The sequence below is a fragment of the Euphorbia lathyris genome, chromosome 9 (assembly GCF_963576675.1).
Source record: "Euphorbia lathyris chromosome 9, ddEupLath1.1, whole genome shotgun sequence".
Classification (NCBI taxonomy): Eukaryota; Viridiplantae; Streptophyta; class Magnoliopsida; order Malpighiales; family Euphorbiaceae; genus Euphorbia; species Euphorbia lathyris.
In genome coordinates, this window is record NC_088918.1 from 64,615,979 (window position 1) to 64,688,067 (window position 72,089).

Consider the following 72,089-nt stretch of genomic DNA (forward strand, 5'->3'; position numbering starts at 1 on the left):
TTTTTTTTTTTTTGATGAAATATGCATACAACAGATTAGGGAGCATCTTGAAATAGAAAGTCTATAACAAACCTAGAGGCATCTTCAACGATGACCATAATTTCCTTGCACCTAGACCCCCACTCAGAGCCGATCCTATGAACTTAGAGGTCCAGGGACGAGTTACTAAGTGGTGCCCTAATAAATAAGTACAAGTAAAAATAAAATAGAAAAGTCGATTGTATAAAAAAATATTACTTAAAAATGACATTTTTTTTGTTACATTTAACAAACAATTTAATAAAAACATTTCATATGAAAAAAAAACATTTTATATTGCTTTAAGTACCCAATTTACTGATAAAAAAATATAATAAAAAATATAATATATTAACTTGAGTTATATTATTATATTTATTTATAAAAAGATTATTTTATCTGTACTATATCTAAGAGTTCTGCAGAATTTAAATTAATCCCTAAAATCTCTCTAATTCTCTGCATATCTATATCTAAAAGTTCTACATAATTTAAATTAGTCCCTAAAATCCCTCTAATTCTCTGCATATCTATATTCTATATATAATATAAAACAGTAACGATGGAGCTGAGGTGTCACTCCCTCCTTTTTTACTGATAAAAAATATAATAAAAAATATAATATATTAACTTGAGTTATATTATTATATTTATTTATAAAAAGATTATTTTATCTGTACTATATCTAAGAGTTCTACAGAATTTAAATTAATCCCTAAAATCTCTCTAATTCTCTGCATATCTATATCTAAAAGTTCTACATAATTTAAATTAGTCCCTAAAATCCCTCTAATTCTCTGCATATCTATATTCTATATATAATATAAAACAGTAACGATGGAGCTGAGGTGTCACTTCCTCCTTTTTTACTAATAAAAAATATAATATATTAACTTTAGTTATATTATTATATTTATTTATAAAAAGATTATTTTATCCGTACTATATCTAAGAGTTCTACAGAATTTAAATTAATCTCTAAAATCTCTCTAATTCTCTGCATATCTATATCTAAAAGTTCTACATAATTTAAATTAGTCCCTAAAATCTCTCTATTTCTTTGCATATCTATATATAATATAAAACAGTAACGATGGAGCTGAGGTGTCACTTCATCCTTTTTTATATCATTTATTGTAATTATTAATTATATTTTTGTTAATATTTATATATTAAGATGAATCCGTGCATCGCACGGGTTAAAAACTAGTAATTGTATATTTTGCCATTTTCCAAATCACTTTCATTAACTAGACCAAAAAATATTGGTATTTTGAAAATACAGGGCAATGGCAAAATATGACACGGAAATAATATACTAAAAGGAGGAGGATGATCTAATGAGCCATTGCTTTTTTTTTTTTTTTGATGAAATATGCATACAACAGATTAGGGAGCATCTTGAAATAGAAAGTCTATAACAAACCTAGAGGCATCTTCAACGATGACCATAATTTCCTTGCACCTAGACCCCCACTCAGAGCCGATCCTATGAACTTAGAGGTCCAGGGACGAGTTACTAAGTGGTGCCCTAATAAATAAGTACAAGTAAAAATAAAATAGAAAAGTCGATTGTATAAAAAAATATTACTTAAAAATGACATTTTTTTTGTTACATTTAACAAACAATTTAATAAAAACATTTCATATGAAAAAAAAACATTTTATATTGCTTTAAGTACCCAATTTATGCTTACTTTGTTTTTTACAAAATAAACTTTACTTTGTTTTTTCTACCATTGGATGAGCTTACTTTGTTAAAGTTCATCATCCTCCAATGGTGGAAAAAACAAAGTAAGCCTTACTTTGAAAAAAAACAAAGTAAGCATAGTCTAACTCCCAGTTTCTTATACAAAATGATATATATGAGCATTTCTAGGTGCAAAATTCTCAAATTTAATAAAGGCTTAATGCTTCTCCAGCCCCCTTAACTTGTCCAAATTGGTCATTTTACCCCTCCAACTCATCGAATGTCCTATTTACCCCCTTAACTTCATAAAAATGGTATTTCTCATCCCTTAACTTGTCCAAGTTTGTCATTTTACCTTTTCTCAACTCATCGAATATCCTATTTACCTCCTTAACCCCATAAAAGTGGTATTTCTCACCACTTACGATCATATTTACCTTCTTAACTCCATAAAAAATAGTATTTATTATCCCTTTATAGTAGTAAAAAAAGTTGAAAAGAGAAAGAACGAATAAAAAATACAAATAACAAGAACATTAATATAAACAAGTTAAATATATTATATGTAGGGATAATGTACCAAAATAGGCCTATGATTTTTGGGGAAGTATCAATTTAGGTTCCACTTACAAAATAGCATAAATATAGGTTTAACGTTTAAAAAAAGTTATCAATTTAGGCTTCGATAACGGATTGTAAGGGGGTGAAAAATAGCAATTTTATGGAGTTAAGGGGGTAAATAGAACATTCTATGAGTTGGTGGGGATAAATGGATAAGTTGAGGGAGTGAGAAATACCACTTTTATGGAGTTAAGGGGGTAAATAGAACATTCTATGTGTTGAGGGGGTAAAATGGCCAATTTGGACAAGTTAAGGGGCTAGGGAAGCATTCTGCCTTTAATAAATTATGAAACAGTTCTAATAGATTTTATACTCTTTGCGACACAAAGCATGATAACAGAACAATGAAAAACCAAATTTGAAAATCATCTCGCTTAACGGGTTTTAGCGGCTAAGTTCTTGAAATTGGAAGATTTTGATGCATTTCTCCCAAGTTACCTCTGAAGACCAAGTAAATCAGAATCTGATAGAGTTTTTCAAATACAAAAAAAAGTAGCAATTGGAAGTTTCACAATGAGGTGATTAGAAAACAAAATTGATTATATATCTGATGAATTGAAGATGAACTGAAGATGAAGAATAATATTAGTGTTTAATATTCTTTGAGATTAGAGTGTGATTAAAGAAGTGGGGATAAATTAGTAGGGAAGATAATTATGGAAAGACCATGAGATAAATTAGGAAATTGATGTCCAACATTTTTATTAGGAAATTTGGGAAGAATCTGAGGTAAATTAGAGAAATTGGAAACATTATTTAGCAACTGATGCCAATGTTTTTAATCAAGTATTTTTTTTTAAATTTAATCTAATGCCAGCGCTTTTAATTTGGAAAGAATTTGTTGACAATGTTTTTAATCAAATTATATATTTTTTTTTAAATTTAATCAATTATAGTTTAAAAGCCTATAATAATACTATCACATTACTATAATTGGGCCTTTTTCATCCCTGGGCCCTGGGCAGGCGCCCCTCTTGCCATGCTCAGGAACGGGCTTGCCCCCACTTAGCCAATTCATGTGCTGGCTTGTTGCATTCTCTTCTGGTATGCATGAACTGTACCTGTTGTAGCTCCGTCGTTATTGCGCCAATATCTTTGAGGATGAAGTCCAAATCTGCTACTGGGTTAGCACGACCATTGAGGAGGTCAGCCACCGTCTTGGCATCTGTCTCGATGCTGAGGCTTGTGAATCCCGCCTCTCTAGCAATCTGCAGGCATTCCTGAATGGCCATCGTTTCTGCAATTGCAGGAGACATACACGCCCCAATCGGAATTCCCATCGCCATTAACACCTCCCCTCTTTCATTTCTGATCACATCTCCTGCACCACACTCTTCTCCCTCTGTACCAAAAGTCGCGTCTACGTTCATTTTGAAACCACCCGCGGCGGGCGGCTCCCATTTCAGACTCTGGCCCACCGATGGACAATCATCATTCCTAATCGGCACATCAGCACTCCACTCGTCCAATAAGTTTTGGGCTCTTTCCGCCATAGACAATCTCCCTCTAACCTCCGCTCCGTGCAAATGTGAATTTCTGTCAAACCATATTAGCCACACCATTGTTGCAAAGAGCTTCTTTTCCTGCACATTTAAACATTCAAAGACAACTTCAAACCAGTCCACAATATTCTCACTACGGAGTTTATCAACACGGGCACCACTCAGAAAATGCTTCCACTGCTCCTTTGCTTTAACACATGTTTTTAAGACATGAATATCCGATTCGCGCCCTGCTCCGCACCTTGGACATTGTGTTTCAACCTGTATATTCCTTCTTGCAAGATTAACCGAACATGGCAAAATGCCCTTGCAGCTTCGCCATAGAAAGTGCTTAACCTTTATCGAGATCGATATCTGCCAAAAAAATTTCCATATTCCAGAGCTCATGGCTGATGATGAGGCAAAATTGATCTGACTGCGTCTGCTTTGTTTAGCCAAGTGGTAACTAGATTTTATCGTATAAACGCCTGATCTTGTGTGAAGCCATACCAATTGATCCTTAGGTCGTCGGAAACTTAGAGGGATTTTTAGAATTTGCTTCGCCTCCTCATCAACAAAGTGTTTTCGGACCAGACCCGCATCCCACCTGCCTGACTCCTCATTAATTAAACAGTTCACCCAAGGGTTTGGGAGATTTTCCTTTACCACCAGCGGCCTAAAGCACGGTAATCCTCCTACCCATTTATCCTTCATGATTTCGATGTTTTTCCCATCTCCCACCTTCTAGCCCAGCCACGTCTTCAGCACCTCCTGTGCTTCGATTAACCCGTGCCATACATAACTCGAACTATGTCCCAAAGTAGCGTCCAGAAAATTTCCAGAAGCAAAATATTTACCCTGAAAAATCTGGGAGCACAGGGAGTTAGGGAAAACAAGAAATCTCTAACACTACTTCGCCAACATTGCTAAATTAAAAGACTTGAGCCACCTGAATCCCAATCCTCCATTCTCTTTGGAGAAACACATCGCATCCCATGATAACCAATTGGTCTATCAGATTCTCCTGCCTTCCACCAGAACCTGCTTACTATCTGTTGCAACTCCTGACAGAAACCATCTGGCAATCTGAAACAACTCATTATGTAGGTTGGCACAGCTTCAGCCACCACTTTAATCAACACTTCCTTCCCTCCTTTTGAGAGTAGCTTCTCCGACCAACCATTCACTCGTTTCATCAACCTATCCTTAAGGAAGCCAAATATTTCTTTCTTCGATCTACCTATCATTGTGGGAATGCCTAAGTATTTGGGGAAGTTACCACCCACCTACGCATTGAAGATTCTTTGGAGGAGTGATTTAGACTGAGCCGACACATTGGAACTAAAAGAGAGTTCATATTTATCATAGTTGACACATTGACCTGAAGCCTGCTTGTACAATCTCATGAGCCATTGCTTTTTACGTGTGAGAAGATGTATATTTGGAAGGAAATATCCACCATACCATCTTTCTCCATGGACAAATTTTATGAATAATCACTTAAATATTAGAAATATATGTTGATAAGCAACATGTGAATTATTAATTTTACTCCTATTTATATTTATATATAAGACTATAAACATCACATATGAGCAAGAACCGTAAGAACAATGGAGAAAAGCTTTGCATTTCTGAAGATTTTCGACAAATAGAAGAAGAAGGAAGAAGAAGAAGAAGATAGATGAAGAGATTAATGAGTGAAAGTACAGATGAAAGACAACTCCCAATGCTTTATTATTTTGATACCAGACGTTTGGTCTCCTTGAGGACAGTTCCGTAATTTAACCAAGCTAGTGGCATTTTTGTCTCCTTTCAATTTCGGTATGTTCCAGAAGATGTGCACACAACCAATGGTGCACCATAGTCCACTCAAGCATACTCCTCTTTGATCAAGCATCATTGATTGTGTGCCTTAGCATCAAGGGTCCAGCTTATTCCAAGTGTCATCGTCTTGTTAGCCATGAGGTTACTTAATGTTGGTGTATTACTTGGAGAGCAAACCTAGAATATAGATAAATAATAGTTAGGTCTTTTCTTTAATGCGAATTAATTAGAATTATTTTCTTACCTTATTCACTTTCTCTGGCAGCCCAATTTTATCACTTTATGTAGAAACATATAATTAAAAAATATATATTTATTTGATAAATATATATATATATATATATTTATGATGCAATTAACTGATCATGTGAGGCGAGATCAGAAGTTGGAGATATTATTCGCCAATGTCAGGATATCCTACATAGCAATGACAATTACTCTGTCTGCTTAGTTCGAAGGCAAGCTAACGAGATGGCTCACGCGTTTGCGCAGTCTTCTCGTTTTTCATCTTGTCCTGTTTACTTTGATAATTTACCGAGTTATATTTCTTCTGTAATGTGTTCAACTTGCCCCATTGAAGGTTATTAATGATATTTAAGTTCAAAAAAAAATTATAAAGGAAAATTTACATATAAATTAATTTTTTAAAAATTATCTATAATTATGTCAAGTAATAATTTGTATTTGTCAAACTAAGTAAATTATTGTTTTCAATATATTTTAAGGATTAAGAGTTATAAATTATGAGTTAAGCCTTTAAAAATAAGAATTTATGAATTGGGATTTAAAATTTATGTTAGATTTACAATTATGAGTTACGACTATATTTTTTACTTAGTGACATACACCTACGACCGGACATGACCAAGAGATCAACCGACCTTCTGTGATCCTTGTAAATCGAAGCCTAATTACTATATGATATTGACATGGACTGTAATTGTGGTTGCATATTGTACATGTTTAATTTGGTTTATGCATAGGAGTTGAAATGAAATGTGTAATTTGGTCCCAAAATGAAAGAAATTCGCTTAGCATTCGATCCCATATAGAAATAGAAACAAAGGACAGTGACATGACACCATATATTTTAGTTAGTGGAAAATAAATTGTCATTTTTCATTCTCAATTATTAGACTGATAATTTTTTGTTTTTTTTTATTTAATTTCAATATCCAAAAGGAATCAAATCCTCTCTCTATAGTCTATATATATAAAATGAAATGTTTTAGAAAATCTAAACAAAGATATAATAATAATAATAAAAATGATGAGAAAGAAAGCAGAAGAAGCAGAATGGGTTTATGATAGTTCAGTTGATCACAAGGGACGTCTTCCTCTCCGAGCTCGCACTGGAGTTTGGAAAGCTTCTCTTTTTATCATTGGTATGCCCATTCATTTTTTAGGATAAATCATTTGCTACTTATACCTTGCTTGCTTATCATGTTTCCAATAAATTCATGTTATATAGTTTTTTTTAGGCCGTTCTCTTAACTTATCCAAAATAGTAGATTGGTTTCCTGAACTTTGCAAGTGTCTCACCAGCTGTCTAAATTTGTTTATTTCGTACCACCAGTTCCCTAAACTTGTCCATAAAAACAGATTAGCTCCATAAACTTTGCAAGTGTCTCACCAACTTCCTAAACTTGCTTATTCTGTAACAACTAAATACAAAAACTTATTAAACTTAAACTCTAAAAATACGTCTTCATCTATTCGAGAGGTAATTTTTTCGCTTCTCCTATCTTTCAACCTATTATAAGAGTTGGTGTTGCAGACTTGAGAGATTGAATGGATGAGGATCGAAAGTTAGTATTATGGCTTTTGTATTTAGTTGTTACAGAATAAGCAAGTTTGAGAAGTTGGTGAGACACTTACAAAGGGAGCTAATCTACTTTTATGGACAAGTTTAAGGAACTGGTGATACGAAATAAGCAAGTTTAGGGAGCTAGTGAGACACTTGCAAAATTCAGGGAACCAATCTACTATTTTGGACAAGTTCAGTGAGCTATTGATGTATTAGGCCTAGTTTTTAGGTTCATAACTTTCTCTAAAAAATAAAAATAAAAGTCAATTACTCTTTGTACTTTAAAAGTGTTAAATTTATCCTTTCAATGTGTATGAATGATCTATTAACCTTCAAAAATTCACATGAAAAGTAAGAAGAAAATTTTGAAAAAAAAAAATTAAAATTTGTACACTTTAAACAAATTTGGGAGCCAATAAATAACTTTGAGAAAATTTAGGATGCTAATGGGTACATTTCAATATGAAATCATGAAAATTTATAAAAATAAAATTTCCTGATTTTGGTCATTTTCTAACTTAAAATTTGTGTTTTAAAAGTTGACGAACAAGTATTTTGAGATTGAGTTCGTAAGTAAAAGTAGATTAACTATGTTAAAAAAAATGTATAATGGCAATCAAAGTTAAAAGTCATAAGGGTATTTTTGTTTTTATAATTTAATTTTTATTTTTTTCCTGCATAAAATATGTCACACCTCATTTCTCTCTCTTCGAATTTTGTCTCCACAAACGTATAACTCAAAGCAAAAGTATCAATGTAGCTTCATGGATACTCCTTTAGTTCTCGCAATATCCACAGTGTTGTCTGGTCTGATCTCCTTTGCTTGAAGTGTTGTAGGCTATCTGCAAATTCATATGATTTATTCGTTTATAAGTTTTTCAAACCTAAGCAGAATAAATAAGACGGCTCTGTTTGGTTTACCTTACCTATAGTTTCTTGTTTGTTGTTTACTGTTATAAAATGTTATTTTTTTAAAAATATTATTTTATCGTCTGCTTTCCTAAAAAGTTACTTTTCAATTATAACCATCAAATAGAGGTGTCAAATACTTAAAATTTTATATTTTAAAATGAAAAGACAATCAGGAGAGAAAACGAGTAACCAAATTCACATGATGTCAATTTTGTAGGCTTTTCGATCCATTATATGGGATAATTTCTACACTTAAAAAGAATAACTTCTTGTTTGTGGCTCTGATCTTCCATGTGCAAATAGAGTACTTTAGATATGAAGATATATATTTGTCTAGGATAAGCATAGAATAGTATATATAACAATAACAAGTACAGTGACATTTCAATTAACATTCGCATGAGTAAGGATCTCCACTATATGGAAAAGAGTTTTGACATTAAAAAAAAAAAACTCAACACCCAATATTTGTAATCACTCGGTCATGTATTGTTTTAGGACAAATCATATAGAGACCTGGCCATGGGTCCGGTTGGGTTGGGCCTGGACCGGGCCAGACGGTCTTTTCTATAAAAGTTCTCAGCCCAGCCCAGTTCAGTCCAGCCCACTAGTAATTTAGACGGGCTCGGGCTAGGCTATATTCGGGTTTAAAAATCAAATCACAAATCCAGCCTATCTAAACCCACATAAACATATATACATAATTTTTTAATTATAAAAAATAAAATTCAATACTTAAAAATAAATATTTAATATATAAATATATAAAATTTATTAATTAATATTAATAGGCGAACCGGGCTGGGCCGGTCCGCGCTATTTTTATTAATTCCAAACTCGTCCAAAAAATAGGCGATCTTTAGCGGACCTGGACCTAACATCAATTAGCATTGTCCAAACCCGACCCAAAGGATACGGGCCTGGCCGTAAATAAAAAATGATATGTATTGATCACTTTTATTTTAAGTTTGACTTGAGTGATTAAGAGTCTCAAGTCACTTAAACTAGATTTTAAATTTGAGCCTCGAATCTAGAAATCAAACAACTAAAAGAAGTCGAGATATAATAAATTATTTATCCAAATTATTTTACCACGTACTAATTAATTTTCATTTATAAAAATGAATTAAATTTCATAAGTGTCCAATTAATTGATCATTGCTGTAGTTGTTCTTTTTTCCAAATTGTGCTTCATGACTTATTGGGCTTATAATTGATCCAGCCCAAAACATTTCTATGTATTATTTTCTTACTTTTGGTCACTAATTAATTAACAAACGGTGTTTGTAATTTATTGGCAGCAATTGAATTTAGTGAAAGACTAAGTTATTTTGGAATAGCAACAAGCTTAATCATTTACCTGACAGAAGTGATTCATCAAGATTTAAAGACAGCAGCTAGAAGTGTAAACTATTGGATTGGTGTTACTACCTTAATGCCTTTATTTGGAGGATTTCTTGCTGATGCTTACTTTGGCAGATTCTCCACTGTTTTACTTTCATCTATCATTTATCTCATGGTACTCGCTCTAAACCTTATATTTCCTTATACCTTAACTTATCTACAAAAGCAGAGAATTCCTGCTTTTTATAAAAGTAGCATTCCACAGGCAAACAGCAAATCCTAACAGTAGACAGCAAACAGAAACAGTACACAGCGAGTAGCTAAACTGACCTTAAATTTGATTGTGTTTAGAAGTTGGATTGGTGTGTAATTTGTTGATTTTCTAAAAAAAACTGAAACAGGGTTTACTTCTTTTGACAATGTCCCAATTTGTGCCTTCCCTGAAGCCCAGTGAGGACAAAAACAAGGTTCATGAAATAGTTTTCTTCCTCGGAATCTATCTAATCTCCATAGGAACAGGAGGACATAAGCCATCCTTAGAGAGCTTCGGAGCCGACCAATTCGAGGATGATCATAGTGAAGAAAGAAAGCAAAAGATGTCATTTTTCAACTGGTGGAACTTGGGGCTTTGTTCTGGAATTCTATTTGGTGTCACACTTATTGTTTATGTTGAAGATCATGTCAGCTACGGTGTTGCAGATGTTATTCTGGCTTTAGTAATGGCTACTTCACTTGTTATATTCATTGTCGGAAGGCCTTTTTACCGGTACCGGTCGCCCTCAGGCAGCCCTTTAACGCCTATGTTGCAGGTTGTTGTTTCTGCTGTAAGAAAGAGGAAGTTGCAATGTCCTGATGATCCTTGTCAACTGTATCATCTCTCTAAGTCACATATGGAGCAAGGAAGAATCCTTTCCCATACAACCAAGCTAAAGTATGCTACTCTTTTTCTATTTGCATTACTTTATATCAATCTTAGCACAATTTTCCATTTTTATTATGATGTTTCCGGTCCGGTAAGACGAAGAGCTCTTGATGCGCCAGTTAGAAGGATCGAAAAGTGCCAAAATGATGCAATGGCGAGGGGTAGGGAAGACCCAAGCAAACTTGGAAGAAGGTGATTGAGAGTGATATGATATCTATAGGACAGAGTGGAGCGAGAGAATTTATATGGCTGGCACGACTTGATTTCACGGTTTTGTACGACAGTTCATGTTAATGGACCTCGAATCATTTTGAGACTAAAGCTTTGTTGTTTTTGTTGTTGTTGTTTGTTTTCATCACTGGTCTAAGCCTAGTCTAACCCTAGCCCATGCGACATGAGCCTGGTGTGACAGAGCCAGGTCTAAGTCATCAAAATCTCATGCGTCATCAAGACTTTCCTCAAACCTTGCCTGCCCTTATTGAAAGGTTTTATGCTCTTTTTAACATCCATGTCAATGCATCCATTTGTATTGTCTTGGAGGGTCTCCCTGTATTCAAACGGGCATAGTGTCATAGAATTTTCCTCCATGAACACATTCGTCTCCCTTTACAAATGATGTATGTCGACTCTCTTGTCCATAATAACTAGGGTGGATCGCTTTAGCCAGTACCGATAACTGATCCAACACCAGGTGCATAGTCCTTTTTATACCAACTCGGCCTCCACCATCATCATACCTTGATATGCTCCATTTTTCACTCAATGTGACGCCTTCTTATAGCATAGTAATGCTTGGGGTTGAGTTTGCCTATCGTCAAACTCCCCCTCATACCTGGGCGAGCCGGACGGATACCGGCCTGTGAACGTGTCAAGTTGTGATAGATTAACTTGTGGATTTTTAGCACTAACCAAACTTGAACGTTTATCTATTCCTTTCTATTGATTTGCAGGTTTCTTGATAAAGCAGCAATCCTTGAAACCACAGAAAATTACAATGAACAACACAATCCCTGGAGGCTTTCAACAGTGACCAAGGTAGAGGAAACGAAGCTTATCATCAACATGATCCCAATATGGCTATCCACCATACCATTTGGAATCTGTGCAACACAAGCTACCACATTCTTCATCAAGCAAGGCGCCATCTCCAACCGAAACATCTGCAATAGACTAGTAATTCCTCCATCCTCAATGTATGCACTTACTGCCATTACAATTATAATATGCCTCACCATCTACGAGAAAATCCTCGTACCAACGCTAAGAAAGCTGACCGGAAAAGAACGAGGCATCCAAATTCTTCAACGAATTGGCATCGGAATGGTTTTCTCAATCGCCACAATGGTAGTTTCAGCTTTAGTAGAAAGGAAGAGACTAAGTATAGTGAAGAATGAAGAAGTTATGAGTGTGTTTTGGTTGGCTCCACAGTTTGTTATAATTGGAATTGGAGATGGATTTACATTGGTAGGATTGCAGGAGTATTTTTATGATCAAGTTCCTGATTCAATGAGAAGTTTAGGGATTGCTTTTTATCTTAGTGTGATTGGGGCTGCTAATTTTGTGACTAGTTTGTTGATTACGGCTGTGGATCATGTTACTGGAAAGTATGGAAAGAGTTGGTTCGGAAATGAGTTGAATAGTAGCAGATTAGACAATTTTTATTGGCTTCTAGCAGCTATAACTACGGCAAATGTGTTAGTGTATGTGTTTTTGGCTCGGCGATACTCATATAAAACTGTTGAGGGACGTTCTGCGGTGGCTCATTGCTCTTTAGACAACGTTGATTCTCATTCTATGGCTTGATATCAAGCTCCGATTCTACATATTTTTAATTAAAGAGGTTTTACCAACGAAACAAGGTAAGCACCCCAAAACCGAGAACAACGGGCCAAACTCGGATTCTACATAGGATATTTGTGTGAAATCTGTTTGTATTGTTTGAAGAACTAAATGAAAGAAAAACTAATGAAATGATTAAATTAAGATATTTTTAATTTGTAACATGATACTAACTTTTTTTATACTCAAGTCGCAATAATATTTACCTTATACTACATTCGTTTCATATTACATGTCTTTTTAGAGATTTTTTTTGTTTTATTATACATATCATTCTACATACGTTTAGTCATCTTTTTGCATGTTATAATACGTGTTTTTATAAAAAATAATTAGAATAATAATACGTATTTTTATAAAATTTAATTAGAATAATAGACTTATTACTAATATCTTTAATTTATATACAGCTTTCTAAAACCTATAATATGGAGAGAGTAATTTATAACAAATATTAACCAGCTAAAAACTATATTGATTTTATTTATTTATTTATTTATTTGCAACTTCTCAAAATAAAATGATACTTCAATTTGATATGCTTTATGTGTAGGCTAGTCTTCTCCGTGGAAAACGATTTTCAAAAATAAAATAAAATAATAAGAATTTATTTTTTCTAAAATAAAGTTAACTCAACCTAACCTAACCTAAACTTCATATTGTGGTTTGAATTAAACTTTTTTTTTTTTTTTAATGATGTGAATTACCCTCATGTTTCTTGAAATCCTCCAAGAGTTCCTGAAAACCAAAATGAGGCATTTTATCAAACAGTTAATCTCCATTATTTTCCAAGTTTCAGGTAAGCAATTAAAAGAAATTTAAGAATATTCAACAACTAACAACTAGATAAAAACTGATCATGATTAAGAAATTACAAATTCCTGCAATATTTAGATAATCAACTGACATTATTGATTAAATGACCACAAATTAGAAATTGTAAAGTACATTAATCGAGAATGTACAAGGACTGGAGAAAAGCTAAACAAGGAAAACAGAGATTTAAAATGTGTAATTAAGGCCAAAATAGATTTAGAACCTATTTTGACATGATAAAGAAATTTTTAAAAAAAAATTAATAATAAATAGAGCTTAGCATACCAAACGACGGCGTTTCAACAGCGGCACCACCACCATTAGAATTGCAAACGGTGTCGCCTTGCCAAGTCCGAACAGTGTCTTTGAACGCCGGCCGAACATGTTCTTCACAAAACTTACAGAACTGAACAATAGCAACCGACAATCGCCTTTTTCTTCCTTGAGATTGAGGGAAGAATCTGAGTTTGAAATCTTTAAACTTAGGGAGTTGAAAGTTGAAACCTTTTAGATTCTGTTGATAATCGAAGTCGCCGAGAATTAGGAAGGAAACATCGATCCAGTTTCCCTGAAATAAAACCCAGAAGACATTGAAGAGATGAATTGAAGAATTTTGGGGAAAAAGATATGAGTTTTGGAATTGGAGATAATCGATAAGAATTGATCATCTTCTTTGAATTGTAATTCGGTCGAGAAATGAACCCCTTAGCCTCCTCCGTTGGAATTGTGGTTTGAAAACTTGGCGGTAGAATGTCATCTTGAAACGGCGAGAAGAACATAGAGGAAACCCCCAGAAGACCAAACATGTTTCAAAATAAAATCTTGCGAGAAAATGAGAGGTATAGATATAAAGAATTGAGGCTTACATTGAAATGATTGAATAGGGAATAATGAAATAGAAATCCTCAATCAATTCCAACTCATTGTGCCCTGTGGATAAGAAGATTAACAAAAACACTCTCTTTGATCATTGCGCAAAACGAATTTAGTTGGTTGGGAAAGATGGTAATACATTGAAAAGCAAGGATCGGAGTATAATTAAGATCCATCTAATCTTACGCCGATCTCTGCCTTTCAAGGTTTTAACACTTTCCTATTCCTATAATTGCATCTCTTTCAAGGTTTCTCTCACTCACTCACAAGATATAATAAACATATGATGATGTTGTATTTATATCCTTCTCTTATATCTATCTATTTATCTAAATTCTATCCGAATCTAATCTCTTCTCTTTCTTGTCTACAATCTCCTCATCTGAAGATTTAGTCTAAATTTTATCCTAATCTAATATATTCTTTCTTTTTTTTTTAGAAAAGGATAGGAAAAACAAACGAACAAAAACAACTACATAGGAATTAACCTAGGGAAGCTAACATCAATCATGTCTTCTAAAAGAAGAGGAGAGAGAGCGATAAAGGGAATGGTAAGGGTAGAAACACCTAACACCCCTTCATGGTCAGCCACCGCCAAGTGATCCGCAACACGGTTCTGTTCTCGAAAAATGTGGCTGAACTCTAAGATCTCAAAGGAGGAGCTAAGCCTTTTAATAGCTCTTATAAGGTTGCGGATATGAAAGCTCATGGCATGATTATCCGAAATCATATTGATGGCCTCCATGTTATCGAACTCCACAGAAAGCCTCTTAACACCCAGCCTTTTAGCAAGCTGGATTTCAGAGAGAATGCCTCAGAGCTCCGCAAAGAAGGAAGAACCCAACCCCAAATTCTGGGTAAACCCAGAAAGCCAGGCGCCTCCCGCATCTCTAAGAACACCTCCGGCAGGAATCTTAGCATTACTGAGGCAGGAAACATCAGTATTCAGCTTCACAACCCTCTCTTTATTTATCTTAATATATTCTCTTCTATTTATCTTATTATCTTCTTATTGTATATATTATTCATTATCAGAATTTTTCTGTTAGTTAGAAACAAACAAGGACTTGTTAATCCTTGCCTTCAATATCCAAGTAATGTCCTATTAGGATTATAATTGCTCCACGATATACAACAAGTACGGGACGTTTGTTATTCTATTGGGATATGGATAAAGATAACGGTTGGGATAAAGATAAGAATAAATGACTAGGATAAGAATAAAAATATAATAGTCGAGAATAATTATGAGATTTTTGCCAAGATATGGGATTTTTGCCGAGATACACAATGCAGGCAATAGTGGAAATATAATCATCTCTATCACGAGCTCAATCCGCATCTGGAAAAACATGAATAGTGAAGGGTGAATTTTTATGAAGAACCAAACATGTGGTGGATGTACCATTGAGATAAAGAAGAAGGCATTTTAACGCTTGCAAATGCTCTTTAGTAAAAGGATGCACATGTTGAGTCAATTTGTTGACCAAGAAGGCAACATCATGACAAGTAAGATTAAGATATTGCAGACTACCAATGAGAGTATGATAAGTTGTAGGATCAAAAATAACCTTTCCTGCAAGCGTCAAAGGTGGATGAGTAGCTTGAGGCGTGGTGACAAGCTTCGCATCATCCATATTACCCTTGCATAAGTTTCCAAATATGTATTTGCGCTGACTTAAAAGTAAAATAGCAAGATGTGGGAGAACTTCCACGCCAAGAAAATAGGAAAGAGAATCGAGAAGAGATGGTTGTGATGAATTCTTCAAAAATAATGGAGCATTGCTTGTGACGATGATATCATCGACATAAACTAGAAAATAGATGATTGAGCCTTGTGAGTGAAGAGTCAAATACCGAGTTTAATTCTTCTACCGATTATCATGTTTTGTCGCAGCTTTCTTTAAGTGGTCGTCGCCCTTCAGCACCTTGTTACGTGGAAGTGATTTGGCGTCCTCCGCTACCGGGATGCATCCAAATAAATTCAAATGGCTCAGTGGTCATGAATTGTAGAGGCTTTTCGCATGGTGTTTTTTGCAATTCCATTAAGCATTTGTCTCCCTTTCGAGGCTGAATTGCATGAGTCATAACGCCATTTGTATGGCTTGGGATAGAGGCTAGAAGAAGCTTTTTATTGAAGCAGATTCAAGCTACGTAGTTAACCTTTAAAATTGAGATACATGACGGTTCCTTGACGCTTCCGACAAGAGTGGATGTATTGTCTTTCTCTTGTGTCTCAAATGAGAATTATTGTTTCACATATTTTTAGAGAGGAAAATATGGTGGCAGATTCCTTAACTAATCATGGTCGGACAACTTCTTCATTGGTTTCATGAGATTCTTCGTCTTCCATCTGCTCTAACATAATATTTGCTGACTCTGCGGGAATGTCCCTGTTTAGATTCCACTAGTTTGTTTGTCTTTATTTTTCTTGATTTGCTTTGTATTGTCCTCCTTTTTTAACAAGATCTTGGGCTTGGCTCGGCTCGGCTCCAGCTGGTCCATTTACTAAGCCAATGACTAAGTTACAGTTAGACCGTCATCTTGAGAAGATAGGTCTTAAATATTGTACTGAATGGCTCTAGTGCTAGTGGGAGATTGTAAGTGTTGTATGCCCTAGGTCATTCCTTTTGTATATTTTACACTGTGAATTTTGTATCCAAATGGCAGTTAATAAAATATGTATTCATGTGTGATTATTTATATTATTTAATTACTTAATGAATATATATATTAGTCCAAAAATTATTTACAAAGAGATAATATTATTAAGAGTTAATAATAATGAGATATATTTCTTTGGTGAAATAATAATCTTAAATGTTCATAGTCGGTGGATAATGAATTGGACACTCATCTATCCTTAAATTATCACCTCTATTTATTTTCTTGATTAGTATGAGATATTAATTAGAAATAGAAAATCTCATTCTGTTTAATATGTTGATATCATAATAAATATGTGGACATTCAAAGAGGTGAATGGTTCGAACTGTGATGTTAGATAATAATTGCACAAATGTTTACTCATAGTCAACATAATTATTATCTAGGTCATAATAGTGCATATAGTCCTTTGACTTGAGGAAACTTAGTTGTTCTTGCGCATGTAATTATAGTTTGTTCCTACCTTGTACTGAGATCTTAATTCTGGTAATCCGGCAATGAATCGCTATAATTAGTTGTGTAGTGTAACAAGAGTTTACTAATAGAGAATTCATTACTCTAAGTAAATAGAGATAAATCCTAAGATAGTTATTGATTAATTTTTTGATGGAATGAGTTCCTGGCTAGGACAATAAGACTCACCTTATGAGATAAGTATCAAGGAATGGTTCTTTGATGAGAATCTTATTTTATCAAAAACTTAATCAATATTTCTTAGTATATTGACGGTTAGAGTTTGACACTTTGTGACTCTGGTCAAGATTGGGATTTTTAATGAAAGGACTTTAGTGCATGGAAATTATGATCGATGGTTCATAATTAGTTTAATTATGAATTTACTTCAAGTAACTTCATTCTTTAATTGGGACGTCATGACGCAGTGTGTTAGCTGGAGATCATGACCTTTAGAGGACTATAAGTATATATAAGCTAAGCTTATATAGGATACACTTGTAGTACAAGAAATTGGATTCCTAACATATAATTAATAAGTGTTATTATTATGCCTCTAATATCAGTTAAAGATGAACCTAGAAAGTCACACACATACAAGTTGTTTGTATCAAACTTTAGTTAAATTGATTAATTAAAAGTGTTTTAATTAATTGATTGACACAATTGAATATGTCAATGGAATTGATAAAACATTATAATATTGTTTAATATTCAATTGAGGAAATTATAAATTATTATTTTTTCTCAATTTAAATTGATGGTTTTTTCTAAATACACTCGACTGTTGGAATAAAAAATATAATAATAATTAATTAAATTGTTAATTAATTATTATTATATTAAATTAATAATAGTAATATAATTAATTATTATATATTAATAATAATTAATTAATATATGTGTCCTAGTGCATGCTTTTGTTTCAATCCAGGAATGGATTGAAACAAAAGTATACATATATATCAAAAGATATATATGTATACATATATACAATAATAGAGACACTATTTTTCGGTTCAGAAAATCAGATCCGGGATCAGTTTTCGATTTTGAGTAAGATTAATCAATTTCTTTGAAACTTGATCTAATCGACTTAGTGGACTGACTAGAGACTTCACCACTAGAGAAGCTTTAATACCCGATTGGAATCTACAAGAGGTATTTATTCCAATCTCGTGTATAAATATTAATTTGATTATTAAAGAACTTAATGATTCTGGTTAAGGATTTGATATCAAACATCGAATGGTTGACTATTTATCAGAGTGATTAGATCACATTGATTGTTTGTTTAGGAAAAAGTTTTGAATTTCGTTTCCTAAATACCAACATGCTTCCGCTTTAAATCCTTCAAATTGAAAAAGCATATTTCTTATTATCATGGAATACCAAATTGAAAAATATATGTACTTTAATGACCAAGTGAATTTGGTCATTCACTGTTAGATCTAGGCTTATTAGAATCTTAAGGTGGAAATTCTCCACCTTAAGATTTTAATAAACCTAAATCTAACGGTGAATGTCCAAATTCACTTTAATCATTAAAGTGTATTTGAATATTCCTATATATACTATAAAAAAAAATCTTTTCAAAAAAAATCTCAATGCGGCTTCATTTTCTAACCAGATTGAAGTTGTGTTTTTTTCTAATATTAAGAATTCAATTTTTGTATTTATTACGAACTTCAAAAATACTGAATATGGCCCTGTTTGAAAATTAGTTGTTAGTTGATTACATTAGTTGATTTGACTAGACCTGTTTGGTAAAAATTAGCTGATTGATAATAGCGGTTTGTGCAAAAAGACGAATAACGACATTTGGCTAGAGGAGGAGTCTATTTATTAGGGTTAAAGAAAGTCAATTAATTTTAATATTGCAAAACGCTAATTGAAAAAACTCCTAAAAGAAGCTTTTTCTAAATTAGCGTTTTCATCTCAAAACTCTCTCGCAAACCTCTCTCTACCAAACACTTCAATCAGCGGTTTCAGTGGTCAAACAGTTAAAGTTGGTCAAAACCGCTCTTTTTTTCCCAAAACATTCTTTACCAAACAGAGCCTATATATTAAAAACGTAATTGCTTCAACAGTGGAAAACAGTTTTAAAATCTATCATGAAACATACATAGACAAATATTAAAAACAGTACCCTAGTGTAACAAAAAAAAAAAAAAAGCAGTACCCTAGAAAGAAAATAAAAAGTTCTCTTCAAAAAAAAATAATAATAATAAAAAGTTGATGGCATAATTAAATCTATCAGGCGAAGTAGAGTTTTGTGGTTAAATGAGTGGACCTTTTATTTAATTGTTATTTTTCACATTTTGGCAAAAGATGGACTTTTTTTTTCCTTAATTATTATGATAAAATTAAAGAATATGATTCCATTCCAGCTGCTATATTAGGCTACTTTTCTCACTCATTTTCCCTTTGGTTCCAAGATTCCATTAATCATGTTTGTCCATTAATTTTTTTTTTTGTTTGTTTTGCCTTTTATTTATTTTTATAACCAACTGATGAAGCTCAAGCATAATTGAACAATTAAATTCTCCCAAAAACATATCACATTGTTCTCAACTTCAATTAATTTTTCAATTTTAATTTTTGGTTTCCCATTATCAAAACCGAAAAACTTTCAAAAGTTACATTATTCTCAAGCAACAATATTCACATGTACCTTAATGATCAAATAAATTTGATCATTCACTGTTAGATTTAGGTTTATTAAATCTATACCTTATGATGCTTTGAATCTCCACCTTATGATTCTAATAAGCTTAGATCTAATAGTGAATAACCAAATTCTACATAGTCATTAAAGTGCATATGATCAAAACCGGTTCTCAAGATTCAAAATAAAATTACATGTCAACAACAGATCTTTATGTTTGCTATCAAATTTGATTAAGTTTGAATATATAAAATAAAATAAAATTAAGGGTTAATTCCAAAAGAAACTCATGTGGTTATACTCTTTTTGTAGATGAAAAATTGGGGTATGTTTTATCAAAGTGATGACTGTGCTTATTGATATTTTCAAATCGAGAAATTTTGAGTTGGTATTGCCAAATTCAACTAATAGCCTCATAATGAAAATTTTCAAGAATTAAAGTTGTTTAGTATCACATTTATTATGAAACCACATTTTTTATTTTTTAAAATCATCATTTTTGGAACTTTCTCTCTTTCTAGATTTATAATAGAATTGGAGATTAATATTCTTAAATTCGATGAAAATATTTAGATTTTTTTTATCAAATTCGTACAATAGAATTTGAAATTAATATCATTAAATTCGATCAAATATTTGGATTTTTTTATCAAATTTGTATAAAAAATGGTATAATTTTTTTTCATGTCTATTCGCATGTTTGTGATCTGTTACTAATAAGTGATAAAATTACACATATGTGAAGCGTTGATGACAAGATTCGCGACTCCTAAGACAGTTTGATAAATTATTTCTCAAATTGACTCAATTTACCAACGTTAAGGTTAAAATCGGGGGAGACCGCATATAGTATCCCAATTAGGCTCGCCTCTGATCTAAAAAAATTGATTTTTTCTTCATATTTTCAAAATTATTTTCAATTATAATAGAATAGTACAAATGTCTTTTTTTTTTTTTGGTTAATCATCGTCTCTTAATAGCTTACCTATGACTCTAGAGGTCATGGATTCGAATCACATTGGGGTGGAGTGGGTTGAGGGTTTTTCTTTTTCTTTAATATAATCTTCCTTTGTTTAATATAAGTAAATTGCGCACAACTTTTTAAAAAAAAAATAACAATAGTATAACAAGGGGCTTTAAAATTTATTTTACAACTTTTTCTTAACATAATAGGATTCCATTACAAATTTAGTTATATGGTTATTGAAGAAAGCAAATTCAACATTTGCTTATAAAATAGTATAATTTTAAAACCAAAATTCACCAAACAATATTATTTCAATATCATTAATGGAGGGTAAGTTTTTTTCAGTAGCAAAAAAAACCTTATTGGGTGTTTAGAATGTTAGAGATTACATGATAGCCAGAACATAAAATTACACAAAAACTTATCTTTCATTAACGAGATTTGAAATTAGATTGTTTTGTACATAACGGTTAGATCAATTTTCATCTAATAACCATATGGATAAATTTGTACATAATCTAACAATAATATATCAATTAATTGTTTCGTTCTTTGCAAATCACTGGTTGAGCAAAAACTTAATTATATTTATATATATTATAGATTTAAATTTGTAAAAAAATGGAGTATTAGAGCTGTCAAGGGCCAGAACCGACCATGTCCATAGGTTAGGAGTGTGGCAGTCTAGAGCTTGATATAAAATGGGCCCAAAATTTTTTTATTGTATATATAGTTTTTTTTTTTTGAACCTGGAATATTATTTTCATATATAAATAGAATTGGCATTCTCAACAATAACGTTTGACAGCCAATCCGGCATTACAGTTGATAAAAAATCGCTAGCATTGGAACAGGTCTGCCTAGCTACCAAATGTGTAGCTCTATTCGCTGAACGAGGAATAAAAGACAATTTAAAAAAAGAGTTGGATTGCAAAATAACTCGACAATCATGAACAAGCGATCCGAACTCCGAGATATCCTGTTTACACGCATGAATCGCTTCTACAACGAGCTTAGCATCAGATTCAAATTCCACATTCGTATACCTCATAGAAGCTAGCCAAATCAGGCTCGTGCGTAAAGCAAGTGCCTCAGTTACCCATGGCTCTTTTATACCAGGAATGAAACTGCTGCTGCAGAAAAGAAACTCGCCCTCTTCATCTCTGATCACTGCACCCATTCCACAGCTCCTGATTTCTTTGAAAATGGCACCGTCAATATTACACTTGATTGAACCGACGACCGGCGGCATCCATTTCTAGTTCATCTTTGTATGCGGGTCATTAACGGCTCCTGTATGTTGATTCTGTTGCCGAGTTGAACTTGTCAGTGATTCTTGGTGGTAACCCTCCAGTCACGTACTTCATCCACACCTAGCCGCCAGCTACTGTCCACCGGCCACCAAGCCATGTGCCATAACACCCTGTAACAGCCAACATGCAAAGTTCAAACCATTAACTTGTGGCACTGGTATTCCTGTTATTCACCAAACATCACCTACAAAGCAACATTCAACAAATAAATGCTTATCCGTTTCATCCTGATCAACACACACCGGGCATTCAGTAGTGATGGGGACCCTTCTTTGGGATAGACGCGCTCGAGTGGGTAAGCAACCCGAACAGATGCGCCAAATAAAAAGTTTTAATTTAGGGGGAATCTCCATTTTCCATAGCCTATGCCATCCCTCCTAACTCCCATCCCCCTCTTCAATACCCAAAACCGCTAGATAGCCTGAGCGCACATTGTAAAACCCATCTTTTGACCAATGCCAAATTCTCGTATCCTCCCCAACACTAAATGGTAATATAATATCGCTAATGGCACACACTTCAGCTTCAATAAAACAACCATTATGTCTATCCAGATCCCATCCTTTACCTCAAACCAATGTATATTTCTTTTTCCCTCAGGTTTTATACCCCACCAAAAGGAATTCATTAACTTTGCAGTTCATCACAAATAGATAAGGGGAGAAGGAACGTACTCATACAAAATGTAGGCAAAGCCTGGCCAACTGACTTCAGTAGTACCTACTTTCCATCCTGAGATAAGAATCTAAATCCCCAAGTACCAAACTTTTTCCGCAGCCTATCAACCAGGAATGTGAAGATCCTTCGTTTAGAACGACCAATTAGTGAAGGTAGACCTAAGTAGCGACTCGTGTCTAAAGGGGTGCTAACCCCAAGTAGTCCTTGAATCTCTGTTTTCAGACCACCTTTCACATTTGCACTAAAAAAAATGCCCGATTTGTTCAGATTCACAGCCTGACCAGACGCTACCTCATATTCAGCCAGAATCCTCATTACCTTTCTAGCCTCATTTGTCGTTGCTCCGAAGAATAAGAAACTGTCATCAGCAAAGAAGGGGTGTGTAACAGGTGGGGCCCTGCGACAAATTCGACACCCTGGTATTAACCCCTCCCCTTCTTCCTTTTTTATCAACTTGGATAGGACCTCTACACACAGAATAAACAAGTAAGGGGATAACGGATCTCCCTATCGAAGCCCCCTTCCTGGTACAATTTGCTCGGTGCATTCTCCATTCACTCCCACCCTATATTTCACTGTTGTTACGCATAACATCATCCAACTGATCCAGGTCTCGTGAAATCCCATGCGAATCATTACTAGTTTCAAGAAATCCCAATCCACCATGTCATTGGCCTTGCTAATGTCAATTTTGAGAGCAACCTGACCATCTTTTCCTCTATTTTGTCTTTTCATGAAATGTATACTCTCAAATGCCACCTGCACATTATCGATTATAGATCTGCCAGGGACAAAAGCAGATTGTGTTTCTCCAATACTTTGAGGGAGGATCCCCTTCAGCCGATTAGCTAGGGCCTTAGCAATTACCTTGTAAATCACATTACACAAAGAGATAGGTCGAAAGTCCTTCAGCATTCTAGGGTTGTCAATTTTGTGAATAAGAACAATTGTAGTTTCATTAATCCCACTTGGGAACTCCCCATCCTTTAGCCATTTTTCACATGTTGTTCCTAATTCCGCACCCATTATGTCCCAAAAGGCTTGAAAAAATCCTGGATTCAACCCATCAGAGCCAGGAGATTTGTTTGGGCTCATAGAGAACAAGGACTGCCTAAATTCCTCCATCACAAAAGGTGTCGTGAGAAGCTCGTTTATCGATGAATCGATCACTGGATCAATAACATTAACCATATCAGTCCCGGTCGTGTCCGATGCAGAGAATACAGATCGGAAATATTGTTGTGCCAGACCTAGCATCTCACTCTGAATATCAAATTCTCCCCCTAACTCATCACTGAGAGAGGTAATTGCCTTCTGTTTTCCCCTTGCTTTAACGCTGGCATGGAAGAACTGAGTATTTCTATCACCCTCTGTCAACCAGAAGACTTTGACCCTCTGTCTCTAATATCTCTCTTCTGCTTCTAAGGTGTCATTAAGTTTTCTTTTGGCTAAGAAATATTGGGCTATTGAGTCCCTATCACCTTTGCCATGCAGTTTCTCCATTTGATTTCTCCATCTCCTAATCTGACTCTTGAAACGCACACTGAAACCATTCCCCCACTCTGCCATCTTCTGCACACAGTCCTTCAACTTTTTAAGAACAGGCCTACACCCCTGTCCCACCCAGTTTCTGATCACAAGGTCCTTGAACTCATGCTCCTTTAACCAACTATCCTCAATATAGAATCTTTTGACTTTTTTGCTTACTTTTTCCTTTTGCATCCTAAGTAAGATTGGTAGATGGTCAGAATATCCACACATACAGGATTGAAAATGGTAATTAGCAAACCGGTTCAGCCATTCTGCTGATGCAAAGCCCCTATCAAGCTTTTCTCTCACCCACGCCTCAGAACCCCTATCTCTTTCCCAAGTAAATGGGTTGCCTTTTAACTCTAGTTCACACAAACCACACTCCTCTATTGCTTTAAGAAACTCTTGCATTAAATAGTTAGGGTAAACAGCACCCCCAACCTTTTCATCCATATTCAAAATGTAATTAAAATCCCCCACCACCACCACCCACAGAAGATGGGAATCTCTAGCTAGTCTCCTCAACAACTCCCACGATTCCCCATATTTACTACGCTCTGCAAAACCATAAAAACCTATCAGCCTCTAGTCCCCATGAACATTATCAGTGATCGTCACATCAATATGATGTTCAGAAAAACTTTTAACCTCCACCTGAATTTTCGCTCTCTATAACATGGCTAGTCCACCACTACGCCCTCTTCTGCCTACTGAAAAAGCCCCTTCAAACTTCAACTGTTGTTTTATACTACCCAAACGCTGATCATCTACTAGTGTTTCCATCAAAAATAAAATTACTGGTTTTGGGGACGAAACTAACTCCTTCAACAAACGAACTGCCTGATGGTTTTCCAAGCCACAACAGTTCCAGCTTAAGCAACTCATTCTGCCCGACGGCCCTGTGCACTAGGGCTTGCCGAATCATTCTCTGTAGAAATCTCCTTATCCTTTTCGAGAACAGAAACTCCTTCCCCCTGCACATTAACCCCTGCCCCACCCTTCTCTCTCCCATGCCCCTCCCTTCTCCTCTTTCTAGCTTCAGTTAATTCCATCTCAGTGTCTTCTGGAACCCCCTCGTTTGCACCTCCCACTCCCCCTTTCTCTAGTCCCTCAGTTTCTACACAAACCCTCATGAAAGGCCCTGAGTAAGGGCATATCATCACCTCCTTCCCCCCCCCCCCCTTCCAGATTGCTTTGAACCTCCTCTCTCTCCCCTACCTCTCCCCATATTGGAGATATCCCTCAGAACTCCTATTCGCCCCCCTCTACTCCCACTCCCTTTCTGCCCTCCTCTTAACATAACATTCCCGTTACTCTCCCTCAACCACCTGGCCCCATTTTGATCACCTCCCATTCTAATTGGGGCCTTAAGCCATTCTCCCCACTCTCTCTGAACTTCCACTCCTTGTAGATCAAATAATTTTTCACAGAATCGTTCTGTGGGTCCCATCACACCACATATGTAGCAAAATATTCCCAGACGTTCATATTTAAATGTGGCCAATGACCAAACATTTCCTACACTCTTGAGTTTCTTAAACCTCTTCAGTGGCATTCTACTATCCAGACTAACTCTGATGCGCATAAACTGCTTATGGAAGCCTATATTTTTATTTAGATCGTACTCCTCAAATTTTCCCAGGAAATTGCCCAGTTGCTTACCGACTATTTCAGACATAGTTCCCACTGGCAAACCATAAATTTGGACCCACATTGAAACGTTTACCAAAGAAACATCATCCAGACTGACCCCTAAACTCCACTTATTCATAATCAAGTTATAGTTGTCAAAAGACCAAGGCCCCCCCAGCAATCACTCTATCCCTATCAATGGGATGGAAGAACTCAAAGGAATACAGATTAGGGCTAACCTCTTGAATTTCAACTCCCCTGTCCGGTCTTCATAGCAGAGCCAAGCGGTTCCACATACTCAAAAAATTAAGCGGCCTATCAGCCGCGAAACGTCCCAGGAATCGCAGTCCTGTATCCTCCAGCACCTCATCAACAGGTGGCAATTCCAGCTCAATATGGCCTGCCTCATCTCCTTCAATCCTCAATCCCGATATTTCCCTCTCCATTTCACACTACCAATTTCGAACCAAGCAAAACAATACACCAAAAAACAATTGGAAAAATAAAGCCCAACACAAACCAAAATACAGAGCAATTTGAGCAATTTGATAAAACTAATCACCTAGCAATACTCATTCGTACCTAAAAAAAATTTACCAAACAATATGATATTTTAGATATAAAATATGTCTAAATTTCTATTTTAAATTTTTAAGTACAATTTTTTTATTAAAAGCTTCATATTTTTTTCGTCCAGACCCATAAAAATATTAGGACTGACCCTACCGATAACCTCTAAAATATTAGAGTTGATCCTACTTAAAATTGCTCATAACTAGAATAACATTACAATTTAGGAATAAAATTACTACTAATTAATAATATTAAAGAATATTTTTACACTTGAACTCTTAATAACAATAAACATTAAATAATTGAACCTGATACAATTTAATGGGGGAGATTATAAATGATAGACAGCCTCGTATGTCGATTGAAAGAAGAAAAAAAGGCCCAATTATGAAAATTGGAAAGATTGGAGGACCACATGATATGCTTTTTCCTATTACTGAATTTTATGAAAATTAAATTTAAATGTTTGTAGCAATTGTCGGTCACTTTCCGCTTACGCTACCCCCACACACACCTTCCGAAGAATCGCATTATCTTTCCATGTAATGACATTATGAAATTACATAAATAAAGGAAATTAAAGGACAGACAAATTACGCCATCTGCCTACGTGTCATCTCAACGTTTTCTTTTCATAAAACCGTCACTTCTTTATTTCCCTTTCAAATTTCCAGTCTCAACTCTCACTCTCTCCACTATGGCCTCTGTAAATTCTCTTCAATATCTCTTACTATTTCTCCTTTCTTTCTCCGCCTTGATTCGAGCTCAGCTTCCCGGCACGTGGGAACTTCTGGTCCCGGATGCCGGAATCGCCTCTATGCACACCGCCGTTACTCGATTCAACACCGTCGTCCTCCTCGACCGGACTAACATAGGTCCCTCCAAGAAAATGTTGCCCAAAGGCCATTGCCGGAATAATCCAAAGGAAATTGCTCTCAAGCATGATTGTTATGCTCATTCCGTTGTATTCAATCCTCTAACTAACGATCTCCGACCTCTCATGATCCTCACCGACACTTGGTGTTCTTCCGGTCAGTTTCTCCCCGACGGCACTCTTTTACAGACCGGCGGTAACTTCGATGGCTTCACCAAGTTCCGAAAATTCAATCCCTGTGAATCCAACGCGTTTTGCGATTGGATGGAGCTTGATAATGTAGAATTGAGCGAAGGAAGATGGTACGCTACGAATCAGATATTACCGGACGGATCGGTGATAATCGTCGGTGGTAGAGGGGCAAATTCGGTAGAGTATTTTCCTCCGAGAAACGGCGCCGTGTCGTTCCCTTTTCTTGCTCAAATGGAGGATGATCAGAAGGACAATTTGTACCCATACGTTCATCTTCTCCCCAACGGTAATCTTTTCATCTTCGCTAACAATAAAGCTATTCTGTACGATCATCAGACTAACGAAGTCATCAGAGATTATCCACCGTTGGATGGTGGGCCACGGAATTATCCATCGGCTGGATCATCTGTTATGTTAGCACTCGAAGGTGATTACTCAACGGCTGTGATTGTAGTTTGTGGTGGAGCCCAGTATGGAGCGTTTATAGAGAAGAATACGGACACACCGGCTCACGGTAGTTGTGGCCGTATTGTAGCAACTTCACCCGACCCGGTTTGGGAAATGGAGAATATGGCATTCGGGCGGATCATGGGTGACATGGTTATGCTACCCACGGGTGAAGTTCTGGTCATCAATGGAGCTCAAGCTGGAACCCAAGGGTTTGAAATGGCTTCAAATCCTTGCTTGTACCCGCTATTATACAGACCCGATCAACCCGTTGGGTTAAGGTTCATGACGTTGAACCCGGGAACCGTACCCAGATTGTACCATTCAACAGCTAATCTATTACCCGATGGGCGGGTTTTACTCGCCGGAAGTAATCCTCATGTCCACTATGAATTCAATGCTGAATTTCCTACAGAACTGCGAATTGAAGCGTTTTCGCCGGAATATTTATCGGCGGATCGGGCTAATCTCCGACCAACGATTCAACAAATTCCGGATACGGTACGTTACGGGGAGGTATTTAATGTAGTAATATCGGTTTCGCTGCCTATTGTCGGTGTTGTACAAGTTAATTTTGCAAGTGCGCCATTTGCGACGCATTCCTTCTCACAGGGCCAAAGATTGGTGAAATTGACTGTTACACCGTCGGTGCCGGACGGTGACGGCGGCCAGTATAGAATAGGATGCACAGCGCCGCCTAATGGGGCGGTTGCTCCGCCTGGTTATTACATGGTGTTTGCGGTGAATCAAGGAATCCCAAGCGTAGCTCGATGGGTGCATTTGGTTTCATAGTTGATTTTTTTTTTTTATTAAAGGTTAATTGAATTCAATTTGATGTTGATAATGATATGAAACAATTCAATTGTTTAAAATTGATTTTGATGAGTCATTCCCCGATTGAAAATGATATTCAACAGATCAGTTTGCGAAAAAGTGCTGTTGTTTCGGTTTTTATTTTATTTTTTTCATACCATGAAATTGACTCAAAAAGTTGATGGACACTATGAACTTACAACATATATTATTAGCCTGCTTAAAATGATGTTAAAATCTCTCTAAGTCACTTGGGATTGATTTTGGATAATATCACTTTAATTAAGTTTAAGAGATAAATAGATCCGAATCGATGGTTGCCAACCATCGGGGAGGAGTTAGTAGAACTGAGGTGATGGTTAGTTGGCAACCCGCGGGGAGAGGATGGATCAAGGTTAATAGTAATGGGACGAGCAAGGTCAATTCTGGCTTTGCAGCTGTTGGTGGTGTTTTTCGGAATGAAATTGGCGGATGGGTTGGTGGTTATGCGGCTAATTTAGGCATATGCACACCATTCCTGACAGAATTATGGGGTGTGTATTTTGGATTAATGATTGTGTGGGGGAAGGGCTACCGAAGGGTTGTTTTTGAGTTGAATTCCCTAAGCATCATCCATAGGGGTGAGCAAATTAACCGGTAACCGAAAACTGAACCGGAAATCGAACCGAAATTTTAATTTGGTTCGGTTATTCGGTCTTTGGTAAACGGTTCGGTTTTCAACTATGGAAATTTCGGTTATCGGTCTTCGGTTCGGTTTCTGGGGAAAAAATTTCGGTGTAACCGAACCAAAGTTTTCATATATATAAAAAAAATCATTGTTTTTTATATTGGAAATGGAGGATACATACTTTTTGGGTTCTGATTTTTTGGATTGTAAATTTGTTAATATCATACTTTGAATATTAAGTTTTTTGGATTAAGTTTTGTTAATATCATACTTTGAATGTTAAGTTTTGTTATTTATGATATATTTTATTTTTTTAATAGGATGCTTTAGACAATTGTATGCTTTATAAATTAGTCATTTAATTCACTCAATTATTTAAGCTCAATATTTTTTTATTTTAAAAATAATTTCGGTTATACGGTCGGTTAACCGAACCGAACCGAAAAATTTCGGTCTGGTAAAATTCGGTTTTATCCTTGTTCGGTTCGGTTAACCGACAGTTCGGTTCGGTTAGTAACCGAACCGAACCGATGCTCACCCCATCCAGTTGTTACAGAAAGAGGGTGTTAGTCGTCATAGATTTTAGGGTAAAGTTCAAATAAAATCCCTGTGGTTTCACTAATTTTCAGATAAAGGATTGTGGTTTACTTTTTGTCAAAACGATGACTGAGGTTTTCAAATTTAGCAAAATAAGGACCTTTTCGATTGATACTATTAAAATCACCATTGACGACTTCAAAAATGACATATTTTAAAAACTACTAATATTCTAAGCAATTTTAATTCTTCAACTTTTTTATTTCGAGATTATTTAGATGATATTTGGTAAAGAGAGAGAAAGTTAAAGTTTAGAGAGAGAGTTCCAAAAAGATGATTTTCTAAAATCGAAAATGTAGTTCCATAGAAAATATGGCATTGAACAACTTTAATTCTTGAAAATTTTCATTTTCAGGTCGTTAAAGATAGTTTTAATAGCATTATTAAAAGTGTGAAACCTCAATCCTCGTTTTGACAAAAAAGTAAACCATAGTCCTTTATCTGAAAATTAGTGAAACCACATGAATTTTATTTGAACTTTACCCTAGATTTTACTGGCTTATTGAAAAGTGTCGTCCGCTATTTAAACGAGTTTGAGAGGTTAGGCTGGTCCACTTTTTCGTGAGGGAAACAAGAGAGTAGATTGGATGGAAAACTACGCATGACGATTGTCCTTAGGTATTCATGAGTGTGATAAACCTTCTGCAGACATTCATGAGTGTCTTCCTATAATGACTCGAGTTCCGTTATAAAGTTTTTTGTCTCCTAATAAAAAAAACAAGTTTAGAAAGTTAATAAACTATTTAAAATAAATTAAAGTAACAAATAGATTATAATTATTTTAAATAAGTTTAAAGGATTAAGGGAATAATATGTAAGTTTAAAGGATAATCAACTTAAGCGATTGATGTATTGAGTTGAAGGATTATAGAAGTTTTTGTATTAAAATGTTATCTATGGTTTTCTTTTGTTTTTTTATGAAAATTATTTATGATTGAAACTTTGAAAGAGTTTTTGTAATTTTCAATGTTAGAAAAGAAAGAAAAGTAGTAATACTGTTAAATTGGGAAGAAACGCTTCAATCAATTTGATAACATAATAGAAAGAGGTTTTTATCAAATAATCTTCTCTAATCTAATTTATTTACAAAAGAAAGGGTAATTTTCAAAATACTACTAACCAAGATGAAGCTAATTGTTTATTCTATTGGTAAAGTTTTTAGTGAAAATGATAATTTAAAGTAACATGAGCTATTTTTTTATATATAATTTATTGGAATTTTCGGTTCGAGAATCGCTAAACATTTTTTAGATGAATTTTTTTTATTAAAGGCTGGTTAATGAGAAATCACTTTTTAGATGGATATATGTTTTTAATTAACGCTTTTGTATGTTATAATTTGAATTCGAAATCTAACTTACACGATTTGAAAACCCTAACCATTCAAGTCCATTTTAATTTGTGCTAACACACGCTATTTAAACAAATAATAAAATGAAATATATTGATAGAAAAAATTGATGACGTAACAATATGCTATAACTTGAATAATATATGGGATAAGGTGGAAAAATATTTACAGCCTGCAGTAATTTTACTCCAAACGTTTGAAATTGTTCAATTTTACCTCTAACGTTGACAAGTTAAGTCAATTTTAGATATTATTATAAAAATATATATTTTGTTCCTTATGCATCAATTGCATATTAGTTGGGTTTTTTTAAAAAACTATGTTTTCTATGATTTAATAATAAAAGTAGAGATTAATATTTAGAAATTTGGTGAAATATTTGAATTTTTTTTTTGTCCAACTCGTATAAAAGATAGTATAATTTTTAATTTGAAAAAAAAATCACAACTAATAATATGTTGGTGATCTATTACTAATGAGTTATAAAATAACATACATATGAAAGGTAGATGATAAGATTCATGATCGAGAAAAAAGTTTGATGAATTATTTCTCAAATTGACCAAATTTTTATAATAGTAAGTAACTAATTATAGAACTAGTAGAAATGATATTTTGAGAAAGTGATTGTTTAGAGTGGAAAATATACAGAAATTATGATTTGGAAATGAATTAACGGTGAAAATGATTTTTTAAATTTTCATCAATTTGTCAAAATTTGCTAACTTTATGGCTCACTTGGCTATTTTACCTTTTAATCCATTGGAAAATAAAAAACAGCGTGATTTTATAGTAAATATGGTTTCTAAACAACTTTAACTATTATATATTATTTTTTTTTATTTTGAGATCATTGTGAATTTGACGTGATCAATAGAGGCAATTGTGTTAGTAACAGGGGCGGATCTAGGGGGGTAGGGGAACACCCTTGACGAATAGTGGTTCAGTCCCGAGAAGCCCCTCCAAAATAGTTAAAATTAGTACTTATAATATGGAATGTGCTTATATAACTTAAAACTAAGTTTGCATAGTTGGTTGTAGTGATAATTAATGACATCTCTACATTCAAGTGATCCTATGTTCAAATCTCCCTCTCTTCACTATTTATCTCATTTTAATTCTATCCCTTAAGTATCATTTTTAATCATTATTAACCTCATTCTCCTTTATTATTTTTAATTAAATTTTTTTAGTTACAAAAATCATGACCGAGAAGACAATTTGATGAATAATTTCTCCAATTGATCAAACATATCAACGTTAGGGATAAAATTGCTCTTGACCGCCAACATTAAGGGTAAAATTGCACCATTTTATACGTTAGAGGTAAAATTATTCTTAGGTGTAAATATTAGAGTATTTTTGCATCTTATCCTTACTTTATATTGAATCTCAGTTGTTTTGTACCTTAATGTTTCCAATTATGATCAAATTTACCCTTATATTATCAAAAATTTGAAAATTTCAATTTGACTACTACGAATCAAAACCCTTAAGTCGTTATTAAGAAAAAAAAATCTTCATGCAATGGAGCCCCTCTGGACCTTGACCTCTGGCTCCGCCACTGGTTAGTAACGTGTGCAATGTTTATGAGTTATAATGAAAGTAAGGTCAAAATTCAAGGACCAAAGAATTAAAGTTCCTTAGAATATATTAACTTTTTGAATTTTTTATTTTGAGGTCGTTAACGGTTGTTTTGAGTAGAGTTGGCAAAATGACACATGACCCGATTACACGACACGAACACGACACGGATTTTTAGTCTTAGTGTTGAGCTCAATAGGTAATGGGTCATTTTTGGGTTGACACGAAACTGACACGCTAATTTTTGGGTTGGGTTAGTGTTGATATGTGAACCCAAAAACGATACGAAATGACACGGATATTGAAAATATTGTTATATTCTCTCGTGTTTTTTATGTCACTTTATTAATAAAGATAATAAAATTATAATTATTAATTGCAAATATTAATTTGAATTTTCTAAATTGTTATAACCACATTACATGACCCTTTAACATGATATTATCGAACTTTTTGATAATTATTGTTAACATACTAATCTAAAAATGATATAAAATGTTTAAAAACAGTACCATATCTTCTTATATTTTTAAGAGTTATTATTAATATATATGCATAACAAAATTACATGTAACCCGAAAACACGACACGAAATCGACACTAACCCGAACAGATTAACACGACTTTGACACGAAAGTTTTTGGGTTGGGTTTGGGTTTACTCTTTTTGACACGAACCCGAAATGACACGACACGAACACGATAATTGTTAGGTCTAGTTTTGAGACGTTGAGTGGCCACCGGTGTTAAAAAGTGTAAAGTTCAGTGGTCACAACGTTAAGAATTGAAGTTATGTGGCCATAATGTTAAAATGGGTAAAATTCAGTGATCATAGATGTAATTTATGCAAACTTTAACTTATTCCGCAAAATGGCCATTAACAACCTCAAAATGAAAATATTCAAAAATTAAAGTTGTTCGGAACATTTTCATGAAACCACATTTCTTATATTTTCAAAATCACAAATTTTGGAGCTTTCTCTTTCTACAAATCAAATCTCTCTCTTCTCCAAACAACATTTAAATGAACTTAAAATGAAAATTTTAAAGAATTAAAGTTGTTTAAAATATCATTAATTTTTAGAGTTTTTCATTTTGAGACCGTCAATTGTTATTTTAAAACATTGATTGAAATTTAGTAGCACAAATATAACAATTAGTGACTTTTATGTTATATGTTGAAGTTGAGTATCAATAATGTTAAATTGATAAAGTTCATGGTCATGGGTGTAATTTACTCCAACAAGAACAGAAACAGGACTTGCCGAGTGTTTATAAATAGAAGAGAAGAGTAGAGATTAGATTAACTTATATATTGTGAGAGAGAAAGAAAGGGCGAAAGAGAGGAATAGGAAAGTGTTAAAACCTTGAAAGGCTGAGATCGGCGTAAGATTGGTCCTTGATCCATCGATCTTAATTATACTCCGATCCTTGCTTTTCAATGTATTACCATCTTTCCGAACGACCAAAATTTCTTTTGTAGCTGATCGGTTTAAGAAAGTTTCATTGTTTCTTTTCAAGGTGAAACTAAATGATCTTTCTTTGGTTAATTGATTTGTTTCCGATGGGTTTTGTATAAATGATCAAGAGACTGTTTTTGTTCATCTTCTTATCCACAATGGAATTGATTCTGGATTCTCGATTTCATCAATCATTTCAATGTAAGCGTCAATTCTTCATATCTATACCTCTGATTTTCTCCTAAGATTTTTTATGAAATAGTTTGGTCTTCTAGGGTTTTTCTTATGTTCTTCTTGCCGTTTCAAAATGACAATCTACAGCCAAGTTTTCAAACCAGAACTCCAACGGACGAGGCTAAGAGCTTCATTTCTCGACCCAGATCGCCCAATTCCATAACTCAAATCTTTTTCCCCAAATATTCTTCAATTCATATCTTCTTCAATGTCTTCCGGGTTTTATTTCAGGAAAACTGGAGCGATGTTTACTTCCTAATTCCCGGCGACTTCGATTATCAACAGAATCCAAAAGGTTTCAACTTTCAATTCCGTAACTTTAAAGATTTCAAACTCGGATTGTTCTCTCAATCTCAAGGAAGATAAGGGCGATTGTCGGTTGCTATTGTTCAGTTCTTTAAATTTTGTGAAGAACATGTTCGGCCGGCGTTCAAAGACATCGTTCGGACTTGGCAAGGCGACATCGTTTGGTAATCCTAATTTGGACTAATATGGTTTTTATCTTTATTTTTATTTTTTCTTACTTTGGCTTGAATTTTTGTTTTTCACGTCGACATCGTTTCTTTTATTTTTTAATTATCCGATTATCCATATTATGCTGTAATTACCACATTTCCATATAACAAAGAGAGTTTTTCCTATTATCAGGATTTTTTAATGTTAGTTTTGTCATTTTTAGACATTTAGACATTTTTACAATGGTTTTCTTTCTCAATTAAAATTTGTTACGTACGTAAATTCGAGATCTTTAATGTTTAAATGATTTTAACTACTCAAACTAATTTTAATTTATTAAATGAAGATTAAATTAATTCAAATTAAACTTTTCAATTTATTTCAGTACTTAAACTTGTAATTCTTTGCCTATATAATATTATATAATGGTACAGTTCTTCTTACGACTAACCAATGTTGCAAATTATCAGTGTGATAATTGAAAAAGACAATTAATTTTCCACTATAGTGTCGTTTGTTTTTATGGGAATGACATCCATGCTAAACTTTCTTTCGTTTTCTTCATTTTGGGACCAAATACTAAATTAGACATTTAATTTCAAGTCCAAAAACCAAAATAAAGTAATTTCAATACGCAACAACCAGAGGAGTAAATCTTAATACAAGTTTAAGCTAATATTAAAAAAAAATTATTTAAAAAGTCCTAATCTTTTAATATATATATATTTTTTTATAAAAGTGTCATATTTCATTTCATACAATCATAAAGTACAAATACAATACAATAAAACTTCCCACCCATACAGGTTATAGCCAGTATAAGATCCACAAAGGGAAGAAAATAGACTACAAAGAGCAAAATAAAGACTACAAAAAGCAATAAAAAACCACAAAGGGTACAAATACAACGAAATAGAAATCATATACTTCTCGGAAGTCGAATCCCATTGAAAAACAGTTGTAATCCATTCTTCATCATCTAGCCTCTTCCGGACATTCGGATCTGAGTCCTTTCTTTTTCTGCAACCACGCAGATCTATAGATCTGCGGACAAGATAAACCTTTTCTGTTCTTGCTAAAACCGAAAAAAGAATAAACGATAAAAGTATAGCTAACAGGTGTAGATCTGATGGAAAAGAGATTCGAGAAAGTATATAGACTTCAAACTAGAAAGAAAAGATAAAACTGAAGCTAAAAAAATAAAAACTAAAACATAAATGGGAGGAGGAAGAAGGAAGACAAGCTTCCTCCTTCCTCCTCTAAGAGAACCTGAACAAAAAAGGAGGCGAGATGGTGACGGTGGCAGAGACAAGATGGTGACAGTGGTGGAAGCTTGAAAAGAAAAGGAGCAAAGGGAATAAAAAAGGTAGAGAGATGGAGGAGCCTCTCTCTCTAATCTTTTAATATTTTTTGAAAGCAAAATCATTAACCAAATCTTCATATACTTTTTTTTATAAAAAAAAATCATTGATAATCGTTATTAGTGTCAATAAATCAAGTTTTTCTTGTAACATTGTAGATTTGCAATTAGGACTTCAATAACTTCTGTTTTGAAAAGCTCTTTCTGCGGATGCAATGATTATAGGGATAGACAACAAAATTCTATATGCAATAACTCTATTAAGTAAATAATCTAAACCTTAAAGGTCTGTTTGGTAAGATGTAATAACTTGTGTAATAGAAAGTCCATTACATAAAGACGCATTAGCATGTTTGTTTGCGTACTACAATTTTATAGTAATGAAATGAGAAATCTATGGATTAATTTTTATTCACAACTCTTGTAATTCCCATTACATAAGAAAATGATTTGAATTCTCATTACATTCAAAGCATGTAATCCTAAATCTTACGTGATACAGATTAATTCGGGGCGAGTTAGTTTTAATCGTAAACTAACAAAGATGTTTTTCTCTAGCTAAACTAGGAGTGAATCTCAGGTTTTACGGACTAAATTCGTAGGAAATCAAAGATCCCCCATTGTATTGATTGATAAAAAGTTTCTTGATTTACAAAGAAAGATATGTATTTATACCATCTCAAAATCCTAAAACAAATTACAAATAAGTGCAAATTACTAACTAATTAAAAGGATAAAGATAGGGGTAATTTGGGGTAAAAGTAAAGGGGTGGCATCGGTGTAAATATGGAGTGGCATGATTGTAAATGTTGAGTGACATGGGTTGTAAATAAGGAGTGACAGAGTTGTAATTAAGGAGGAAGCTGGAGTAAGGAGCAAAGTCTTAAATGAATTCCAAGTGGAGCGTGGATTGGGTACTGGTCTTTCTCTGGATCAAAGCTTCATTCACACGGAGCGTGCTTTAGCTGTTGACTTGTCGTGTGGCACTGTTTTTGTCTCTTTACTCGCTTGTTCGTTCGTGCTTGGTTCTTCCTCCAACTTCCCTCGTCCGGACTCGATCCCCCAAAGAGATGCTCCGTATCATTACGTTTAAAGTTCTATCTAACATCTCATTGTCAAATCTCACATCTCATCCTTCTAAAAAACTTGAAAAATAAAAAAACGTGAAAAACTGAAAACGAGATTAAAAAAAACAAGAAACAAAATCCAAAAATAGAAAAATTCAAAAAAATGAAAATAATGAAATAAACAATAGAAAAAAAAAGCGAAAATAGAAAAAAAAAACAGTGAAAACGTTAAAAATGGAAAACGACCAAAATGAGAAATGTAAAAAAGAAGAAGATGAAAACGCAAAAATTTATATTAATTTGACATTTTTCATGTTTTCAAATTTTTCGTTGATTTTAATTGTGTAAATAAAATTTTATAATTATATTTAATTAAGTAAACATAGGCATTGTAATGTTAATTATAATTTATTATTTTCTTTTAATTTATCAACCAAACATGGTAATAGAATCATTATTCCATTCAATTACATTACAACTTTGATTATATTACATTGCATTACGACATACCAAACAGACTCTAAGTGCATTTTCCAATTGAATATAAGAAGATTTCAAACTCATTCAATGGTTCCAACCTGATGAAATAGATAGATTCTCATTAAAATGTTTTCTTCTTTAAATTTCACATCTTTAAGGAAATATAGTTTCAATGTTTATTTCATTGAAAAGTTCTTTGGCACTATCCAATGCACATTTTTAAACATAAAACATACCAATTTGTCATATTTTAATATGATTCATCTTTGTCTCATGTTCTCTAAATCTTACGTTAATATGCCTCCGATCCGCAAAACTTTCATTTGTTAATTGACCTCTATCCCTTTTTTTTTTAATATTTCTAATAAATAAGTCAATCTCTATCACATTTCTCTCAATTTAATAAAATTCTAGTATACAAGTTAACATTAAATCATCTAGAAAATTTATTTTTAGAACCTTTCACAATGGAAAAATCTCTCTTAGGACCATTTTCTACTAATAAAACAATCATTTTCAAATCAGCACCATCCCAAATTCTTGGATCATATGTATATCAAGTGAATGAAAAGTTTCGGTGGAGATTGTTTGTCTAACATTGTCATTCTCAATAGATACATCATCACAATTTTCAATAAGAACGTTATCAAAATTATCATTCCCAATAGTCAAATCATCAACATCATTATTCTCAATAAGCAAATTATCATCATTCAACATTAACATTTTCAGCAACAACATTTTAATTTTTGAAAGGAATTTGTGATTTTTTTTGTAATGAACTTATCAAAAGCTCCTATTTAAAATTGAATTAACACTGCATAATTGAAAAACTCAAAACAATGTTTCAAAAGTTCAACAATCAATACAAACTCAATGATAAGAAAATGCAAAATTATAAATAAAAATGTCTAAGTGGATGAAAAAAACATGAAATGCATAAACTTCAAATTTCAAATATGTAACATATCATGTCCCCTCCATTCCATCTCAAATAAAATTCAATCTGAAAAAAAAAACTAATTAGTTACAAACTAAGAAATAGTATAACATATAATAGTCTGTTGTAATGTCTTGAATCAGTATATCATGTTTCTTGTTCGGAGTAGTATTGGGTTTCGGATTCCTAATTGGATTAGGATCATGGGTTCCTAGTTGGATTAGGATCATGGGTTCCTAGTGAGATTAGGTTAGATTGGGTATTATAAATACCCCATTATGTAACCTAATCATCGTAATCTGATTTTCGCCTCTTAATAATACTATTCTCCTTCTGCCCGTGGACTAGCCAACACAACGTTGGTGAACCACGTAAATCTGTGTTTTTCGATTGCTTGTTTATTTATCTTTCATTAACTATGCACAACAAATTGGTATCAGAGCAATGTCATTTTCCTATCGGGGTTTTGTTTTCTGGAGAGAAAGATGTCTGCGATGAATGTGAAAATCGAAAAGTTTAATAGGAGAAATAGTTTCAGTATATGGTGTTGAAACACCTTTCCACAAGATTTTGATTTGACAAAATCATCCATGATTAAGAGGCAATTAAATTTAATACGCTTTGATTTAATTGTACTAATATGTTTGTTCAATGTTGAGTGCGAAAGTATATACATAAATGAATAAGACAGGTTAAAAGTCAGTATAAGCCAAAGCTGAGTGAAACAGAACTCAGCATGAAAAGGATAAACGCTGAAGTAAAGCAGAACACAGCATAAGAAGTCCCCTTCAGATTCATTAGAACGAAGCTGACCAAATCAGAAGACAGTCTCATCATCCAAACAGGACCTCAGCATGAACGTTGAACATCTGACAGGAAATGAATAAAGCTGAGTGGAGTAGAACTTAGCATCAGAAGCCTTCTTCAGAGTTACTAAGACAAAGCTGACTTAACTAGAAGACTCCTTCATAACTATACAGAACGGAGCTGGCCAAGAAGAAACTCAGCATGAAGAATGTGCGTTCGAAGAAAAACGAATGAAGCTGAGTGACAATCAAATTGCCTGAACATTCCGTTTATTAGAAGACAAAGTCTGCCGATGATCTACACCAATGATTAAAGCCTCGATAATACAAATAAGGCAAATTCCAAGAATCATGGGACGACGGATTATTGGTAAAAGACAACTGTCACTAAAAGACGAAGACTGAAGGAAGAAGACAAATCTGACGCCTGAAGAAATCAGAGAAAAGGAATGGAGGAACAGACTGCAGCTGACCAGAAGTTGTCTGCTAAAAGAGCCGTTTTGGACTTAACGGCTAATTCATCTCAAATGATCCAATCTTCAGAAATCTATCTATAAAAGGACAATGATAGTTCCTAGATCATCACGACTAAGCAATCAAAAGAAAAATCCAAGAGAGGAAAAACTGAAAGCACTCAAATACAAAATAGATCTTACACCAACGTTTCTATTCTTTGTGTAAATGCAAGATTGATTGTCTGTAATCATCTAAAGTGTTCTTTATCTGAAAAAGAACAAGTGTGTGATCAATAGTGATATTGAGAGGTGTATGCTGAGTGCTTGGTTGTAAGCATTCAGTGGTAGAAAAATCTGAGTACTTGGTTGTAAGTATTCAGTGGTAGAAAAATCTAAGTGATGGGTTGTAGTACTTAGTAGGAGCTGAGTAGATGAATAGAGGACGTACTCTTGCATACTCACTGCCTTGTAAAGGGTTTGTGCTCTACCTTGAAAGAGCTCAGTATTGGATTGAAAATCCCAGGAGGAACTGGGGACTGGACGTAGGCAGAGAGGCCGAACCAGGATAAGTCGTGCTGAGTAATTTCTAAACCTTCTCTCTCAATATAAATATATATATATGCATGTGTTGCTTGTAAAATTTACTCAGTTTATAAATTGTCAAAACTGAAACTGAGTAGATATTGAGTGCTGAGTTAGAAACTGACTCTTCAAGTGTTAATTCCTAACTCTCGAGTCAAGCAGTCTTGGTCAGCATAAGTGCCAAAACTGTCTGACTAATCATTCACCCGTGCTGACCAACACGCTGAGTTATCAAACTCTTAAAATAACTTTAAGTCAGCATAATTAAAAGTTAAAAAGTTACATTAGTTCCTAACCCCCCCCCCCTTGGAACTAATCACTAGGGACCAATAAGTGGTATCAGAGACAGGTTAAGCTCACTACTCAAAGATCTAACAATCTTGAGCTGATCCCGAAGAATGGGTGAAAACAGCACTCGTTTCCTTCCAGGAAATCAAACAACACAAATACTCCCTGAGGGATTATCAATCACTAGACCTCCCCTATTCTTTGGGTCTAATTATACATTTTGGAAGAATAGGATGAAGAACTTTATTCAAGCCACAAATATGAGTGCATGGCTTGCAATAGTTCAAGGTCCACACATACCCTATAAAACTATTGATAATGAGAAAGTTATCAAGAGTGAAACTGAGTGGACAGAGGATGACCTCAGAAAATTACAAAATAATGCTTCGGCTATCAATATGCTTCATTGTGCTCTAGATGCTGCAGAATACAATAAGATTTCAGGTTGTGAGTCAGCACAGGAAATCTGGAAAAAGCTGGAAGTAACTTATGAAAGCACCAGCAAGGTCAAGGAATCCAAAGTAAACCAACACATGCGATTGTACGAGCTGTTCGAGATGACCGACAACGAGGACATCTCAGCAATGAATGCCAGGTTCACCAACATAATAAATGAGCTTAAAAGACTCGGAAAGAATTTCACTGAAGAAGAACAAGTGAAGAAGATCTTACGAAGTCTTCCCAAAAGCTGGCAAGCCAAAAAGACAGCTGTAGAGGAAGCTCAGGACCTGACCACATACAAATATGATGAGCTAATTGGATCCTTGCTGACTCATGAAATTTCTATGAAAAACTTTGAAGCTACAGATAAATCTGAGGATAAGAAACAAAAATCACTGGTAATGAAAGCTGACTCCACTGAAGGTGAGTCAACTGATGATGAGGAAATGGCCATGTTTACTAGAAAAATGAAAAAGCTGTTCATAAGAAACGAAAGAAATAGTAAGCGGCCATACAAGAAAGGAGACAGATATAAAGCTGAGTCCAGTGACACCAGATACAAAAAGGACAGCTCCAAGCCTGTCACATGTTATGAATGCCATCAAACTGGGCATATTAAATCAAGCTGTCCAAGTCTGAAGAAAGACAAGAATGGAAGCAAAAAGGCAATGGTGGCCACATGGAGTGATAGTGATGAATCAACATCATCCGAAGCTGAGCAAAATGAAACAGCCAACATATGTTTCATGGCAGATGATGGAGCTGACCAATATCAATCTGAGCAAGCCGACCTCTCTGGAGATTCTGAGCAGGAGAAAAACAACAATGAGGTAACATCCTTACTTTTACTTAGAAAGGAAATGGTAAATGCCCTGAGTGACTTATATACACTAACTAAGAAGTGTAACAAAAGAAGTAAGGCACTCAGCAGGCGATGTGACGAGATTGAGGAGATCAAACTAAGTGACCTCCGATATCTCCTCCAGGACAACTCAGACTTACATACCAATATGCAAATCTTATATAAGTTTGTCACAGAGGTTCAAACTGAGTCAAGAAAACTTAGAAAGGATGTCACAACCTTACAGAACCTAATAAACGGTTCAACTAAGAATAAATCCCATGCTGAGTACTCAGGTACTGGTCAGCATAAACAGTTCACTCAATGTAGCTGTTGTGGGAAGAAAGGACACACAAAAGCTGTGTGCTGGCATAACAAACAGACCATCCAATGTGACTTCTGTGGTAAGAAAGGTCATACCACCAAAGTATGCTGGCATGCTCAGCACAACAATGCTGACCACACCCAATATCACCCTCAAAGGGTAACTATGTGTGGCTTTTGTGGAAAAAGTGGCCATACTACAAATGTATGTCGTCACAAGTTAAAATATGATTTTGCACCTGTTTACACTAACATGAAATGACCCAAAAAGGATTGGGTACCTAAAAATGAATAGTTTAAAATGCAGGTCAGCTTGACATGCGTGGAAAAATCAAAACTCTGGTATATAGACAGCGCATGCTCAAGACACATGACAGGTGATGAAACTCAGTTCATCACACTAGAGCTTAAACGAGGAGGTAGTGTAAGCTTTGGAGACAACAAAAAGGGCAAGATAGTCGGCTCAGGAACTATCGGAGGTAACCCTAAAATTGAGTCAGTCTCCTTAGTTAAAGGTCTCAAATATAATCTTCTAAGTGTAGCTCAGCTTTGCAAGAGTGGAAGGAAGGTTATATTTGATGATGCTAAATGTCAAATACTCGAGGGAAAAATAAATGATTTAATTTTAACAGCCCCTCGTATAGATAATGTTTACATGTTGAGTTTGGAAAAAGAATTTTCAAAAAGTATATGCTTAGTGTCAAAAGAGGACAACTCCTGGCTATGGCATAGGAGACTTGGGCATGTCAGCATGGATCTCCTTGCCAAACTAGCTAGAAAGCAATTAGTTGAGGGATTACCAAAATTAAAGTATGAAAAAGATCAGCTTTGTAATGCTTGTCAGCAAGGTAAACAAAACAAAAAGTCATTCCATAGCAAAAAGGTTGTCTCAACCAAAAGACCATTGGAATTACTACATTTGGATCTTTTCGGACCTATCCAGCCACTCAGCTTGGGAGGTAAGAAATTTTCCTTAGTTATTGTAGATGATTTCTCTAGGTACACTTGGGTCATCTTGCTAAGTAGCAAGGATGAGACATTTGAGGTGTTTACCATATTAGTCAAAAAGCTTGAAAACGAAAAAGACCTAAGAGTAGCTCACATTAGAAGTGACAATGGAGGAGAATTCAAAAACCAATTGTTTGATGAATTTTGTGAAACTAATGGTATTGACCACAATTTCTCTGCCCCTAGAACTCCTCAACAAAATGGAGTTGTTGAAAGGAAAAATAGGACAATAGTAGAAATTGCTAGGACAATGCTGAGTGAAAATAAGCTTCCAAAGTACTTTTGGGGAGAAGCTGTCAATACAGCATGTTATATATTGAATAGGGGATTGGTAAGACCTATATTAAAGAAAACCCCTTATGAACTTTGCAAAGGACGAAAGCCTAATATTGGATACTTTCGTGCCTTTGGGTGTAAATGTTTTATACTCAACACTAAGGATAATCTTGCAAAATTTGATGCCAAAGCTGACGAAACGATCTTTTTGGGATACTCAACAAACAGTAAAGCATATAGGATCTATAATTAAAGGACTCAGGTTGTAGAAGAGTCAGTCCATGTAGAATTCGATGAAACTGACCCTGCAGGAAGAACAACTCAACACACAGAGGAAGAACCCAACTCAGCTCCTGCCGACCAGAATGGACATGATGAATCATCAATTCAATAAATGACCAAAGGTAAAATCAAAACTGAAATTATCTTTGCTGACCAATCTGTCCCTGCAGAGATTGTAGAAACACCTGTTCCAAACAACTCAACTTTACCCAAGGAGATAAAGATTCCAAGAGGACACTCAGAGAAGTCCATCATTGATGATGCAAACAACAAAGTAATGACGAGAGATCAGCTTAGGAAGTTTCTTAGCAACGTTGCTTTTGTATCAGTACATGAACCAAAGAACTTTGCTGATGCTGAGCATGATGAGTATTGGATCAACGCTATGCAAGAAGAGCTCGACCAATTCACAAGAAATGAGGTATGGGATTTAGTACCTAGGCCCAGAAATCAGAAGTCCATAGGGACTAAATGGGTATTTAGAAATAAACTAGATGAGCATGGAAATGTAGTTAGAAATAAAGATCGACTTGTAGCACAAGGCTATAGTCAGCAAGAAGGCATTGATTATGGTGAAACCTTTGCACCAGTTGCTAGGTTAGAAGCTATACGTATATTGTGTGCATATGCCAGCTTCATGAACTTTAAATTGTATCAAATGGATGTTAAAAGTGCATTTCTCAATGGTTTTATAAACGAAGAGGTATATGTTAATCAACCTCCCGGTTTTGAAGATCCAAAATTTCCAAACCACGTTTATAAACTTAAGAAGGCCTTATATGGCCTGAAGCAAGCTCCAAGAGCTTGGTATGAAAGGTTGACCAACTTCCTGCTGACCAGAAATTATGTCAGAGGAAAAGCTGACACAACCTTGTTCATCAAGAAAAAGGGTAAACATACCCTACTTGCACAAATCTATGTAGATGATATAATATTTGGTGCTACTGACGAATCCTTGTGTCAAGAGTTTAGCAAACAGATGCAGACTGAATTCGAAATGTCTATGATGGGAGAACTCAGCTTCTTCCTTGGACTTCAAATAAAGCAAGGTAAGAATGGCATCTTCATTAGTCAGTCCAAGTACACAAAAGAGATGTTGAGGAAGTTCGATATGGAAGACTGTAAGCCCATGTCAACCCCTATGGGTACTGATACTGTCCTATGCAAAGATGAGAAAAGTAAGTCGGTAGACAGTAAACTCTATCGAGGTATGATAGGCTCACTACTTTATCTCACAGCTAGCAGACCTGATATACAGTACTCAGTATGTTATTGTGCAAGATATCAAGCTGACCCTAGAGAATCTCACTTAATTGCTGTCAAAATAATTTTTAGATATTTGCAGAGCTCAGTTGATGCAGGCTTATGGTATCCAACCTCAAATGACTTCACACTTATTGGATACACTGATGCTGACTACGGACGAGATAAACTGGAACGTAAGAGTACTTCGGGAGGATGTCATTTCCTTGGAAGCTGTCTGGTATCTTGGTTTAACAAGAAGCAATCATCAGTTGCCTTGTCTACGACTGAAGCTGAGTACGTTGCTACTGGAAGCTGTGTTGCTCAAGTCCTATGGATAAAGCAACAGCTTGAGGATTATGGAGTAACAACGAAGACAATAGAGATCAAATGTGACAACAAAAGTGCTATTGATCTATCTAAGAATCCAATCCAACACAGCAGGATGAAGTATGTCAGTATAAGGCATCACTTCATCAGAGATCACGTACTAAAGGGTGAGATCAAGCTGACTTATGTACCAACAGATGAACATCTCGCAGATATCTTCACTAAGCCTTTGGCTCGTGAACAATTCAACATACTAAGGGAAGCTATCGGTATGTCTAATCCTCTTCAATAATTCTAAGTATTTGAACAAATGTTGAGTGATTGTCATACTAACCGATGTCAATCTAGTGACTACTGCACATTGAGCTTAATAGTCTATGCTGAGTAGATACAAATGCTGAGTAAATATTCTGTGTTAAGTAGATAGACATATTAAGCAATCACTTATGTTGAGTAAATGTACATGTTGTGTGATGAACATATGTTGAGTCACTAAGAGATAGGAAATCCATTCCCGTAGAATTAACTACTCTGTACCAGGAACGTTTCAAATTCAACAAAATCAAGCGAAATCCTCCATGCATCATAAAATGAAAACACGTGTAAGAAAGCACTTTGGGAAGATACATATTAATGGCAAATCCCATGCGCCGAAACTGTCATAAGTAGCAGGATAACTGTCGATTGAACACCCCTAGGAAAAACGGCAGACTACGAATCAAAAAGGTAACAAAAACACCTATAAAAGGCAAAAGAATGCCTTCACTTCCTCCTTACCACTCCTGAAGAACAAGCCTTCTTCTTGAAACGCCAAAATCACAAAAATGTCTTCCAGTAAAAACCCCATCATTCCAGCTCTCAAACTCACAAATCATGCTGGACCTTCGTCCTAACCAGTAAGGAGAATGATCAAAGTGCATTCCTGGGTTAAGAGTCAGGAAGTCATGAAGAGTCGATGGTTTTCTTCTGGGTTCGTCTCCTCTGAGAAACCATTTTGTGACTGGATCGAGAAGAACCAATGGAAAGGTCTTTTCTCTCTCTCTGGAAAAACTTATCCCATGTTAGTACGGGAGTTTTACTCAAACCTGGTAGTTGATGCCGATGACTCAGACTATCTAGAAACCATTGTTAAAAGTCAGAAGATTGTCATAACTCCTGCCTATCTAGCTACATTGTTAAACTTACCAGACAAAGGAATCCAATTTAGGACCACCAAAGAAAAAATACCAAAATCCGTAGCAGAAAAGCTGAAGGGGTTTTGCAAACCCAAAGACCACAAAGGAGAAATACCCAGCACCTGTATGGGTAAAAACCAGAAGATGGTCCACTTCATGCTAACCAATTTCATCTTCTCCAAACTCAGCTCAGCCTCATCTGCCTCAAACTTCGAACAGTGCTTCATCTGGCACATGTTGACCAACACTCCATTCAATCTCCCTGTTTTTCTAGTAGGTGCACTTCAACGAAGCGGGAGAAAGCTCCGCTTGGGTTCTCTCATTACTAAGATTATACAAGACAAGCAAATAGAAACGGTGAATGAGGTAAGCACACTGGGAGGTGAGATCACTGCTAGCATACTAAATGGTCTCTTGTATGATCAACCCTTGAAGGGATATGAGGGAACTGAAATCGCTAAGGAAGAAGATGAGGATGAAAAACCAGAAACAGAACCTGAAACTAAGAATACCAATACCAGGTCACCTGAGACTCTTCAAGCTGAGAAGAAGAAGAAAAAGGGAATCTGCTCAAAGGATATTCATGTTGTCCCGAGAAAACTGAGACTTATGTCTAGAAACAAAGTAAAAGCTGATCAGGAAAGAGCTGAGGCAGCTGAAAAGAGAAAAAGGTCAGATGGATCTAAGGGTGAGGAAGAAGAAGGAATCCCTGAATCATCCTTAGTAAAAAGAAAGAAGGGTAATTCCGTGAGGAGAACTGAAGCTGAGTCATCTGCCGGGACTCAACCTAAAGGTAAAGAAAAGAAAGATGAGGAGGTCACTAAGGACCATGCTGAGCAACATGTTGAACTTGGTAAAGATCATACTGAGCATCATGAGCAGCAAGCAGAAGGAGGACCTGTTCCTGCACAAGAATCAACTCAAGAAGATTCTCCACAAAAACAAGCCTCTGTTACTCAAAATGAGGAACAAGCCAAAAACCCTGCCAGTCCAAATCAAGCTGCTCAAAATGATCCACTCAATATGCCAAAACACACTCCACCTCCAACTCAACATGAGAATGACTCAGCACCTGAAGTCAATACACCTCAAAGTCCTGTTACTAATAAAGGTACTCAGTACGAGCCTCCAGCTGAAAAATTTGCACACCTAGGTGCCACTGAGACAGGACGACGTGTTATTGCTTCTGCTCGGTCCTTGCTTCAGGACCAAGACCATCATCAAGCCAATCCAAATTCATCCACTCAGGATAAGTCCTCCCAACCATCTGCCATCCATCAACTGCTGAATGAACTCCACGGACTCAAAGAGTTGGTCAGTCATATATCTTCGGTTCAGGCACAACAACCGACTCAAGATCACATGGCAAAACTGACCGAACTCATGCTAACCATGGTGAATCACATGAATTCTCTCGAAGGACAAATTCAACATCTGTCGGAACTGACCAGATCCGGTACCCCTGCCAATGACACCCCTGTTTCTACAAGTGATGCTGGCAAAACGGGGGAGAAAAGTCCAGGAGGAACTCAAAGAAAGAAGTAAGGTTGATTGAAGTAGTTGAGTAAAAGTATTTTGAAGGGTTTTGAAGTTAGGATAGAAACAACACTTAGGATGAACTACTTCAACTCAAATAGTAGTTTGAGTAGGGTTTTGAAGTTAGGATAGAAACAACACTTAGGATGACCTACTTCAACTCAAATAGTAGTTTGAGTTAGGATACAAATTCTTATGTGTCTATGTATGTTTTTTTTTAAATATATTTGCCTTGCTCAAATCTATTGTCTTGCCAGAATGGTTGATAAAATTGAACAAACAAATCAAGAAGTAAAACACACTCAGTATACCTTAACTCAAAAAAACCTTAGGCATTAAACTGAGTAACAACATACTTCTAAATATTTTTGAAAGCTGACTTAAATTCAACAAGTTCAGATCTTGACAAATCCAACAGTAAACTAAGTCAGTATACACAAATGTCTTAAAAATAATTCAATTAAATCTTAGAAGGTTTAGAATTAAGTTAAGACAAGATGTGCATCCCTTACGGGGGAGTCATTTCAAAAATAATTCAATCATGGGGTAACTTATAACTGAGTTCCATAATCATGTATTTTGCCAACATCAAAATGGGGGAGTTTGTTGAAACACCTTTCCACAAGATTTTGATTTGACAAAATCATCCATGATTAAGAGGCAATTAAATTTAATACGCTTTGATTTAATTGTACTAATATGTTTGTTCAATGTTGAGTGCGAAAGTATATACATAAATGAATAAGACAGGTTAAAAGTCAGTATAAGCCAAAGCTGAGTGAAACAGAACTCAGCATGAAAAGGATAAACGCTGAAGTAAAGCAGAACCCAGCATAAGAAGTCCCATTCAGATTCATCAGAACGAAGCTGACCAAATCAGAAGACAGTCTCATCATCCAAACAGGACCTCAGCATGAACGTTGAACATCTGACAGGAAATGAATAAAGCTGAGTGGAGTAGAACTTAGCATCAGAAGCCTTCTTCAGAGTTACTAAGACAAAGCTGACTTAACTAGAAGACTCCTTCATAACTATACAGAACGGAGCTGGCCAAGAAGAAACTCAGCATGAAGAATGTGCGTTCGAAGAAAAACGAATGAAGCTGAGTGACAATCAAATTGCCTGAACATTCCATTTATTAGAAGACAAAGTCTGCCGATGATCTACACCAATGATTAAAGCCTCGATAATACAAATAAGGCAAATTCCAAGAATCATGGGATGACGGATTATTGGTAAAAGACAACTGTCACTAAAAGACGAAGACTGAAGGAAGAAGACAAATCTGACGCCTGAAGAAATCAGAGAAAAGGAATGGAGGAACAGACTGAAGCTGACCAGAAGTTGTCTGCTAAAAGAGCCATTTTGGACTTAACGGCTAATTCATCTCAAATGATCCAATCTTCAGAAATCTATCTATAAAAGGACAATGATAGTTCCTGGATCATCATGACTAAGCAATCAAAAGAAAAATCCAAGAGAGGAAAAACTGAAAGCACTCAAATACAAAATAGATCTTACACCAACGTTTCTATTCTTTGTGTAAATGCTAGATTGATTGTCTATAATCATCTAAAGTGTTCTTTATCTGAAAAAGAACAAGTGTGTGATCAATAGTGATATTGAGAGGTGTATGCTGAGTGCTTGGTTGTAAGCATTCAGTGGTAGAAAAATCTGAGTACTTGGTTGTAAGTATTCAGTGGTAGAAAAATCTAAGTGCTGGGTTGTAGTACTTAGTAGGAGCTGAGTAGACGAATAGAGGACGTACTCTTGCATACTCACTGCCTTGTAAAGGGTTTGTGCTCTACCTTGAAAGGGATCAGTATTGGATTGAAAATCCCAGGAGGAACTGGGGACTGGACGTAGGCAGAGAGGCCGAACCAGGATAAGTCGTGCTGAGTAATTTCTAAACCTTCTCTCTCAATATAAATATATATATATATGCATGTGTTGCTTGTAAAATTTACTCAGTTTATAAATTGTCAAAACTGAAACTGAGTAGATATTGAGTGCTGAGTTAGAAACTGACTCTTCAAGTGTTAATTCCTAACTCTCGAGTCAAGCAGTCTTGGTCAGCATAAGTGCCAAAACTGTCTGACTAATCATTCACCCGTGCTGACCAACACGCTGAGTTATCAAACTCTTAAAATAACTTTAAGTCAGCATAATTAAAAGTTAAAAAGTTACATTAGTTCCTAACCCCCCCCCCCTTGGAACTAATCACTAGGGACCAATATATGGCAGATCAAGATGTGGGCTTTGTTAAAACAACAAGGTCTGTGGACGCCGTTGAAGAAGGCAACGAGAGAAGTCACTGCTGAGATGTCGATTCTGGAACAAAAGGCACATTCGACAATTATGTTGTGCCTCGCAGATGACGTCATCACTGAGGTCTCAGACGAAAAGACTACTGCCGGTCTGTGGCTGAAGTTAGAGAGCTTATACATGATGAAATCTCTAACAAACAAACTTCTTCTGAAACAACGTCTGTTTGGCCTGCGAATGCAGGAAGGTACGCAACTCAAGGATCATTTAGATCAATTGAACATATTATTACTAGAATTACGTAATATTGGTGTGAAAATTGAAGATAAAGATGCTGCTTTGATTCTGTTGGTGTCTTTACCGCTTTCATATGAGAATTTTGTTCAATCATTTATTGTTGGTAAAGACTTTGTGATTCTGGAAGAAGTTAGGTCATCTCTTCATAGCAGGGAGTTGCACCATAAGTCGAGCAATATAGGTACAGATAATCAAGCCTCTGGACTGTTTGCCAGTGGCAATAAGGGAAAGGGAAACGGTGGAAAGAAGAAGTCTAAGAAGCCGTTCTCAAAAGGTCCCAAGCCATACGACACCTGTAATTATTGTAAGGAGAAAGGACATGGAAAACTGATTGTCCAAAGAAGAAGAGGAAATCAGAAAATCAACCAGGTTCTGCTGCTGTAGCAGATGGTGACACCAGCTCTGAAAATGATATTGCTCTAGTTGTTGATGGACACACTCATCACTATGATGTGTGGGTTTTTGATTCAGGAGCATCTTATCATATTTGTCTAAGGAGAGAGTGGTTTTCAACTTATAAGCAGGTAGATGGAGGTAGCATTTCAATTGCTAATAGTCATGTCTGCAAAGCAGTTGGAATAGGCTCGATCAAGTTGAGGACACATGATGGTAAGTTCTGCACGTTGAACGAAGTCAGGCATGTTCCATTGATGACGAAGAATCTGATATCTCTGAGTCTGTTAGACAGCAGGGGTCTCAACTAGTCAGGAAAAGATGGAGTTCTACATGTCTGTAAAGGTTCTAATGTGATTCTGAAAGGTGTGAAGCATGGTACTTTGTATTTCTTGCAAGGTTCCACTGTTACAGGTTCAGCTAATGCTGCATCGTCAGAGATTGACCAGGAGGATATGACAAAAATATGGCATATGAGACTTGGTCATATGGGCGAAATAGGGATGCAGATTCTATCAAAGGATGATCTTCTTGATGGTCATAAGGTCAAGAGTCTGGAGCTTTGTGAACACTGTGTCTTTGGGAAACTACATCGCAGCAAGTTTCCCAAAGCTATTCACATAACAAAAGACACACTTGATTATATTCACTCTGATTTTCGGGGTCCATCTCGAATTGAGTCTTTGGGAGGTCACATATATTTTATGTCTCTGATTGATGATTCTTCAAGGCTGACTTGGGTCATCATGATGAAGCATAAAAGTGAAGCTTTCAAGAATTTCAAGCAGTGGAAAGCATTGGTGGAAAACCAAACAGGAAAGAAGATAAAGAGGCTGCGAACTGATAATGGTTTGGAATTCTGCTCGTCTGAGTTTGATCAGTTCTGTAAGGATGAAGGGATTTCTTGGCATCATACAATCAGGAATACACCGCAACAGAATGGTGTACCTGAATGAACCAGACATTACTGGAGAGGGTGAGGTGCATGCTCTCTAACGCTGGGTTAGATAGAAGATTCTGGGATGAAGTGGTGAACACAGCATGTTATCTGATTAACCGCGGACCACACATCGGCATACAGCTCAAGACGCCTATAGAAATGTGGTCAGGAAAGGTTGCTGATTACTCAAATTTGAAAGCTTTTGGATGCACGGTTTACTATCATGTTACTGAGGGTAAGATAGAGCCAAGAAGGGAGTGTTCGTAGGCTATGGAGATGGAGTTAAAGGCTTCAGGATCTGGTCTCCATCGGAGAAAATGGTCATTTTGAGCAGAAATGTAGTATTTGACGAAAAATCTGTGCTTAGACCCATTGTGAATCCTACAACTGCAACAGAAATTGATAGCATTGATAAAAAGGTGGAGTTTCAGGTCATACAGAGTAAGAGTGGCTTGAAGGAACAAGAGTTAGAAGCAAAAATAGAGCTACCAGAGTCTACACCATTAGTTTCTCAACCATCTGAAGCTACACATCGTAGCTTAGCTCAAGATCGACCAAGGAGGGTTGGAGTTAGGCCACCTAAGAGGTATGAGGACATGGTGGGCTATGCAGTACAAGTTGCTAAAGAGGTGGACACTCGTGAACCATCAACTTACCCATAAGCTGTTTCAGGCACCGATTCTGAGAAATGGCTTGCTGCTATGGGAGATGAGATGGAATCCCTTCATAAGAATCAAACATGGGATTTAGTCATACCACCTCTAGGGAGAAAAATTATTACTTGCAAGGGGGTTCTCAAGATGAAGGAAGGGATATCACCTGCAGAGGAAGTCAAGTATGAGGCTAGAGTTGTTGCTAGAGGTTTCAATCAAAGAGAGGGAGTGGATTATAATGAGATATTCTCACCAGGAGTCAGACACACCTCTATTAGAGTGTTTCTAGTTATAGTTGCACATCAGGATTTGGAGCTTAAGCAACTTGATGTAAAGATAGCCTTTCTGCATGGAGATTTGGAGGAAGAGATCTACATGACCCAACCGGATGGTTTCCAGATTCCTGGGAAGGAGAATTATGTTTGCAAGTTGAAGAAGTCCTTGTATGGACTTAAGCAGTCTCCCAAGCAGTGGTATAAGAGGCTTGACAGCTACATGATGCATCTGGGCTACACTAGGAGCCCATATGATTGTTGTGTCTATTACAATAAACTGGAAGATGAATCTTTTATCTATCTGGTGTTGTATGTAGATGACATATTGATAGCTGCAAAGAAGAAGCACGACATTCAGAAGTTGAAGGGTCTTCTCAGTTGTAGGTGTCGCGGCCTCGCCCGGGCGGACCGGAGGGTGGACACCGTTGACAACAGAAGCTGTGATTGGCGCCGAAAGCAACCAATCCCGGAATCAAGCTGCTTGGCATGGCCGGAGCTCGGAGTATGGAAGAGTCACCACCCACGGATGGGAAATGAACACCGATCCCTTGCGGGAGACCGGTGAGGGTTCGGAAAACTTAGGTATGAGCCGAGAAGGCTACCTCCTTTCCGGAGAAAGGCTACTAGGCACCCCAACATCGCCCGATTATGAACCACCGGCCTCCTACTTAGCATGTTAGGCGCTAACAGACTAATCGCATATTTCTTTAAGTTTAAAATTCATTTGAAACCTTTTCTTTCTCGTTTTGAAAACCGTTTTGAGCATATATTATTGAAAGCCGTATTAGTAAAGAATCATCCATTTACATGAATTTAAAGTATTTAGGAGAGGAAAAAGGGAGATAGAAGAACGAATTGATTTATTTACAACATGAATTGTGTCTTAAGCTATTCATTAAATCTAAATTAATCTCACTCCCAAAAACGAGTTTATTTACATGGTTCGTACCTTAATCTCCATTGGAACGATTTAAGTACGTTTTCAAACCCCGTTAATTTACATGATGTTCACTCGAATCGCCGTTGGAACGACTCGAGCGTTTGAAAACGTTGAGCAACAAGTTTTAACCCAAAAGCGTGATTAAGCATACAAGTCCATTTATTTTTGTACAAAACCGTTTAGTTAGGAAAACGATTCAAAACTCTATTATTTATTGAAAAAGCGTTTTTAATCACAATGTTCGCTTAATCCGTCGTTGGAACGAATTAAGGTTTTAAAACGTGGTGTTTTTAAGAAGTGGCTTAAAAAAGATAAAGAATTAACAACCTTTTATTTACATTTTTGGAACATCTAAAAACCTTTAATTTAAATAACCAAATTGAAATCTTTTTTTTGTAATTTAATTTTTCCCTTTTTCACTCAAATTAATCCTCACTTGAACATAATTACAATAATGAACAATTTAAATCCAAAAACCCACACCAACCCAATATATCTAAAATATATGCAAAAAATACCAAAGAAAAAAGAATGAATATATGTATATATACATATACATATATGTTTCGGTAAAAATGGTAATTATACCTATAGATTGAAAATGAGGTAAAAACATAATATTACATTATAGCTTTTGACATGTACTAATAAAAAGGAAAATAATACTAAATATAGTACACCTTTTATTCTAATTAAAAAAAAACATGTAAAGATAATGAACAAGGTTTATAAATAAAAAATAACCTTTAACCCAAAATAGTTCTTCTTACATAATAAATATATAGAAAACAACCCATCCAAACTGTACATTAAATATGGATAATAGAAAATACTACGTGATAACCCAAAAACATCACTTAATTAATTATCCCAAAAGGGCCAAGCATATAATCCACAAAAATAATAATTAAATATAGCTTAAATGAGCTTAAAGAAAATCCATATGTGCATATATTTATTTTTACAAAGTTAAATTAACATAAATAATACCGAAACATAAAATGAGTAAATATATAATAAATAATTATTAGTTATATACCCCAAAATAATTTTAATAAAATAATTACATTATTATATATATATATATATATATATAAGGGACAAAATATCCAAAAGTTAAGAAAATGGGCTTAAAAGAGCATTTTTTTTTAAATTCCAGCAGGTTTACCGACGGAAATTCCGTCGGTAAACTGCATTTAGTGACAAAAAATCGAAGAATTACATAATAGCTCCTATATTTTCCAGATTTGATGAAAAACATTAGATCTACTCTATTTCATCATTTTAGCCTCCAAACTACCCCAAATCGGGTCATGGTTTGTAATGGAGGATTCTAAAACAACTTTTTGTTGAAAATAATGGTTCAAAACGTTTATAAACCCACGGATCTACGACGTTTGGATCCCGAACTACCCTTGAATCGGGTCACGGTTCGTATTGGGATTTGAAACGAAGTTTTATTTCAAAGTCAAAACCAAATACTTATTCAAGTGCAAAATGAAAAATTAATTTAACAAATCTAAACAATAAAAGTGCAAAAACAAATAAATAAATAGATTTAAACAACAAAAAAATGAAATAAAGATTAAACGGGTCTTGTTCCTCGGATTATTACCTCTCAATCGGTAATGGGAATGCCAAATCAAGTCGATTGATTGTGTTTTGAGTCGATTTGTTGCGTTTTTGGGAGAATTCGGGTCTCGTTGAATTTTTCCAGGGGTTTGGGTCCAATTTTCTTCTTCCTTTTTGTCTTGAGACTCCATCCTATTTATAGGCGTTGAGCCTTCACCATTAAAGTTTTTTGACTTGGAACTTAAGGGTAGGCTCCAAGCAAAGCTAAATTAGCTTACTCTTGACTTGGAGCTAAGGGTGAGCTAATTTGGCTTAATGACTCATTATTATAATTATTATTATACTTATTATAATTATAATTATTATTATTTTTTTCTTTTTTTTTAAAACAAAAAAAAAAAAAAAAATAAATGAACAATGCACTTGCACTTGGCATTCGACCAAGTGCAGCAAAATGCACTTGGCCGAATGCCAAGTGCCATGGGGCTGGGCCTGGGCGGCCCATCCCCCGTCACGGGCCGTCCAAAGGCCCGTGACGAAAATAGCGGCCCCCGATGGGGCCGCGTTTATATATATATATATATATATATATATATATATATATATATATATAAATAAAAATAAAAATGGAAACAAATATTTAAATAAATAAAACACATCTAAAATTATCCAAAATCAATACCGATTTTCATCTAAAATTAGCTTTTATAAAATTGGTCTTTTTATAAAACTCTCCTTTTATTTTTCGAGTTTTTAAAACAAAACCCTTATTGACCCGAAATTTTATTAATAAGAAAATGACACGAAATACTCCGAATTTGGCGAAATGATTTAAGATTTCATTCGCGAAACCGATTCGCCCGTCATCTCGATTTCATTTCCGAATTCGATCAAACCAGTCTCCACGGTTCCTTCGAACAATGTTTTTATTTATTATTTTTATCGACTCATCATTTATTTTTCGACTGATTTGGATCCCTTTTTATAATTTTTCTTCATCGGTCCTCCGATCCCGGTGTCTACAGTTGCCCCTACTTTTCTATTTTTGATAGTGATGTGTGTGCTTTTTGAAAAAAACTTTTTCTAGAATACAACACATGCAATGCGAAATATATTAAAGTAAAAGACACATATAGAGTGGGAGGAGGACTCCCTGAATACCTGATCTTCACGTTGTATGCCTCCACATCGACTGCAAGCGTAGATCTCCCAGCGCGGTTCCTCGCTCCCGGTCTTCAAGTCGACCATCCAACCCTAGCCTATACATCGACCGCAGATATATAGCTCTTTCTAGCGACCCTAGTCTAAAAAATCGACCGCAGGTAAATTGCTCTTTTTAGCGACCCTAGTCTAAATCGACCGCATGTATATAGCTCTTTCTAGCGACCCTAGTCTAAAAATTGACCGCATGTATGTAGCTCTTTCTAGCGACCCTAGTCTTTACTTCGACCGCAGGTATGTAGCTCTTTCTAGCGACCCTAGTCTTTATCTCGATCGCATGTACTCTTTCGTTTTGCATATCTCGAAATCCATCGTTCGGCCCTAATCTCTACATCGATCGCAGGCGTTTTCTTGTACGGTAGATCTCCAAATCGAACATCCGACCCTAATCTATACATCAATCGCAGGAGTCCTTTCGTTTGCATATCTCCAAATCAACCGTTCGAACCTAATCTATACATCGATCGCAGGTGTCCTTTCGTTTTACATATCTCGAAATCCATCGTTCGACCCTAATCTCTACATCGATCGCAGGCGTTTTCTTGTATTGTAGATCTCCAAATCGAACATCCGACCCTAATCTATACATCAATCGCGGGCGTCCTTTCGTTTGCATATCTCCAAATCAATCATTCGACCCTAATCTATACATCGATCGCAGGCGTCCTTTCGTTTAGCATATCTCGAAATCCATCGTTCGAACCTAATCTCTACATCGATCGCAGGCGTTTTCTTGTATTGTAGATCTCCAAATCGAACATCCGACCCTAATCTATACATCGATCGCAGGCGTCCTTTCATTTGCATATCTCCAAATCAACCGTTCGACCCTAATCTATACATCGATCGCAGGCATTCTTTCGTTTTGCATATCTCAAAATCAACCGTTCGACCCTAATCTCTACATCGATTGCAGGTGTCCTTTGTTGATGATAGCTGGGCTTTATCACTCGTCCGAGAGTTTATGACCGCAGTCGCTTTGATATTTGGGCTTTATCACTCGTCCGAGAGTTTTTTACCGCAGTCGATTTGATATTTGGGCTTTACCACTCGTCCGAGAGTTTTTTTTTTTTTACCGCAGCCGCTTTGTTATTTGGGCTTTATCACTCGTCCGAGAGTTTTTTTTTTACCGCAGTCGCTTTGATATTTGGGCTTTATCACTCGTCCGAGAGTTTTTAACCACAGTCGCTTTGATATTTGGGCTTTATCACTCGTCCGAGAGTTTTTTGACCGCAGTCGCTTTGATATTTGGGCTTTATCACTCGTCCGAGAGTTTGGACTTGGGACCTCGTCCTAGAGGTTTCGACCGCAGTCGCTTCTTTTTACCAGGATCATTTGATTTTGATCGGAGTTGATGATGTCGTAGACCGGAGTCCGTAGCGGGCATGTGCCTATTGATGATTTCGTAGACCGCAGTCCATAGCGGGCCCTGTGCCCGTTGATGATGCCGTAGACCGCAGTCCATAGCGGGGCCTGTGCCCATTGATAATGTCGTAGACCGCAGTCCGTAGTGGGGCCTGTGCCCATTGATGATGCCGTAGACCGCAGTCCGTAACGGGGCCATTGCCCATTGATGATGCCATAGACCGCAGTCCGTAGCGGGGCATGTGCCCATTGATGATGCCGTAGACCGCAGTCCGTAGCGGGGCTTGTGCCCATTGATGATGCTGTAGACCGCAGTCCGTAGCGGGGCCTGTGCCCATAGATCGAATTTTAATTCGCCTATCGAAACCTATCTAGACTTGCACGAATGTCGTGGAGCTATCCGAGTATTTCTGCGTGCAGCTTGACTTGAGTCATGCCCGTCACCTGTTGAGTATTTTTATTGTATAACATAGTGTAGTGATATGTATGCACATGATTATGAATGAATGTATATATATTTTTCTCTCTTTTTTTATTTTTTACATTGCTTCCCTCCTATTTTTCTTTACAGGGAGACCTCCATTCTATTGACCAGAGAGTACAGGAGAGCGTGGCGGTCGGGCGAGAGGATTCACTGCGGGATGATGATGCTTAGATCAGACGTCGTTATCGGGATATGGAGGAGGAGCGAGGCCAAGCAGCCGAGAAGAGGAGCCGTGTGGATATAGAGGCCCGTCGAGCTGATGAGAAGAGTTTGCGGATTGCGATAGAAGGTCGTTGGGTTGCCGAGGAGGCCTTAGCCAAGGAGCGGACACCTTACTTCGGAGGCTTTGATTCGTTTGAGGACTTTTGGGACTTTGGGATTCCTTCTCATTGATAGTCCCGTCATTGTTTCGTTTACAACTTTATTAGTACTACCGTGATGTATAGCGGGTATATGTGAAAAAGATATTTGTGTAGGCTTTTTATTTGGGGGTGGAGAAAAGAAATGTATAACTCATGACTTACAATACCATGCATTCAGTCGATCATAATAATTCCAATCATTCTCTTCAAATATATTCATGCCTTTATTTATTTACAAACAATAGAAATACTTAGCCAATTATACATTATTTTTATAATTGCTCAAGCTATAACTACTGTTACCAGGACCCGCCTTTTTTCGGTTTTCAGATCCCAGTGATTTTTCAACTCTCCTTTTATTATCCCGGAATTTTCAAATGAGCGCCTTCTTGGGTTTTCACTCATTGGGATGTCCCTTATTGTTGCATAGGTCGCCCTTTGCAGGTTTTCAACCTATCGGGAATTTTTATTTCTTTCTTTTTTTTATTTTACGAAAAGTATTTCTTAAGCCTATCCAGATTGGTAGGTTCGGAGAACTCCATGCCGTCCATAGTAGTTAGCTTAAACGCTCCTTTGCTTAGCATCTTCTTCACGAGAAAGGGCCCTTCCCAGTTTGGCCTAAACTTGTCCCTAGGGTCAGTGTGCGTCCTCCGGATCTGTTTCAGCACCATGTCTCCCTCTGTGATCGGACTAACCTTAACCTTTTTGTTGAAGGCTCAGGCCATCCTCCTCTGATATAGCTGCATGTGGTAAAGGTCCTCCATCCTCTTCTCGTCGACCAATGCCAACTGTTCATACCGTTTCTTCACCCATTTTGCTTCAGGAATCTCTGCTTCTACCGCGATTCTCAGTGATCACTTCTCAATCTTAATCGGCAGAACTGCTTCTGCCCCATATACTAAGGAGAGCGGCATTGCCCCAGTAGATGTTCTAACAGTCGTGCGATAGGCCCACCAAACAAGTGGAAGCTGCTCGTGCCGATTCCGATGTGACTCCACGGTCTTTACGAGAATCCTTTTAAGATTCTTATTAGCCGCCTCCACTGCCCCATTAGCTTGCGGACGGTATGGAGAAGATCTATGATGCTCGATACCGTACTCCTGGAAAAGAATTTTCACTTCTTCTTGAAACTGGACCCTATTGTTCGTGATCATGTGATGAGGCACCCCGAACCTGGTGATTAGATGCTTTTCAATAAACTTCCTTATCTGCTTTGATCCTCACTTACTAAACGATTCTGCCTCTACCCACTTGGTGAAGTAATCAATGGCAACTATGATGAACTTGTGTCCGTTTGACGCATTAGGCCTGACCTCGCTGATGATATCAATGCCCCAAGCTGCAAATGGACAAACGGGTGCCAACACATGTAGTTACATAGTTGGCAGGTGATTATAATCCCCGTGGATTTGACAACCATGGCATTTCTTCGCATATTCGTTGCAATCTCTTTCCATGGTGAGCCAATAGAAGCCTTGCCTTATGATTTTCTTTGCTAACACTGCTCCTCCCATATGGGCTCCACAAATCCCTGAGTGTACTGACTCCATTGCCTCACGGGCTTCTTCCTCATCCAAACACCTCAATTGTAAACCATCGGTGTGTCTTTTGTAAAGCAAGTCATCATGGATGACAAATTGCTGAGCTAACCTTCTGATCACAGCCTGATCCCTAAGTTCTGATTCTGCCGGTTACGTTCCACTTTTCATGAAGTTCATAAGGTCGAAGTACCAAGGCTTTTCGTCGACTCCCAACAACATTACATCTTCATAGCACGGTTTGTGGGACCTTCTCAGTACTAGAGGCTTTGAGGCAAGATTTCGTGGATTATCCCATACCGACACCAGCGTGGCCAATGCATCTGCCGCTTGGTTCTGCGCTCGGGGAATATGATAAAAGCGACACTCATTGAACCTCTATGCCAACCCTCCTAGCTGGTCTAGGTACGGGCGTAACCTTTCTTCCCTTACTTCCCAATTTCCATGGGCTTGCTCGATAATCAACTTTGAGTCGCCCCAGATTTCAACATACGACGCTCCTAGCGCTGCTAGTGACTCTAACCCGTAGATGCACGCTTCATACTCGGCCATATTATTAGTGAGAGGGAACGATAACTTCTTTGCCATCGGGATCCTTTCCCCTTCTGGTGAGATAAGCAACACTCCTACACCCGCTCCATTCGATTTAACCGCTCCATTAAAGAACATTTTCCATGGTATAACTTCTATTGCATTCAGGTGCTCGTCGGGAAAATCATAGTTTATCTCTTCTTCTTCCGCTCTTAGGGGTTGATTGGCCAGAAATTCTGCCACGGCTCTCCCCTTGATAACTTTCTTCGTTACATATTCGATGTCGAATTCGGACAGAAGCAACAACCATCGGGCCAACTTCCCTGTTAAGGATGGAGTTCGATACAGATACTTCACAAGATCCATCCGGGAAATAATGATCACTTTGTAAGACTGAAAATAGTGCCGCAACTTCTTTATTAGCCATACGACTGCCACACATGTCTTTTCGATCATATTATACTTAAGCTCGTATTCCAGGAACTTCTTACTTAGATAATACACCGCATGATCCACACCAGTGTCCCCTTCCTAGGCTAACGTTGCTCCGATGGATCGCTCCTCGATCGCTACATGGAGGAGAAGTGGTTTTTCGAGTTTAGGCGGCCTCAAAATTGGTGGATTAGTCAAATAGGTCCGGACACTTTCCAACGCTTGCTAACACTTATCTTTCCAAACCGTGGGTTGATCTTTCCGTAGCAGCTTAAAGATTGGTTTGCAGATTATGGATGCTATGAATCGACTGATATACTGAACCTGCCCTAGGAATCCTCTCACTTCTTTCTCATTCTTCGATGCCGGCATTTCTTGTATGGCTTTCACTTTATCGGGATCCACCTCAATCCCCTTGTTACTGATTACATAGCCTAGGATTTCCCCCGAGGAAACGCCAAAGAAGCACATCTTCGGGTTCAACCTTAGCTTGAATTCTGCAATTCGGGCCAAAAACTTCTCCATGAAATTCCCTTCTCTTGTCTCTGACTTGACCATCATGTCATCCACATAGACCTCCACCTCTTTGTGTATCATGTCGTGGAACAGTGCCGTAGCCATTCGCTGATAAGTTGCCCCGGTGTTTTTTTTAACCAAATGGCATTACTCTATAGCAATACGTCCCCCACTCAGTAGTGAATGAGGTCTTTGCTTTGTGCTTCTCGGCCATCTGAACCTGCATGTAGCCCATGACGCCATCCACATTCGTGTGCAAGACGCTTGATGTTGCACCGTCGATCAATACATCGATGTGAGGCAATGCGAATTCATCTTCAAGCTTTGTTGAGATCTCTATAGTCGACGCACATTCGCACCTTACCGTCCTTCTTTGCGACTGGCACTACATTTGCCACCTATGGCGGATATTCAATTACTTCGATGAAACCTGCCTCTAACTGTTTCTTCACTTCTTCCCCGATCTTATCTGCCCATTCCGGCCTCATGCGTCGGAGCTTTTGTTTCACAGGCTTAGCATCGGGGTATGTTGGAATACGGTGAGCTACGATGGATTTATCAATTCCTGGCATGTCTTCATACGTCCAAGCAAACACTATTTTGTATTTTTTAATTATTCTCTCAAATTCTTTCCTCTCTTCAATAGTTAATTCTTGAGCAATTTGTATAAGTTTAGGATTTTCATCCGTGCCAAGATTTAAAGTTGACATTTCTATTGCATTGATTTCAAATGTAGGCATGTTATATGAATGAGAATGCATGGAATGATCAGAATCAACATCAAGCAAGTAAGCAAAATCAGAATTCATTCCATTGATAGTATTGGTGAGTACATCGTCAGATTCAAACAAAGCGGTAATCTAGTTGTCATCATCGGGGTTCTCGGGGTTTTCATGGGCCTTGAAGGTGCTTGGTTCATCCACCGCTCCCACGGTTGCCTATGCAGTGATAACTTGCTCCTCAGCATTCAGGTCAAGCATCATGATCCCCTCTATGAAGCAGCTTGCCTTTCCTTTGCCCCAGTCGGTAACATCGTTGAAGATCTTAAATCCTGGCAGATTCTTTCCCTCGGTGCCTCGGCCCGACTCTACCAGTATGGCAATTTCCGGCTCGTCATCAGACTCATCCCAGATATGGATTGGAGCTTTCTGATTGATACCTTCTTCATCTGAGGAACTTCCCCAGATATCCACAACCATCAGATCCATCACGTGAGGGACGTTCGGATTTATGTAGGAAGGGTCCGACGATCCATACCGAGCCCATCCTATAAGCTCATCATAATCCTTCAAGAACACCCTGCTCAACCTCTTTGCCACAAGTGGAATAGCACCCTTTCTGGTGCACATGAGCTGCTCCTGATCGCTCAAGGTGACCTGACATGAAGCATACTTGAACCTCCACCTTCTTGCGTAGTCCATGAATGCTTCTTCGGGAAACTGCTTGATCCTTTCTAAATCTTCCAATGACCCCGTCTATGGCATGTATGTCTCATATCTCTGCACAAAGGCTTTCATGAGGGATCCCCAATCCCCTTTTGTCTTCCCTGAGAGCATTCGGTGCCACATCAAAGCTTCCCCCGTGAGTGTCTTTGGGAAATGCTGAATCAACTCACTTCGATGGAGTCCTGCATCATACATGTGAGTGCGGAAATGGTTTACATTATCGATGGGGTTCTCATCTCCCTCATAATTAGCCATGATTAATACTGCCTGAGGTGTCTCCTCATCGAGTGACTCAGGCATTTCCTCTAGATGTCCCCATGCGATGTATTTCTTGATGAACCTCTTAGTCATTTCTGCCCAATTCACCTTAACATTCATCGGAAGAGACATATACCACACCAGTGATTCTCCTACCAACGAGTTGCAAAACAAACTCGTAATTTCCTCTTTTTTGAAGCCTAGGGGACCCATAGCGGACAGATAAAAATGCAAGTGCTCCATGGGGTCCTTGCCTTCATTATACTTGCGGAGAGTCGGAAATGGGCGTTTGATAGGTCCAATTTGCATCGCGCTATGTTTCATCACATGTGCTTTGGCTTTTCGATACTTCATCAAAAACAAGCTTGACATCAATGACCAATCATGCTTAGTCGATTCCGGTAGCAACTGAAACCATCTCAAAGGTTCGCCCACTAGCGATAGATAGAACCACGGAGCGACATCTTCCACCTCATGTGGCTCTCTAAACATAGTGTGCACATATCCGAGCAAATGGGCTTCGGGATCTTCTACCCCACTGAACAAACTTAACACGGGCATGGCCCTATGAGATGACACCTCTTCGTATTTTCCTTCGTCATTTATCACTTTCTCTGTTAGTCCTTCTCCTAAGACGGATACATGTAACCCACTTCCCACATTTATCTTTTCATTGGAGTCCAACAGCTCCTCTTCATCCTGCCTGAAGGGTCCTATTATCAAGCTTCCTTTTAGCCCAGATCCGATCATGCTTACCCTATGATTAGGCAATGGATTACGCCTAGTGGAAGGTTTCACTGACGATGGATTAGCTATCTTCTTCTCCTCAATCAAATCTTAGATCTCGTGCTTCAACCTCTCACAGTTCTCAATGGTGTGCCCGTAGTTACTATGGAACTCGCAATACCCATTGGTTATCATCCGTGGTGTGGGTCCTATCTTGTTCTTGGGGGTAAGAGCTTTCAACAATCCCTTTTTCTGCAGTCATTCAAAAACTTTTGCGTAGGTCTGATCAAACTTGGAAAACTGCCTTTTCTCGATAGCGCTGAGTTCAAGCATTTTCACTGCGGCAGGTTCTGTATTCGCGCTTGGCCCTTCGGCACTATACCCAGACTTCGTCTACTTAGTATAAGCTTTCTTAGGCTCACCGTCCCCCTCAACCGTCAATGCGCAACTATACATCTGATTGAAATCAGAAAAAGGCATATACCACAGCTCATTCTTAATATACGGCAAAGTGTTGCCAATTACCATTCGGATCTGGTCCTGCTCAAGCGGCTTCTGCTTCATAACTGCCGCCTTGGCCCTCCATCTCCTCACAAAATCGGACAAGGATTCCCCAGTCTGCTGCTTAGTACTCTCCAGCTCCTTCAAAGTAACTTCAAGCATAGTGTTGAAGCTATACTGGGCGATAAATGACTTTGCCAACTCCTTCCAATCCCTCTTTGTTACCAACGGCAATGCATGAAACCACATGAGGGCAGCCCCCTCCAGATAAGTATTGAATAATCCAAGAACTTGATCCTCAGTCAGGATCGTGTGTTTCATCACTGCGACATACTGGTTTATGTGAGCTGTGGGATCCCCAGTTCCATCAAACTTCTTCATGTCAGGGAGCCGGAACTTCAAAGGCAAAGCAGTTGCCGACAAACAATTCTTCAAATTATAAAAGACCTAACTTCCGGAGCTTCCCCCACGCAGATCCTGCACCTCCTGAGTAATGTGCTGCTTCCATTCCTCCTCCTTAGCCTTCTCCTTCTCAAGTTGTTTCTGGATATAGTCCTGATAGTCATCCTCATTCCCGAAGCGGGGACCAGTGTTCACTTCATTCTCAGCACGCTTACTACCGCTCTTGTTATCCTTCAGGGCCAACTCAGCTAGCTGGGCCAGGATTGCGGCCAACTGATCGTTAATGTTGTTCACGGAATTCTCCAATTTGGCCACCTTTTCATCGGTCGCAGACATACTGACCGAAGACTGAGTATACTCGGACGAAGATGATTCAGAAGCCACAACTGCCGACTGCGATGGTTCGGAACTGTCAATCTGCAACTGGTCGAACTGTCTGACTAGCCGACTTCTCTCACAAGAACCACAACCGCTTAATGATGATGTCTGCGTAAGCAACACTCGTTTCAGTATGTATGCATGATTTTATATGCATGATTCGTGGTTTGTGCGTTTATTATTTTCGGATATATAAGATAAGACGAGCAAATGTTAGTCTAAATACACGTATCACAACATCTCTCTTCCACCCTTATTCCTCCACACACTCGATGGTTCAAGTCTCTTTCCTAGGATTTTGGTTTGGGGCTCACATTGCATTCCAGGGGACGTGTGATGCCGTTGATTATTGCGGAAAAGTAAATCATCCATCAGACAATACAATTCGTTCTAACGTATCGATGTTTAGTGACTAAGATATCGACCAAATGGATTGTCCTTTCGAATAACTCATCTTTTGTTATTTTGCGAGACGCATTAGTTCGGGTTTTGACACCCTTTGAGCTTATCTCGGATTTAGACATGGTACGAGTTATTCTTTCAGTTCAATCGTTCGTTATTGATAACGACTCGTTCCCCTTTATCCGCATGGGTTCGTGTCTCGATTACGACGGGATCTTTTGGATCTATCGAGAGACGCAGCCACGTGTTTGTTTAGTGAGAATATCACTTTTGGATTTATGTTAGGGAATGGACCCATTGCGTAACGTGTTTATTTTTAGCGTCAAGAATCCATTTGTTCGTTTTGGCTACGTGAAAAGACGGTGAGTCTTATTCGAGCGCACGATAATCTTTCGGCTATTAACAACTTTTCATTTCTTCCAATTTATGGGATATATCTATTGGGGTTTTGTGTCCTATAGTCAATTGTTGCAGGATACAAACTTATTGTAAATGAATTGTTCTTTATATCATTTGTTTTAATGAGATATATGTTTTATAACTATATAAAGGCAATCCCTTTTAAGCACTAAATAAAGTCTAATAAAAGGAAATCCGTAAGTTTGTTTAAAGTGATTATAAAGTGTTCATACAAGCATGAAGTGAGACAAAACTTTATAATAAACTAATAAACTTAAAACCACCCCAAGCCAAGTGATATGTTTAGGATTGATATATCACAGTTGAGACTTGTATGTAACAATGTCTTCTGTCAGACAGAAAGCTGATCTCACAAGCTTCATATATATAGATATCTGGACAGTTACATAGATCCGGTGAAACGTTGTTCATTAGGATTGGGGATCCGATTTGAGATAACATGATGGGAAGATTCATCCTTGTCAACTGTTCATCTCATTGGTATTAATAGGTATAACTAATCCTCAGACTCAAAGGAATGTTAATTGGTCATCTTGAATTACTGAATGTGAGACTTTGATCCTGTGGTCCCACGATCCTTAACAGAGATGACTCTGGAATGTTAATTGGTCATCTTGACTCTAAACCCTTGCAAAGTGATAGCTTAAGAGTAGAAATACAGATTTCACTTAACCTATCTTTTTGAGTTGACTCGGCCAATAACAAGTAAAACGAACGTCTTGCTATATGTGACTTGACATTACCCATAGTCATAAGATTCAGTTCAAGGATGTAGTTGATAAATGATCGTATTATACCGTAACTAATACGGAAGGGTTAACGACAGAACCAACTTGTCTTCTTAACGGACTCTGGGGGAATGATTATGGACTTGCCAATAACATACTCTGTACATCATTCCGTTATGCAAGGGATTAAATATAATTCTTGAAGAAATTAATTTAATAGGTTGCATACGGCCAGAAGTAGTAAGGACCTAATGGATCACACATAAGACTTGGAACCAAAAGAGAGATGGATATGATTAATAGATGGAAGCCCAATTGAGCCCAGTAAGGCCCAAATACAAGGAGGGGGCCGAAATTTATATGTATTAATAAGGAATTAATTTTATTCCATTAATCCTAATTTGATTAGGATTATGAATTAAATTAATTAAGAGATAATTTAATTAGGAGTTTTAATTAGATTAATATTCTCCTATTATTATCCAATTAGGTTATTTATTATTATCCTAAATATATTAGATATATAGTGAGATAATAATTAGGAATCCTTTTCCGAATTGGATTCCTATTAAGTAACCTATTCCTATCTAACTAGGGTTTAGATACAAGCTAATATATATACCCCTCCCTATAGTGAATTTCGACTAAGCCTACATCCCTCCCCTTAAGTGATTTTCGAAATTGCTTAATTAAGAGAGAAAAAGAATTCTATTCCCAAGTTCGTGGACAAGAATTCATTCGGCATTCCATCGATTGATTAATCTTATTCATCCCTCTTTCTCTTTGATCTTGTGTTGGTTTATTAGAGGCAATCTATTTTGGTTGCATCTCATAAGGGTTGATTTCATCTTAGCCTCACTGTATTAAACTTTGTGATTGGAATCTCGGAGAAGAATTGTGGGTGCTTCTTTAACAACGGTAGATTGTTCATCGAAAGGTATTCCTTCTTATCCCTCTTTATATGAAATAACGATTAACGGATCCTATGGTTAAAAGAAAGTAGGCTAAAATTTATATTTCCGCTGCTATACCTTAGCCTTAATTTCCTTCAGTGGTATCAGAGCCATCGTTAAATCCGTTATTTCATATATGAAAATATAGAAGTTTTCAATAGGATTGAATAAATATTTATGGTTAGGATTAATTGACAAATAGTATTGATTGATTAATTCTAAAGATAAATAAAGTTTCGATTAATTGTTAATTAAAACTGATTATGCTTATGTTCCTAATTATTTCGGTTGATAATCATTATAACAAAATCTATTAGTTTTATAGTTAGGTTGATAAAATTAGTTTTATTAATTCTAAATGATAAAACGGAAATCTATTGTAGATTATCCTATTTCTGAAAACCGTTTTAAAATTGTTTTAGAACTGATATATATATAAATATATATATATATATATTTATTATATAAAAAAATATGACAGCAGCCCGAGTCGCGCCGAACGGCGCGACTGGCCGCTGTCACGCGGCTGCTGCCTCGTGGCAGCAGCCGCGTGCGGCGCACGGGCGCCGCTGCCGTAAGGCGGCAGCGCCCCGCGTGCCCTAAGGGCTGCTGCCGATCGGCAGCGGCCCGCCCTCGGGCCCGGCCCGATACCCACTTGATTTTAAATAGGTTTAAAATCGTTTTATGTAAATATATGTTTCAGAAATTAATAGTTTTCTGTTTTGATTATCGAATGAATAATTCGTTTAAATGTTTATTTTTACCAATATGTAAATCAAAGTGTTAAATGAATTAAAATCAAAATAAATGGGACGAGCATAATCAACGTTTTATATGGTTATATTAATCTAAGGATTAATATAAAGATACAAAACGATTAGAAGTAAAATTGGATGAAAGTTAATTTGACGAGTTAATGTGATTAACCTAAATATTACATAAGCCGGTTATGTAATCAACCAATTAAATTTATTTAATTGAGTCTATGCATGTTTGGAGTTATGGACATATTTGGACCCTCTTTTAGTCTTTTGGTATTTTTGAAATAGGGCCTGCGCGTCCTGCCTTTCTACTATCTATTGTAATTTCTCCTCTCATCTAATTCCCTTCAATTCAGTTGAAGTTTTCTTATAGTAGTATAGAAATTAATATGTAATTTCAAGGCGCCAAGGAGAAGACGGAGGACCTAAAGAGAAATATGTAATAGTTAGTATTTCCTTAGGTTTGGCCTTTTTATTCCGTCTCTGGCTCGACGGAATAATTTAGATGATATGTCCATAACGCCAATGTATGTGAATGTATGTATGTCTGATGTATGCTAAAGCAAATCAATACTAAGTTAGATTATGAGACTTAAATAAAATCCCTCATTAAAAAGTTAAGTAAATAAGTAAGTTATTAAAATCGGTTGCCCCTCCCTAATATTATAATTCAGCCGGCAGTACTGGGGGCCTTTGGGTTGTTGAGTAAACTCAAGCTCGGGGTCTTATGGTAACACCTGAATTATCGAAAATCATTTTTTCATGAATATGGGGTAATACTTAAATTAGATTATGATAATTGGATAAGTAAACTCATGTTGTCATAAACTTATGGGCAAAACGGTTGGGATTAATATGAATAGCATATTAGTTACTAATGTGGTTAGTAACCCAATAACCTAGGAATCACACTAAAGATGTGATTGATTGTATGAATCTACCTAATGAATGAGACTAGCTTGTTGAGTAAACTCAAGGCGAAATCTCATGAGTTAGGATCCTAGCTCACTAAAGGATTTGTGAAATTCTTCGAATTAATATGGAGGGTTATTAATTTGGCAAAATAGTGGGAGCAATCTGAAATAAATTAAAAGGCCTATAATTTTAGATTGTTAAACTTTAAAGCAAATGAATGACATACGTTTACTCTTTCTCACTCTCAGGTTTTGTTTAAACACACACTCTTAAAATCATGACTAAAACCAATCTGCAAAACATCCTTACCGATAACAAATTGAATGGTTCAAACTTCACCGACTGGTTTCGTAACCTCAAAATTGTTTTGAAGTTCGAGAAAATTGGGTATGTACTTGATACATCGATACCCCCTGTCCCTGAAGATGATGCTCCCATCGAGGAAATTGATGCTTATCAGAAGCACAAGGCTGATGATGATCATGCCGCTTGCATCATTCTTGCATCGATGACATCGGAATTACAAAGGCAATATGAGGAGATGAATGCATATTCCATCATCATGCACCTAAAGGAATTGTTTGGGAAACAAACCAGGTGCGAACGCTACGAAATATCAAAACTGTTATATCGTTGCAGGATGCAAGAGGGCACATCTGTCATGACACATTGTGTCAAGATGATAGGCTATATTACCAAACTTTCTAGTATTGGATTTGTGATGGACAACGAATTAAGTACCGACTTGGTTCTTCAGTCCCTCCCAGAGAGTTATTCACAGTTCATCATGAACTACCAAATGAATGACTTGCAAACCTCTCTTGAAGAGCTTGCAAACATGCTCAAATCAGTTGAGCCCAATATGAAGAAAGACAAGGCCATACCGGCTCTTGTAATCGAGGGATCGAGGAAAAGAAAAGGGAACTTTCCCAATTCTAAACATCCCAAGAAAGGTAAGAAAGATGTGTCCAAGGGAAAGGAAGTTAAGAAGCCCAAATGAGAGTGCCACTTCTGTGGTAAAGACGGGCATTGGAAGAGAAACTGCAAGGAGTATCTAGCCACCCTCAAGAAGGGAAAAGGCGGTGCTTCTTCGTCTGGTATGTTCTATATTGAAATAAATACGGTTTCATTGTCTGAATCTTGGGTACTTGATACCGGATGTGGATCTCATATTTGTACAAATATGCAGGAGCTAAAACAGACTAAGGAACTAAAGAAAGGAAGCATAAACTTGCGAGTGGGAAATGGAGCAAGAGTTGCCGCCCTCGCAATTGGAGATTATGTTTTACTTTTGCCCTCTGGGCTTGTAATAGAATTAAGGAAAAGGATTGAAAAAATCCCTCTTGGGTCTCCCGTGCCGTTATAGAAACTTTGCGAGATAAATTGTTTTTATTTTAGCTAATGTGGGTAAATTAAAGATGAGAAAATAAAGGAATTTAAAGTGCGAAATTGGCACGAGATTTGATGAAAATTGATATTTTATTGATTGAATAAGTGTTTGATACATGAAATTAGAAATGAATTACAATTGAAGAACTTCTATACTAAACATATAGCTAATTCAATTGAATTGGAAAGGCAAATCAAATACAAAGAATTGAAATGCGATAAAATAAAAATTGGAATTCAACAACAAACTCGGAGCCACAATAGCTATCTCGAATTGATGTTGAATTTT

The 72,089-nt window shown here is 36.5% G+C and overlaps 2 protein-coding genes across 3 annotated transcripts; both read left to right on the forward strand.

The window, feature by feature from the left end:
- Window positions 1–6,886: 6,886 nt before the first annotated feature.
- Window positions 6,887–12,625, forward strand: LOC136205739 (protein NRT1/ PTR FAMILY 5.6-like). 2 transcript variants are annotated; one of them, XM_065996482.1, is made up of 4 exons: window positions 6,887–7,022; window positions 9,658–9,875; window positions 10,102–10,631; window positions 11,573–12,625. In XM_065996482.1, exons 1-4 carry the CDS (start codon window positions 6,905–6,907, stop codon window positions 12,423–12,425), a joined length of 1,719 nt encoding a protein of 572 aa, XP_065852554.1. In that variant the 5' UTR covers window positions 6,887–6,904; the 3' UTR covers window positions 12,426–12,625. The 2 variants fall into 2 exon arrangements, with proteins under 2 accessions (XP_065852554.1, XP_065852555.1); XM_065996483.1 differs by having other exon boundaries at window positions 10,147–10,631.
- A 14,619-nt stretch (window positions 12,626–27,244) lies between these two features.
- LOC136206761 (aldehyde oxidase GLOX) lies at window positions 27,245–29,033 on the forward strand. The gene has a single exon (XM_065997924.1). It carries the CDS (start codon window positions 27,329–27,331, stop codon window positions 28,934–28,936), a length of 1,608 nt encoding a protein of 535 aa, XP_065853996.1. The 5' UTR covers window positions 27,245–27,328; the 3' UTR covers window positions 28,937–29,033.
- Window positions 29,034–72,089: the final 43,056 nt, after the last annotated feature.

Bases quoted from the DNA above. Each gene is read 5' to 3' on its own strand.
- LOC136205739 (XM_065996482.1), top strand. From the start codon at position 6,905: ATGATGAGAAAGAAAGCAGAAGAAGCAGAATGGGTTTATGATAGTTCA. The intron at 7,023-9,657 runs GTATGCCCATTC...ATTTATTGGCAG, and splicing joins AGCTTCTCTTTTTATCATTG to CAATTGAATTTAGTGAAAGA. The intron at 10,632-11,572 runs GTATGCTACTCT...ATTGATTTGCAG, and splicing joins TCCCATACAACCAAGCTAAA to GTTTCTTGATAAAGCAGCAA.
- LOC136206761 (XM_065997924.1), top strand. From the start codon at position 27,329: ATGGCCTCTGTAAATTCTCTTCAATATCTCTTACTATTTCTCCTTTCT.